Here is a 72089-nt window from a genome sequence, read left to right as displayed (position 1 = left end):
GTATTCTACAAATGAAAGCAACTCAATCAGGTTCGTATAAGTGAAATGTGAGTAAATGATGGAAGAATTTTCCCTTTTTTATGAACTACGCTTTTAAATAAAGTAAAGCAGGATTAATCTCAGAACCCAAAGACTAATTCAGCATGGGTTCCTTCAAGATCTTCCTATGGGTGTTTATTGTGTGGATTTAACAGTTTACAGTAGTTTTACTCAATGTAAATGCAGACACACATCCATTTAAAAAAACATCAATTTTGAAGCAATTGTGTGTATCTTATGAAATGTATATAACTACATAAGTTAGTCTGTGTAATTTATATTATAGAGCAAAATGTTCAAATATCACCACATTGTGTTTGTAAATTTTACACAATGTTTTTACAGTTCAGAGAACTCATACATCGGGGAACATAAGTATCAAACATGTCACCAATTTTCTCAGAAAACATATTTCTAAAGGTGCTGTTGACTTGAAATTTTCCCTGGATGTTGATAGCAACAAAAGAATTCCATATATGCAAAGAACAAAAACCTAATGAAGTTATGTGTAATAAAATGAAATGACTCAGGGAAAAAGTATTGAGCACATGAAAAAAGGGAGGTGTAGTGAAAGCCCAGACAGCAGCTGAAATCTCTCAGTAGTTCTTCAGCAACCCTCTGCCCTTCATCATTGTAAATTATTATTAGCTGCTTCAGTCAAACATCTACATTATCAGGATGCTGAAGAGGAAACCAGGGTGGACATCTCAGCAAGACAATGATCCAAAAACAGCCAAGGAAAATCTTAAATGATTTGTAGAAATGATTGCTGTAGAATGGCCCAACCGATCTCCTGACTTGAATCCAATAGAAAATACAGAATAGAGATCAGATTTGATTAGACAATACACACAGAACCATCAAGATTTTTACACACTGTTGAAGTCTGTGAAAAACTCACACCTGAGCAATGCATGTGACTTCATTCCCCATATAAGAGGTGTCTTTAAGCTGTCATCATAAAAAAGTCCTTTATATGAAGTATTAAATGTGTTTCAGTAGTTCAGTACTTTCTCCTTCTGTCATTTCATTGTTATTACAACTCATTTTTCAGATTTTTTTGTTTATTTTATTTTTGTATTGTTTCTGTTTTTCCCAAAATCTGGTTGAATTCCATGTCAACAACCCCTTTAAAAATATTATTCCCAGGAAAAAACATGACATGTTCAATACTTATTTCATTTCTGTATATATCCAACTTTCTCAGTCCATGACCCTTACAACAATGGAAACTTTTAATTCCTCAGAACATTCTAGAAAAGTGCTTTTTAGATTCTACTAAACAATTATTTGGGGAATCAAAACATTCTTCCAAGACTACCTTTTAGAATGTTTATTTTAAGAATGTAAGGACACTGGGGGTTTTCCCCTATCAGCAGTGTAATTTGTTAAGACGGAATGAAGCAATCACTTTTGTTTGCACAGCCTTTTATTAATTAAATCTTGTTCTTGAGATTGAATGAATGTCAATTTGTGCCCCAAGTGTCAGTAATTGGAATTAAAATCGTTTATGAAAAAAAATAACTTCACAAGCCAAAAGAAAAACTGCACCCCCTTGAGGAAGATTCAGAGGAAAGCGACATTTGCTGCCTGAAGAGTTGCCAGGACTTTCATTCAGCTGATAAAGCAGCAATCGATTAGTCTGTCATCTCGGTTCATCATTCGAATCAGTTGCTGGCTAACTATCCAACCATTCGATTTAGATCAACTCAAACATTCATACGTTCTGAAACCAACTTGACTCAAATCCCTGCCAAAGCTTAGACAAGAAATCTTTTTGCTGCGTTTGAAAGGTGTGTGTATAATAGTCCTGTCAATTCATCTTCACCCGTGTTCACTCTATTACCGAGGCCTTTATCTGAAGCCTGAGGAGAAACTATTGACAGAGATGAGCCTGATCCCTTTCCGTTTTTGCTTGAGTCTCAATGTATCCAGTGCTAATCCAGTGCCTTAAAGTCCAGTCATGTTTCAGATGGTATGCGCAGGCAGGTCTATTTGTCAGGCTGCGAATGCACATGCGGTGTGTGGTAATGAGCTTGACAGTTTGACGGTGACTGTTTCAGAGACAGAATCCTAATGGCGTTGAGTGAGTGCTGTGTTAGTGTGTAAGACAGAAAATGCTAATTTCAGAGTGTGTTTTCGGATCTCTTGAGGGTTTAGAATTGAATTCCTGATGACCATCTCACCCGTGCTCATCAGAACAAACACAACAGAACAGCAGATAATTACATCAGTCACCCTCACCATTGTGTGTGTGTGTGTGTGTGTGTGGCAATGGTCCTTGAGATGAATCTTGCTGTTATGTTTCATCTGAACATTATTTTCTTGACAGACAGCTGTTTACAATACAAACCCTATAAAATTCAAAGAATCCAGCATTCCACACACCATCAGCCCCAAAACTACCCTCCTCTAAACTCAACCCAACAAATAAATCTCCAGAAATTCTCCTTGAAATTCACATGAATTTATTTTCTATACTGTACATTATTTCTGTTAGTGACAAGACTTTTGTCTAAGCTTGTCTAAGCAAAGTCAGACCTTTCTGTCTTAAATAAATAATTAAAAATCAAGGCATGATCATATTTTATTTTGGTAAAATAAGCATAATCTAGAGGCCTTTGCCTTTCATATAAGCCACTTCTGATACCAAATGATTATGTAACACGGGGAGTGACACAGACAACTGAAGTTTGGATCCACGTGCTGGTTTATTCGAAGTCAGGCAAGCAAAGGTCAACACAGGTGCAAACAGATGTATAAAGGCAGTCCAGAATCGTAGTCAAAAGTATCAGGCGAGAGGTCGGAAGGAAGGCGGCAGACAGGGATAACTAGGAACAAGGCTAGGGTAAACACACGGAAAAACTAGACTAGGAAAAACACGTTGTAATGTCACTTTACAGAAAACAAGACTCGGCAATGAAAGTAAGAGTGTGTGCTGTTTAAATAGTGTCTGTAATCAGTCTTAGACAATGCTCAGGTGGTGCGAGTGTAATTAGTCATAATGAGGAAGCATGTGTTAGTGTGTGTGTGTGGCATGACTGAATATGTAGTCCATTTACAAGCAGATTTGTAGTCCATAAGGATTGGGAGTGAGATCCAGCGATTTATGAAGTTACGATTGCTGGTGATCGTGACAGATTAACTAGAGGACAAGTTATTATTTGTTGTTGCTAAAATGTGGATAGGCGACAAGACTTTTGTCAGGTAATATATTTATTTATTGCCGTGTCTTGTGAATTGTCAATGTTATTACAGGTACTACTAGTACTAATAATATAATTAATTTTATTTGACTTATATTTTATATTTGCATATTTATAATAAAGTTAATATGATCTATTATTGTAATTATGGCAATATTAATTACATTAAAAACCTTATGCTAATGTACCTGCTGGTCCAAACCAGAACAAGTAAAGATGCTTAAATAGAATACATAAATAACTGAAACTAATAAAAAGAAAAGAGAATGATGATATTGACTGCTACAGTATGCTAACTTTTATTGCAAATATCCACTGACCCTAAACTATACTTGGACTTTAACCGACAGATTCATCAGTATTCAATTTTCAGAATTATTGACCAGAACACATCCCATCAATAACCACAGTAACAATAGATACATATCATTCACAAAAACAGCAACACACATTTCCACCTACAGTAAATTAAGCCAAATAAAATGTATGTGATCGAATCAGGCAGCTAAAGCACACACATACATCTACGGCTCTATGCAGATGCTGAGAGCAGGGTTTGTGTGCCGTCAGCACTTATTTGCTTCAGAAGGTGAACGTGTGATTTATAGAGCTGCTGGACTGCCAGTGAAGCATCATTTAGATGGCTCATTTAGCTTGATGTCCAATTTGGTTAGACATGTACAGTTATCCACTTTGCTTGAGTGTGTTAGTATGCATGTGTATGGTCCTGAAGTCTAAAGTGTGCATTAAACCCCCAACTAACCTTCTCATATCCTCATCGCCGCAGTGTGAGGTTGAGCTGAATACAGCCGGGATGCGTCTGGATTGACCTGACCGTCGTTTGCTCATGACTCATCCTGAGCACAAGAAAAGACAGAGACAAAACACGCTGACAAAGTGATGCCACGCTTAGGTGAGATTGAAGTGGCAGAGCCTTTGATTCATTCTGCAGTGAGTCGTGCTGACCGGCATTACACTCACCTGCCTGCCGGAACACCTTCTGCACAGCCATGCAAAAGTCTGAATGCCAAATGTTAATTCCTCATGGGGACGAGAGTTAGAAGATGTCCTCTGGCAAACTTGAAACCTGAGAAGGAGCATTTTAAAATCAGTTTGAATCCGTTTAATATAACAGATTGGTAATTCTGTTAAATATGACTCTCCAGAAATTGTTTAAAACAGCTATTAAGATGCATTTGTGAATCTGACACTAAATAAAAATAATAATGAGGTATAAAGAGTACAGTGTTGCACATTGATTAGAATTTCATTGCACATATTTGCTAAAAAAATAATTTGGTACCTTTCTGGAAGGATGCGAAATTAATTGTGAATGTTATACAGTAACTTAAAATGTTTGGGTGAGCAAGATTTTGTTTTTCAATACTTTTACGCAGCAACGAAGCAAAATTTATCAGTAAATATATACTGTAAAAATATTTATTTTTCATATACAGTTGAAGTCAGAATTATTAGCCCCCTTTTTATTTATTTATTTTATTTTTTTCTTTCCCAAATGATGTTTAACAGAGCAAGGACATTTTCACAGTGTGTCTGATAATGTTTTTTCTTCTAGAGAAAGTCTTATTTGTTTAATTTCAGCTACAATAAAAGCAGTTTTTAGTTTTATTAAAACCATTTTAAGGTCAAAATTATTAGCCCCTTTAAGCTATGTATTTTTTCGATATCGTATAACAACGGTTTGTTCTGTAGACTAACTTGCCTAATTACCCTAACCTGCCTCTGCCTAGTTATCCTAATTAACCTAGTTAAGCCTTTAAATGTCACTTTAAGCTGTATAGAAAAATATCTGGTCAAGTATTATTTACTGTCATCATGGCCAAGATAAAATAAATCAGTTATTAGAGAGGAGTCATTAAAACTATTATGTTTAGAAATGTGTTGAAAAAATCTTCTCTCCGTTAAACAGAAATTGGGGAAAAAAATAAACAGGGGAGCTAATAATTCAGGGGGGCTAATAACTCTGACTTCAACTGTAAATCCTATTCTTTTGACCTTTCTATTTATTAAAAAATATTTGCAATATGGAAAACGAATGATATTTTCCAAATATTAAGTGTTTAAGTAGTTGTCATTAACAAATGTTAAGTGTTTTTTTACATAATAAAATGTTATGTTTTTCAGCAGTAAATCTGCACATTATTATGACTACTGAGAAATCATGAGACACTGAAGTTTGGAGTGATAACACTAAAAGTTCAACTTTGATTTCACATGAATATTGACTGTAGATAATAAGTAGACTAGATTAATCAGGGGTTCCCAAACCTTTCAGCCAGTGACCCCTAAAATAACAATGCCAGCAACTCGTGACCCCCAAAATCCTCTGAGGTGGTTATAAATATGCAAACCTTGCAGTTGTGGCCTGTATTTATTTTAAATATACGCGAGTTCCATAAAGATGTCAAGTTTAAGTTTAACCTGGTGCCATGAAATCAATCTGCTGCATCTGACCCTACTGCTACGCCTTTAATCTAATGTAATGACACCAAGGGTTAAAATAATTTGCATGTTTTTTTATGTAACTATTAATTACTATTGTTATCTTCTGTAAGTTATGGATAAAATATATCAATTCTAATAGTTTAAATCAAATGAATTTAACTTAAGGAAATCATCAAGCGACTAGGGATGTCCAGATCTGTTCACGTGATCAGAAATCAGGCCCGATCACGCAGTTTCAGACTCGATCGGAATTGGACGTTACCTCCTGATCAGGACTCTAATATATATATATATATATATATATATATATATATAGACACACATTATTTTTTAACACATGTAAAGTTATGCAGTGGCACAGAGTTAGACCTCTTTCTTGACTTCTCACAAAAACAGCAACACGTGCGGCATGACATCACTTTGTTGCAGATATGCTATTGGTTAAATGCCGGCAAAGTAGAACACGGAAGCAGCCTAAAGCGGAAAGTGTGAGAATGTCTGCAGTCAGGAGGTATTTTAAAGTTGATGATGACAACATTACCACAGCAAACTGTGAGAAATGCAAACTTGGGATTGCCTGCCGGTATTTTAAGTTGAGGTGCTACAGTATTTGTTTTTATATTAGATTTTTTTAATATTTACTGTTGCACTAAAGTCCAAAAGTGAAGAATTTATGTTTAATGAATGTTCAAGTTACCTCACAGAAGTGCTCTAATTGTTAACAGAGTTGTTGAATGTTAAAATAAGATGTATAAAAAAATAAGAACATCCTGGATCTTTTTTTCACTCTTTTTTTATTCTTTTTTTATGTATTATAGAAGTATCGCATCGGGTTTCAGTAGATACTCAAAATCACATGACTCAGACTCGGACTCGAGGGCAAAAAAACCTGATCAGGACATCAAAGCTACCCCCTCTTATTATTAAGCAACCCCCCGAGGGCTCCTGACCCCCACTTTGGGAATCAATCGATTAAATAAGCCAAACTACGGTGAGCAGAGACATCTTTCCAACAGAACAAAACAAAAAACTCAACTTAAGTGCTTATTAAACGATTTTCTAAAAAGGACTGAATGGAAATATACTATAGTACCCTACAATAGTTTGCTCATAATTACTGTCAAACATCATTTGGTGTTCTACTTCGTATTGTATTTGTACTTTTGCTTTTATATCAAGCGGTTTAAAAGCAAAGAACTTCTTGGAGTTCTCTGTCAAAGTAATGGAAATTTATTTCTCTCTGCCTTTACAGAAAGCATGCATTTAAAAACACAGAGCACTTAGAAAGACAAAAAGAACCATTTAAGAATGTTTGCCCTTTTTCCCCCAGAGATAGGAAGCCTGGGTTAAAAGCACTGTAAAGGAGAAGATCAATATTTATACTACAAATTTTATTGAATTCGGTGCTCAAAAATCTCCAGCAAGGAATCCAAACACTTATACCATATACTGTAAATGGAAAGAGATAATCTGCTTTGTGTGTGTTTTCTAAATCTTTCCCTTTGCTGAAATTCTGAAATGACATTCATATCTAAGTTTAGACCCAATAAATGTCAGTTTGATGCATCAAAACATATGTGAAATCAAAACCAAACACAACTGGTTCTTGTGTGTGTTGTAACTACTGTAAACATGGCATTTCAGTTTAATGGAGATTACGATTTAAAAGCTTGAGAAGAAAGAAAAAGTGAATAAGTACACAAAATGCCCTCAGAGCAGCATATTATTCATGTACAGTCAACTAGGATTCATGTGTTTTAATTTCATACAGCAAGGACGCCTGAAAGAAGAGGAAACCTCACTCCTGAAAGCCTTCACATGTGTAAAAAAGCAACGCTAGCAAAGATGTACGAGATCCATAGAGCATTTCATCTCCGGACTCTTGATTTGTGCTCTTAATTAGACTCAAGTCATCCGAGTAACACAGCATTATGAAACACCTCGCACGTGCTGCAGATCTGCAATAATGCCAGCAGCTGCAGAGGTGACGCGGCCATAAAGAAAGAGAAAGAGTTCGTCATCAGTAACCATTTCACATGTGTGCGCACTTCACAGTGAACGTTAACAACTTTCAGACCCTAATTAAATGGGAATTGATCTCAGGAAGCTGGGGGAATGATGAAGACTGAAAGAGCTGTGAGATGCATACTGTATGTGAATGGCTCAAAAAAGAGATTTGTGTGTGTTTAACATTCAGGAGAACCACATTTTGTCCTAACTCGGATACTCAAATATGTGCTGATACAATTTTATTACAGCTATCAAATTTATGTACACTGAAGGTATGTTGTAATATTTTCAAAAGGTGTTAAAAAAAGTGGCATTTTTTTGCCAGGATGGGCTGTTGAATCATCAGAAAGTAATGCACACTTGAAGCGGTGACTGTGTGTTCTTTTTCTAATATTTCAATTAGTCAATTATTCTGCCTTTATACTGTCCAATCGGGCTTGGTGATTTGGCCTAAATCCATTTTAACTCAATTACGATTAATAAACCATTATTTTATTGATTTATTTTATGTTTTTTGCCCTCACAGTTCATTCACAGGTTTTGTACAGTAAATATGCTCACATTTTACAATTGTAAAAAAGTACACATTTTTAAATGAAGGGTGCATTACTTGATTTTTAAATAATCCAAGTAAACACACACTATCTACTATCTATGATTATTTACTAAACATCAACACTGAAGAACTGAAATTAAAACACATTGCTTAAAACACAGCTCTCTGCGCCACCCACCATCGTCACTGCTACCAAACTGACCAATCACAGAGCTATGCCTGTGCCAGACTGTACACGTGCCCTTGGCATATGTATAATATCAAAATAATATGATAAGTATAAATCATAATATTAAATTGTAATTCAGCCTTAACAGAGCGAGTTCACATGACTCTACATACGATAGGGAAAGTAACTGAAAAAATTGACCTGGAAAAATTTTTTCGATTATTTTTCGATTAATCGCCCATCCCTACTAAAATGTGATTAGTTGACTTCACGTTAATAAAAAACGAGTAAACCCAACTGCCTTAAAATGTTACATAAATACATACATAAATGAACTAGTGCATAATTATAAAAAATTAAAGTTAAGTCAACTCAAGAGTTCCGAACAAAGTCAACTAGTCACATTTAAGGCAATTGGTTTTGTCAATTTTTGTAGGTAAAGTATCTAATCGCTTTTAGGAAAGGGACGATAACCGGTTTCAAGGTATGATGTGGTTTGGAAAGTCAAGGTTTTAAAACTCAAAAATGTTCTGTTATACTGTTCCTACGGTATACGTATGTAAGGTTTTTTTGTGTGTGTTGTAAAGTAATCTGTGTTTTTGAAACTAATGAAGACAGCAGAAGTCAATGATTTATTTGAATTATTTAGCCAGACATTTTTATTCATTCATTCATTTATTCATTCATTCATTTTCTTTTGGGCTTAGTCCCTTATTAATCATCGCCACAGTGGAATGAACAGCCAACTTATCCAGCATGTTTTACACAGCTGATGCCCTTCCAGCCACAACCCAACACTAGGAAACACCCATACACTCTCATTCACACACATAGACTACGGCCAATTCAACTTATTAAACTCACCTATAGCACATGTCTTTGGACTGTGGGGGAAACCAGAGCGCCCGGAGGAAACCCACGCGAACACTGGGAGACCATGCAAACTCCACACAGAAATGTCAAATGACCCAGCTGTGATTAGAACCAGCGACCTTCTTGCTGTGAGGCGATCGTGTTACCAACTGTGCCACCGTGACGTCCCAGACATGTTTACTGTTCCAAAATATTATAAATGTTTCCTAATATATTGTGTTCAATGGGGGAAAGGTTGTTTTTTTTTTTACCCAGAAATTTAAATAGAACATATTTTAGAGCAGTAATCACAATACCATGATACCGTGATGCTGTGGCATTTTTATCCAAGGTTATCATACCGTCAGAAACTTATACCGTCCCATGCCTAATCGCTTTTTGGTGTAGGTGTGGGAACCATATAGCATAAACAGAATAATCAAATACAATTCAATGATATTATTAGACAATGTATTATTAGAAAATATGGCATAGACAACTTGGGTGTGCACTATTTCCTAATAATTCAACAGCCCGTCATCAATTATTCCTTACATTATTTGGTTACCCATTTTAACCATTTAAAGACTTTTAGAACTCATTTCTTATACATCTAATCCCAAGCCCGCGGTCCAAATTTCAAAATGTCATTTAGTGCTAGCAAAGGAGTCTTGAGCCACTGATATGCAGATGAATTCCATTAGCAGGGAGAAAGAGAGAGATCGATTGGAAGGCAGCAATTACAACTTTGCTACTGAGAGATGACATGTAGCTTCAGTGTGACGCGTTATTGATGAAGTGCTTTTTGTGAATGTAAAGTTTCTGTGTGAATGCTTTCGTGTGTGTCTATGCAAATGCATTTTTACCACTCTATTCCATTCTATTTAGCTGACTGAATAGGTCCTATGGGGTAAATGACATTGTGAACTTGAGCAGATTTAGAGATGGTAACAATAACATGATAATTGGTGATTTAATAGATATTATGTAAGCCTAAATCAATTTTCACATAGTCATAGAGTAGTAAATGTGTTTTCCCCACATGTCCCACAAAATCACATCTGCTGCCCCGCAACAGAATGGTAACCAGGTGGTCATGTTGTTCAAAAATCAATGTTAGTGCATTCTCTAAAACCTATTTTCATTCACAATTAGGGCTGCGTGATATTGGAAAAATCTGATATTTCGATATTTTATTTTTCTGCAATAAACAATACAGTTTCACAAAATGGTTTGAATAGCTCTATTTGACAGCTTTCTGGAGAGTCTAACAGTATTCATGTACATAAACTGACTAATCACAATGCAAAAAGAGCTTTTATTAATTTGCTTTGTCTCATTTCTAGTCCAAATATCAAAAAAATCTTAGATAAGATAAAAATATATTTTTTTTGTTTCACTTTCAGAAGAAATAAGTCAGAATAAACAGTTTTTCCTTAAAACTAGCAAAAATTCTAATCTTGTTTTCGCTGAGAGATGTGGTTATTTGGACTAGAAACAAGACAAAAATTGCGCAGAAATAATTAAATGCAATACATCTTTGTTACCTTCAAACATCATAATTATTTCGTGTTCAAATGTTCTAAACTCTCGAAATACTCAGTCTCAAGCCTTTAAAAACACATGGAAATGATAAACCTTGACTCTATTATGAATAATCGTAGCAGTAACACTATAAATCACATGTGTTCTGTAGCTCCTGGTCAACTATAATTCAGACTCAACATTGCATGTCTTGTAATGTGACTATTGCGGATATCTATGCTAAAACAATATATTGTGCAGTCCTGCTATATAACATAATATAATAATGTATTTTTAATGTATTAAATAATATATAATAATGTATTAAATAATAACAATGTTGTTCTAAGTACTTTTTTGAGAACATTCATCAAGTACATATAACATGATAAAGATTCTCCAAAACTGTATGTCAAAAATTATTACGTAAAAACATGATGCCAAATATGTTCCAAGAATGCTGTTCTAATGTTTTCTTTTAACATCACCAAATATTAATAATGTTATTGAAATGTTCCATGAATGTTACTTAATTCATAACATTTAGGTAACCTTTCTCAAAACGTTAAAGCGAAAGTGGTGGGAATGTTCTCCATTAGCTGGGACAAAGGTCATGGCATTTAATGTGGACCTGTAAAACAATGCGTCACTTTCAGGCTGTACTGCGAGTATGTGAAAGACTAAAGGTGATTAACTAATAATAAAGCTCTCACGCGCGCGCTGACAGATGCAAGAGAGCCAACACATGTGCACATTCATTTCCGTGTCCATATGTTGAATGAAAATGCCTTCACGTTGAAGAAAAATGCTTACTGTGTGTTCATTTCACAGCCCATTACCTGTTTAAAATGAAATGAACTGGAGAGCACTAACCTCCATCTGCTGGAGAAGACCAGTTTTCCTCTTTCTCTCCATCTCTCTTTCAACATTGCTCCTGATCTATCTCTGAAGGTTATGAAGGAAATGCTGGGATATTTCTATTAAGGAGACAGAAAGTTAACATGTGAATGTGTGCAGCCTGGTGTCTCACAGACAGACGTTTTCTAATTCTCACTTTGTTAAAAATATATATATATATATTGAAGAAAGCACAGTTCTCACTTTTCAAAGTGTGACTCTTTTCAGGAACTCCACCACTGATTTGATATTGCTGCTTTTGGGTGTTTGTGTCGGTGAGTTCTTTACCATGTCCTCTGCCATGTTCCCTTTATCAGATATTGGCTGACATTGTTGATGTTTGGCTGTGATCGGCCATTCTCTGATCTTTGACTCAGATAAACAAGCACAAGCTGCTGATAAAGCAAATATTGGATTCTGACGCCACTGTCTTCCTCACCTTCACAGAAACAGCAGGAAAGGCAAAGAGTTAGCATTAACCTCTAATATAATGACCTAAAGTACTGTATCTGCATTAGACATTGTTCAAATGTATCCACAATTCTTTTGTAAATCTATACACAAGTTAAACATTGAAAGAAAGAAAGAAAGAAAGAAAGAAAGAAAGAAAGAAAGAAAGAAAGAAAGAAAGAAAGAAAGAAAGAAAGAAAGAAAGAAAGAAAGAAAGAAAGAAAGAAAGAAAGAAAGAAACTAAATCAGTGTTTTTGAAGATTCGTTCCCTGAGGACTGGAGAAAAGATGCTGAAAATTCAGATTGGACAGAGAAGATAAACTTCTTAAATATACATTTAAACAGAAAATTTGTGTTTTAATTGCAATACTTATTCACATACTGTTTTAACTGTATTGTTTTTATAAAATGCAGCTGTTCAACTTAAGAGACTTTGTTCATAAAGAATCACAAATCATAACATTTTATTATAGTGAATACTTCTAGATATTAATTATTTAATTTTAAAGTTCAAACATGCACAGTAGTTTAGGTTCAGTCAAGATGTTCAATAAAATATATTTTGTGTTTACATTTTTGTAGGCCTGAAAATTGTACCAAAACTGTCACTTGTTCTTTTATAGTCTGACTTTATATGGTCAATTAAACAAATTGAACAATTTAACCAATTTAAATTAAGTGTGTTTACAAATAAAATTATGTTTTTAATGTCTTATTTTGTTCAAGTTTAATTTCTACATAAATTATCATATGTACATGTTATAGCAATGCGAGTATAATAAATGTATAAAATGTTGGGTTTCCACATTTTAGGTTGCTGAGAAACTGAAGAAAATGCAGTAAGTGTTGCAACTGTCCCCACTCTCCCCTACTGTATATGAGCGTAATTTTATTGGAAATATTCATTCATTCATTTTCCTTAGGCTTAGTCCCTTTATTCATCAAGGGTTGCACAGCGGAATGAACTGCCAACTTATCCTGCATATGTTTTACACAGCGGATGTTATTCCAGCTGCAAACCAGTAATGGGAAACATCCATACACACTCATACACAAAGGCCAATTTAGCTTATTTAATTGAAATATACATGTCTTTGGACTGTGGGGGAAAACCCTGAGGGGAGAACCCTGAGGAAACCCACACCAACACGGGGAGAACATGCAAACTCCACACAGAAATGCCAACTGACGCAGTCGGGACTCAAAAAAACAACTTTCTTGCTGTGAGGCGGCAGTGCTAACCACTGAGCCACAGTGTCGCCCCTATATTGGAAATAAAAATATTATAATTAAAAATACATTTTTGGTAGTGAAAGAGTGTCCCAAAGTGAATGTTGTGTATTTTTAATGTTGAATACTCTATTTTTTTAAGCACAGCAGACTAAAACTGTTAAGTTTAAAATCAGATTTGAATTAGAAAATAACAATAAAGCACACAAATCAAATGGAGAAGTAAATTTATTACAGTTAATAAAATATGTGTATATATTCAGCACCATGCTGCTCTCTAGATTTAGTTTTCCCGTTAATTGAGGACACCACTGAATGCTTTGGTCACGGTAATGTTACGTGTAACGTAACATAGCCTATGTTGTCTTTCTGCAGTTGAAAACCTTTTTACACGAGGCATTTTAGTAGGTTAGAACGTTATTGTTTCAACATACCTTGCGTTCGTTTTATCGATATCATATTGACGACATGCCGTACAAACTGCTCAGATACTTCTTGCCTCTGTGTCATATGTGTTACTAGGTGCGTTCGACTTGAAGCACAGCTGCAGCCGGTGATCAGTGAGATTAGCCGAGCGCAGGTGGGGGCGGAGTTGAAAACGGAGCCGTCAAGCCGCACTGCCGCACACTTCGGGGCTCAATGATGGGACTGCCGCACACTCGGGGCTCAATTATGACCGATTACGTCATCATCCTTTATTATTTTTTTTATTATTTATAAAAACAAAAGATTTACAAATAAAACAGAATACAGTCTCTACAAACTGAATAAAAATGAATTAAATATATTACAAACGCATGAGAGAAATAAGGGGAAACGAACGGGTAATATAAACATAAACGAACAGGCCTATTAAATACACAGCAAAAAGCACAAATTCTAGGAGTTTAAACATCAGTCTAGGCTAATACTTCTTGTTTGAATAAGCTAAAAAATATGATTGGATAGAAATGTTGTTCCTGCAAATATACATTATTGGCCATTGCATTGATTAACCTACAGGCTCAAAGCTTGTTAAGTGTGACCTTACGCAAAGCGCTCTATCGAACTGTATGGGGAGACTCATGAAATGGAAATAATACAATTTTACCAAGCGATGTAATACTTTCAAAAATCACGATCGCAATATGTATGTCCATGCCTAATATCCGATGAGCATAAAGTGATTCATTTTTTTTATAAATTGTTAAAATTTTGGTATTTGTGATGCAGCAAGACCAGATATTGTTGTGTACACTATGACTTTATATAAAATTCACTTTAATGTGTGATATGACTAAAAAGTGATCATAAACGAATATTTTGTCAATTCAAATGAGTGGAGGCTTGGACCCAGAAACAGTATTACATACGTCACCAATACGTCACAACTTAACAAGCGGATAAAGATATTTTAGGAAAATGTGATTTTTTCATAATAAAAGGTGACTTGTGACAGAAATAAAGGGCTAATATTTTTTAAGTTTTACAAAAGAAAGAAATTGATTAATAAGTAAAGAATCATTTCTGAGAGAATTGTTTGTTCAAGTATATACTACTCTTATAAATGGCATGGTTAACAGTTAATTACATAATATAACTTAACTGTTAGGATGGACCAAACCATTGCTGGGCATAAAACAACATAGCAATTTTAAATGTTATTCAAAGTAAATACTAATCAATAAATGTACTGTAGATAAACTCTTGAAAGTGACCTCCGGTTGATGAGAAGAGTTTGAAGTGTCAAGCTGCCCAGCTGAAGGCCAAAGGGAAAGATGGAGCTCTGGCCAAGCATGTGGCCTCTTCAACATTCGAAATTCAATTCCAGAGGTGATTGAACACGACATCACACCAATCCAGCCAGAGATCCATAACATCCATATCGGCCCAACACAACAGATGGCTTTGGGTTTAGTAAAGTGGTCTGACGGCTGACAGGCAATCTTCAGACTGTAAGAAACAGGACTGTTGTGTGCTGGAAGTACTTACAGCTACAGTCAAGGTTCAAATGCCATCATCCTGCCAGTTTCATTGATCAACTAGGAGATTGCGAATGTCGCTTTCAGGGTAGCTGTATTGATTCTGTCATGTCATAGATTTATCGAATTATTAGGTTTAGTTTAGCGCAATAGATATGAAAAATGAATCAATTATAAGGTTTATAATCTATTATATACTCGTTTTTATCAATATTATACTTGCAGTTTCTAATTAACAATGATGTTAAAAAAACAAGGTCATTCATGGTTTTTGACTTGAGCTCAGCATAAACAGTGTTGTCTTGTTCACTGATATTTATTTCTGCTCAACACTTTAAAAAATCATTTCTGTTTCCCCCAGGCTTGCAACACTTCTGTTCACAGGCTTTTTACTCTATTTTCAGCCAGACAGACGATTCCATTCAATTTCCTATGTGTGAGGGAAGAGAGGAAAGAAGGACATCAAGAGACAGAAAGAGAGAGGGAGAAATGAAGAGAGAGATGTATGTTGGTGAGTAGAATGTGTGTGTGTGCTGACCCATGTAGAGGAGGGGGCAAATTGTTTGTGAAAGGACTTTATGTGGAGCTGAAGGTGCTTGCAGACTCACCTGTTAAACTATCATTCAGATGCGTCATTCAGACCTAGTCTAAAAAAAAACTTTAACTGAAAAATTTTTCATTGTTTTACTAGCAACTTATGAATGATTGTCACTTATTGTCACCCTTAATGAAAAATATAAAAGCTAAATGCAACATCTGGATGCAAGATATAAACTGGCAATTGCAAGAAAACTCAAATTCTTTTCCTTTTTTGAAATGTTTCAAATTCTTCTTTACTCAGTGCTGGTAATAAGCTTGACTGCTATACACACACACGCATACACACACACACACATACACACACACACACACGCACACACGCACACACACACGCGCGCACACGCGCGCGCGCACACACACACACACACACACACACGCACACGCACACACACACACACACACACACACACACACACACACACACACACACACACACACACACGATACAAGCTTTTTTATATATTTGATGTTTAAACCCTTGTTAACGGTCAAATAAAAATGCTTTGTTTATGTGATAATGTCACTTCAGCATGCACCTTGATTGTATATCATGTAGATGTTCATTGAAGTCGTTTCTTATTAGATTGAAGCATAATGTGAATTATCCATAATACACTCCCTGATAAAAGTCTTGTCGCCTATTCAAGTTTTAGGAACAACAAATAATAACTAGACTTCTAGTTGATCATTTGGTATCAGAAGTGGCTTATATGAAAGGCAAAGGCCTCTACATTATGCTTATTTTACCAAAATAAAATGCCTTGATTTTTATTTATTTAATTAGGACAGGGGGCGACACGGTTGCTCAGTAGGTAGTGCTGTCGCCTCAGAGCAAGAAGGTCGCTGGTTTGAGTCTTGGCTGGGTCAGTTGGTGTTTCTGTGTGGAGTTTGCATGTTCTCCCCGTGTTCACGTGGGTTTCCTCCGGGTGCTCCGGTTTCCCCCACAGTCCAAAGACATGCGTTGCAGGTGAATTGGGTAAGCTATATTGTCCGTAGTGTATGAGTGTGTATGAGTGTGTATGGTTGTTTCCCAGAGATGGTTTGTGGCTGAAAGGCCATCTGCTGTGTAAAACATATGTTGGATAAGTTGGTGGTTCATTCCGCTGTGGCGACCCCAGATTAATAAAGGGACTAAGCCAAAAAGATAATGAATGAATGAATGAATGAATGAATAATTAGGACAGTAAAGTCTGACTTTGCTTAGACAAGGGTCTTGTCACGTAACAGAAATAATGTACAGTATAGAATATAAAGTCAATGCTGCAGTGGAAAAAGAATTAATATTGTGTATGACTCCATGTGCTTGGAGGACTGCATCCATACATCTCTGCTATGACTCAAATAACTTATTAATAAAGTCATCTGGAATGGCAAGGAAAGCTTTCTTGCAGGACTTCCAGAGTTCATCAGAAATCTGTGGATTCATCTTCAATGCCTCCTCCTTCATCTTACGCCAGACATGCTCAATAATGTTTATGTCTAGCACAAATGTCTTGATACCTCAGGCTGTTGATGTTGCTATCCACTCTGCAGATCTCTTGCATGCCCCCATACTGAATGCAACACCAAACCATGATTTTTCCTTCACCAAACTTGACTGATTTCTGTAAGAATCTTGGGTCCATGCTGGTTCCAATAGGTCTTCTGTAGTATTTGTGATGATTGGAATGCAGTTCAACAGATGATTCATCAGAAAAATCTACCTTCTGCCACTTTTCCAAATGATCTACTAGAAGTTATTATTTGTTGCGCTTACAACTGGAATTGATGACAAGACTTTTGTCAGATAGTGTACACCATTTATTATTATACACAATCAATAAATTGCATTCTTGCTGAGTACTCATTTTCTTAAAGAACAAACACCAACGCCAAAGTTCTTTCAAATAGAAAATTAAGATTTTTTTAATTAATTTTTTTCGATTCTGTCTGAAGCCAGCAATGATGCATAAACAGTACACCTCAAATCTGAAGTGCTTCAATCTTAAGTGCTGTACTCATAGCGAAGTGGGAACTCACCACTTTGTGGGTTTTGCTTTCCCTTGGGTTAAAACCCACATCCTAAACCACCAGCTCATATTTTAGCAGAGCAGAGCATTGATAATATGAGAGGAACAGTGCTGGGATTGCATATATATTTTTGCAAACAAGATGCTTAGATTTGTGCAAGCTGTTCAAAATCTAATGTTTGAACAAGAAATGTGACTCTCTGTGGTGGCCTCATATTTCGGGATAAGCGGAGGGAGAGGAGTCTTGACGCCATTGTACACAACATAATATAGAATCAATCCTTAAAAGTAAATTAGTTCTTTAATGGTTTCTTTCTGCCTACTAGCAAATAATAAAAAGCAACTTTCTGTATTTTGAAGAACTCACAACCACACAAAATCTAAAGACGCCAGCTTAAATGTAAGTAAAATGCATTTTTCAAGTTCCCCATTGTTTTAATAACCAATACTCAGAGTTTGCTGGAGCTGAAAAGGGTCAGCTGCAGCATTGGTGTAAGTCATGAGGCATTCAGGTCAGCCCTTAAACACTTGAGCACACAAGCGTGACACATTGATCAATGGCCACGTCTCAAACAGAGGCCGATCTATCCAAGTTAAAGCCACTTGCCAAACGGATGCCGTTTCAGCAGTAATACATCCTCCGTGGCAGACAGCCCTAACATTTGGATCTCTCATCCTGCCTCTAATACAGCCTACTGACATAAGTCACTCTAAAAAATGAGAGACAGAACAATGGAGAGGGAACACGTTCCCTCTGTGCAGAGGACAGGTGAACTTGCTGTCATAAGGGATTATTGATAACGCACTAAAGCAATAATGCATTAAGAACTGCTCATTAGAAGGTCAGAAAATAAGCAGTTGATTAAAAATATTAAAGGGATAGTTCACCCAAGACTAAAAATTCTGGCATTGTCTTCTCAGCCTTCACTTGTTCCAAACATGTTTGACTTACTTTCTTCTGTTGAACTCAAGAGAAGATATTGATAATGATGTACTACTATAATATGTAAATTAAATGTTACTTCATTATAACCTAATGTTAAGGGATGAGCTTAAGTTTATTAACTTGTCATGAGTTCATGTGTGAATACCTTAATTACTTGTTAGTACATGTTTGTTAATGAATGTATTTTTAAGTAGATAATGTAACTACGTGATCTTTATTGCTTTACCTGAACATTACCCAGGTGGCAAAGATTTCTGGCCCAGATCTGGCATTAAGCTGGCACAGCAGCCATTCATCCGGCACTGGCACACAGCATTTGGGCCAAGCACAGCCCGGGTTTGGCAGAGGTGGCACTGTCTTTAAAGATTTGGGCCAGATGTAAAATGTAGTATTTGGCCCAGATGTTAAAAATTGATATGTGGGTCACGTAAATTTGGCCTGTCTTGACAAAAATTCTACCAATGAGGTCGCTTTGAGAAAAAGCACGCCCATAGTGTGCCTAAAGCGCAATACTTCATGGTTTATCAATTTCATTGCAATCGTGACACCCCAACCTATCTGGTCCAGTTCAGGCCCAGTTATGAGTTATTAACTTGGCTGAGACTTGACCCAGATATGGTTCATGTTTGGCCCTTGCCTAGAAGCCAGGCTTGGTCTAGTCATGTAGCGTAATTCACTGCGGCATGTGGGCCAAGCAAAACCTGATTGTGTGAGCCAAAGCTGGGCCAGAGAAATTTTGCTATGTGGGTATCATTAACTCATTCCTAAATACCCCTGTTTTTAAAAGTAACAGTTATGCATGTACATCTAGTGTGTGTTTACATTGAAAAAACTATTCAAAGGTCTTCTATCTACATCAAAATGGAGAGTTTAAATACAACAGTTCATGAGTAGTTAAGAATGAGTTAATGCTAATGTGCCCCTCCAATTAAAGTCATGACATAAAGCTAAGTCATGAGTTCATATTGGTTACATTTAGCTTAAACTAAAATGTTAATTATTGTATTAATTAACACTTTAGTTTAAGCTAAATGTAACCAATATTATGTCATGACTTTACTTATTTAACTAACGCATACCTTAACTCATTGTTTATATTTAAATTACATTATCATTTATGTTATAATGAAGAGCTGTTCAATTACTTTAAATGGTACATTATATGTTCTGTTATTGTAAAGTGTTACCAATATTTGAGGAATATTCTTGCAGGTCTTTTCTGAAATGTTGAGTCACTCAAGAGTTAGATCAAATTGTTGTGTCAAACTTTAATTTGTAATTTAGAAGAATTTAGACTGGTTTGTATAGTAAAAAGACTGATGAGTTATGCAGAGGTTGTCAACAGATTTTCAAAAAATTATGTGGACTACCTGGTGGCTCAGTGGTTAGCACAGTCACCTCACAGCAAGAAGGTCACTGGTTGGAGTCCTGGCTGCAGGAGACCTGTCTGTGTGGAGTTTGCATGTTTTTCCAAGGCATCTGTTCGTTTGGGTTTCCTCCAGGTGTTCTGGTTTCCCCCACTGTCCAAAGACATGCAGTATAGGTGAATTGGAGAAACTAAATGGGCTATAGTGTGTGAATGGGAGAATAAATGTGTTTACCAATACTTGTGGTTTTACTCTGAAAACATACAGTATGCCAAAGTAAAGAACTGGTTCATTCCACTGTGGCGACCTTTGATAAAGCAGGGAATAAGCCCAAGGAAAGTGAGTAAGTGCACTAGTCATAAATGCTACTTTTGTTGCACTTTTTGATGTTTATTAAGCTCTGCATACCTGGTACCAGGTCTGTGATGTCATTTATTTCTGCATTCTTTAAATTTTAAAGGTCTGTATTGACCCAATACCCCCATAAGTGGTTCCGTTCACTCATCAGTTGGAATAGAATAACTTTTGCATAGATTTTTTTCTGATTACTGACATGTGCAGGGACCACCAAAATTAGTTACAGCAACCTAGACCACACAGAACCTAAAAGGTACACTTTGAAATTTGAGTTTACAAAAAAAAACACCTCTTTTTGGAGGGGTTTATTGTAACACAGACAACATATACAATTATTTTAATCCCTTTTAACAGTGTTTTATAAAAATTCAAAGGGCTTTCTTTAAAATGATACCAAACTTTTGCATTTACACTTCTGCATGTGGATTTGGGAAGCTTTTGAACTTGGGTAGGCAAAATCAAGGCAGAAACCCCAAAATAGCACTTGACTTTAAGAGGTTACAGGGATAAATTACTTCAAAATGTTTAATTTGCTGTTTATTTACACACCTTTAGGTGACTTTTTTCTTCAGTAGAACAGCTGAAACTGTGGCACTTGGTGACTCATAAACACTGAGGTCTTATGAAGGCAAATGATTGGTCAGGGCAAAAAACTGAATCACAACATTGTTACATTAATCCACAGCCTCTGCAAAGTCCTGAGCTTGTGTCACTATACAATGATTTAGGACTATTGACAAAGGCTGTAAATTAAACTAGTAATGTTGTTAAAAATAATAATAATCTCTGCACTCTGTGAGACCTTAATGTATGAACAGGAGTCACGGGTAATAATTTAATTTAGACTCAAAGAGCCAGCAGCCACTGACTAGACTTTCATGAATCACAAAGGACCACAGTTTCAGCTACAAATCTTCCCTAATGTTCTAAAGAATAAAAAAGGATGGTTCGAATGGCCTGAGGATGAGTAAATTAATAGCAAATTAAAATTTGAAGGTGAACTGTCCCTTTAAATTCATTTTTGCAGCCTGATGTAATTTCTGGGTGGATTATACTTTTAAGATCTCCTTCCAGACCCATGCAGTGATTGCATAATGAAGAGCAGAGACTCAAATATGCTGTACATCAACACTTTTATTCAATGGTAACATCTCTTCCCTGCTTTTTTCATCTCCTTCTTTCTCTTGCGGCCTCTCGTCGTTCTCGTTGAAATATGCATGCAATCTTTCCATCCTCCCCTCTCTGATGGACACATTAGGGAGGATGGAGTACACCAACATGCCATCTGAAGTCCAGCATTTTAGATGCTGTCATTGTCTATAAAACATTTACGCATAGTTCTTTTCCCCACAGGCACTGCAAAATGACTTAATTAAATGAACAGCTTGTCTAAAGGATTAAAAAAAACACCCGTCAATCAGTGCTATTAGCTACTGTAGATATAGAGCATCTGCTAGCACTGGCCTGTTGTTAAAGGGATAGTTTACCCCAAAAATGACAACTAACTCACTATTTACTCACTTTCAGTGGTTTCAAGCCTTTATGAGATTCATTTTGAGGAATGTCCATGCACTGTAAACCCCCCAAAAAGATAACCTCCTAGGGCTTCAGTGTCCACATAGGTGAACAGCACATTTTAGCTCTTAAATGGCTATTTAAAATACTTTGAATGTTTTATATTTTGTTACAGACATACAGTGTCATCCTGCAACTGTTTTGCAGCATATGAAATGTCCAAAATGGGGAAAAAAATGTTTTTACTCTCTGATAGTTAAAGCAAATAAAAAAATGTCTATGCATTAATGTTTTTAATATGCATTAAAAAACATTCAGGAACAAGTGTTTTATGTAAATTTGGACCATGAGTCCACATGTATGGACATCATTTATCTCTAAAAGTACATCATATCAAAAGATGGTCCTTAGATTTTTATTCTAATTAGGTTCCAATAAGCATAAATAGCAAAGAGAAATAAAAAATGCATGTAAAAAAACACCTTGGGCCTTAAGAGGTTAAGGTAACTCAAACCATTTGAGGAAACCGATTGCAACAAACCATTTAAGTTCAAAAACTAATGCTAATGAGTACTGTGAACTTAATCCATTTGAGTAAACAAAGCAATTTGAGCAAAGTAAAACCTAATAAATGAGGAGAACTCAAATCAACTGAGTACTGTAAAACCCAATAAGTTAAGGCAACTCAAACCATTTGAGGAAACCGACTGCTACAAACCATTTGAGTTCAAAAACTACTCTACATGAGCACTGTGATCTTACTCCATTTAAGTTGAAGTTATGATGTATTTAATTAACTCATTACCTTCAACACCGAGTTCAAAACTCTTTTCAAATGAGTAGAATTAACTTTCAGTCAATTTTGAGTTAACTACACTCATTTCATTTGATAAAGTTGACTGTCAGGTTTTACAGTGTGGTAGTCATCTGGTAGCCATTGACATCAATAGCAGGAAAAAAATACTATGAAAGTCAATGGCTGAAGGTTTCAAGCGTTCTTCAAAAATATATTATTTTGTGTTCAGAACTCAAACAGGTTTGGAACAAGAGGAAAGTGAGCAAATGATGACAGAATCGTAGTGTTTGGGTGAACTATTTCTTTAAGATGGTTTCCATAACAGGTTTTGATTCATATAAATAACAGAAAGCTTGAGACATTTTTAACCCTGAGAACTAAAGAGAAAAAGTGCTGCTGATTAAAGGTCCAGGACTCACTCGATAAGAAACAAGAGTCTTATGGTTTCCTCAATATGTGCTGCAGATTCTTGTTCCTTCATTTGAGGTTGTGCATCTTCGCGTTTATGTCACATTGTTGGCTTGTGGCTCTCCAGCAGAGCAGACGAATTCAACATCCGCAATACTGGAAGCATCAGTGGCGTCTCCCTCGCTACTCCTGGAGGATGCGCTGTGTGCCAGAGAGTTCATCTTTTGGCTATAGAGGTCTGCTATATGAAGAAAAGGCATGCTGAGATCTGGCTGTTTTTCGTCCTCTGACTGGAGCTGGTCAGACTCCACCAGGGCTTTTTGTCTCTGGTAGTATTTGGAGAACTTGTTAAAGATGATGGTGATGGGAAGGGCGACTACAAGCAGGCCGCAAATGATGCACAATGTGGCAATGAGCTTCCCAGGAAGCGTGATTGGATACGTGTCACCGTATCCCACTGTGGTCATGCTTATCGTCGCCCACCACCAGCCCACCGGAATAGTCTGCAGCTCCGACTCTTGGTCTTCCCTCTCCACAAAATAAATAAGAACTGAGAAAATGGAGATTCCCACGGAGAGGAAGAGGATGAGGAGTCCGACCTCGTGATAGCTGTGTCGGAGAGTCGCCCCGAGAGAACGCAACCCGACTGAATGGCGCGCGAGTTTGAGGATGCGAAAGATCCGCATGAGACGCAGGATCTGCACGACCCTTCCCACATTCTCAAGCTCCTCGCTTTCCTCAGGGTCCACTTTTTCGAACGCCAGCGTGGCGTAAAATGGAACGATAGAAGCAAAGTCAATTATGTTTAACGCATTGCATATGAATTTGCGCAAGCACGGCGTGACAACTAATCGTACGATGAATTCAAGGGAGAACCAGAGAACGCAGAAAGTCTCAAACACATCCAACACCGGGTTCTCCACCTCTTTCTCATTGGCGTCCTTCTGGTGGAATTCAGGCATGCTATGAATGCACATGGCGATGATACTTATCAGTACCACACTCAGCGAAAACACCGCCAGAATTTTCGCAGAGCGTGAGTATCCAGGGTTTTCCAGCCGCAGCCAGAGCTCCTTGCGTTTTTCTGCGCACCAGGTGCCCTCAAACTTCTCCAAGTCTTTGTCAAATGCTGACAGTTCCTCCATGGATGAGTCTAAGCTGTCCTGCAGCTGGTTCTGAGGGTCATCCTCATTCCCCCAGTCACGATCTCCCATGTACTCTTTCTGTTCCTGAAATCGGTTGCTGCAGCAAGTGTCCAGGTGAAGCTCCTTGATACCCCAGTATTCCAACTCCTGGCTAAAGCTAAAAACGCACAGCTCTTCCATCAAGTGGATCTTTCCGGTGTGGTAGAAGTTCAGCACGTAGCGGAAAAAGCATGGATTGCGGTCGAAGTAATACTCTCGGTCGGCTGCAGCGTAGTCGTCACATAGTTGGAGAATAGCGGCCTCTGAGCTGCAGTAGAGCAGTCGAGCTAGTCGCGTGTGGGGGAAGCGTTGGAGGACCACCCGTTCCACTTGCTGCTTAAAACCACCGACGTTGAGGTTGATGAAGCTCTCCTCGGGGCCTCGGTGGTGCAGGAACTGCCCGTACACCATGATGGATGCCAGAACATGAAGGAATAATTGGGACTGTTGGGCTAAGCAGGTTTGGAGAGAGAGAATGTGAGTGATCAGCTATGGCTCCATGCCTACAACGAAGGAAAATGAGAAGTCTGATTAGCACTTTAAGAACTTTAAAAGCTGACCTGTTGCCATTGAAAAAAAAATCATCTTTATTACGTCTTCAATTGTATGACCAGACAAAAACTTAATCAGATTTAGATATGCAGACAGACAGCTAATCTATTATATTCTGCATCTAACTGTAACAACTGTGATGGGATAAAAGCATTCTGGAGCCTAAATCAGCCTTTATAGCTGCTAATGGATATTGATTTGTACAGTGTCGTAAACAAAACCTCAGTGATCATTATGAGCATTTTAACACTAACTCTGACTTTCTTTTCCAGCAGTGCTGAGCACTTCAGCTTCAAATTCACGTCTGAAATTCAGGACATTCAGCAAAGTCTTGACAGTTGTGATTGCAGTTTGACATGCTGTGATTTTGTAAGGGTTAGAAAATGGTAATTCTTATTCTGAAATGATGAAACTTTCACACTGGGTTCTAAAAGTCTGAGACCACTAGAGAAAATGATGCCCTTATTATTCTTATAAAATTGTAGGCCCTTTATTATTATTATTTGTCAATATATTGCCAACAACAGTATGAGTGAAATAACATACCCTGCTCAGCAAATATGAGTACACCCCTCACAAATCTCTCTGTTAAATTCATATTTATATAGGAAGCTCTGCAATATTATATTTGTGCATATAAAGTAGATTAGTAAGTACTGAAGCCAAATCTGGAGCATATCTAACAAAATAACGTACAGTCAAAGTACAGCCTAATTTATATGTTATAGAAAAATATTAAATACAAATTTTTTAAAAAGAGGAAAAATCAAGAAGCAAAAAAAAATTTTTTTAATGTAGTTGAAATTTTGTGGGTTTTATTTTATTTATTTTTATCTTTTTTTTTTTTGCAATAATTTGCTTGAATTTAATTGTCTTATCTTTCAATTTCTAAATATGTTTGGCGACTTAAGTATTATTATAATAAATATATCTGTTTAATAAATCTGTTTTGTTTAAATGCACCAAAATACATTGCCTATATTCACTGAGAAATGGATAACATTATTCATTTTTAAAATGGGGTGTACTCAATTATGCTGAACACTGTATGGTTTTTGAATCCAAACTATATAATTTTAGCAATTTGCACAAAACAAACAATCAAACATTCATTTTAAAACATTTTAGTGTTTAAAAAACATTTCACTAGTAAAAGTGTTTCAGTATGAATAAAAGCATGTACAAAGAGTGAAATGATATAAATTATATTAATATAGCATACACTTAAATGTTGCTTCTGCAAGATATTTACCTTATAAAATGCACATTTATTGTTCATTTTGAATTAGATTATGAACTTCATATCTTCTGCGTGGTTCAGTTATGGACCTCAGGATGTACAGAAAACAATAATTAAATAACGGTAAAAAAGAAATAACTTATAAAGCAACCTCATAATATCAAACTGCTAAATTTGAGCACAACAATCAAATGTCTGAATCACTAAAACACGCAATTGTTCAAAAGTTTCTTGAAGACTGTAGCTAATAGCGCGTGCGCTCTGTCTTGACGAACTCCAGCACCAAGGACAGCACCAAAGTTAAGTTCAACAACAACATCGTGCAATCCAAACTACACAGAAGAAATATCACATTTACCTCCTTATGTTGTGATGGCATCAGTGCACAGCAAAGACATTCGGTGTGGATATCGCCATCCTCCAGTGCCTTCCTTGATAAACCCGTGTCCGGTGTGCGCTCGTTCGCAGTATTTGCCCCATGTCCCACTGCGCACTGTGTCGGGTGGGACACTTGGCACAAAGTGTGCCGCTAATGCACTCGCTCTGCCTCGGGGCAGCTGCGCGTCCGTGCGTCACTGGCCCGTGGCAACTGGTGCGCGCTTGCGCTTTGCGTTTGAGGACGTGCCTCTCAAGCTCCACGGTGCGGCTTTTTCCCCTGAAGCGTCAGAGGTGAAACGAGAGGGACAAAGACAGAGAGACAATATAATAAGAGGGCAGAGGGTTGAAAGCAAGGGTACAGATACTACGACCACCCGTGAAGGGTAGTTAAAGGATTAGAAAACTAATAAAGGACTGAGATTAAAGATCCCTTGAGTTACTGCTGAGAAAAGCTACAGAGGGCGGCTGAATGTTGTGAAAATAAAAGTTTGAGGTAAAATCGGACTCGTTTTATTAGCATGAAATGTGTAATGTAATTATGATATTTTTAAATATTTTACAGACAAAAATAACAACATCAACAATATATTTCAGTTACTTTTAAGATTGTGTGAAGTAAGTGTACCTAATAAACAGCGAGTTGTCAATGCGTGCACTTTTAAAGCAGGTGTTTCTCTCCCTCGAGCAGCACCTGTCGCACGTGCAGAGAGGAATTGACTTACGATGCCCTCTAGAGGGCGGAAACGGCACATGCAGACGCCGCTGTAATGCTACTCAGGTTTAAAATGTGTTATGTACGTTAATAACAAATTAGTCCACTTGCGTAAAAAGGAAAAACAAACTAGAGTTGTTGTCCAACAAAGACAACGACGTTTGAGACAAACCAATAAATACAAGCCTATTCAACAAGTAACAAAACATTCTGTCAGAAGCGTCAGCCCTCGAAACCGCCTGTAGAGGACAGCCTTGCGTGACATACGACAAGATTATTAATAATAAATAAAAAAACTGAATATGTCAAACCAGAAAGTCTGAAAGATTAAATGTATTTTTTACAACATTCATAAATGTGACAAAATGTATTTTAGATTATAAAGCAAATTGTTCTGTAGTTTAATTGTTCTGTTGTTGGCAGGAATAACAAGATACAGATAGTCTTTTTTTGTCTTCATTTTCAACTAAATACGACAAACACACATGGCATTACATTATCCAAATAATTAGTTTTAAACTTTGCAATGAGTAGAAAACTCAAATAGAGATGACTGACAATTTACTTCACAAATGATTTTCAGCTAAAACGGTGTTAAATATTATGTCAGGTTAATGCAATTTTATTACATACATAAATATATGAAAAGTATAAAAATATGTTCATTTGTTTGACAATCCAAATAACCTTTTATCCCTTCTGACCCAAAGACAGAGTTTGTATCCTACAGTACATCAAAAGACTGACATTTGATGGAGCGAGAGCTGAGTTTGGGAATGCGACTGGAAAATATTATCCCACTGTGGAGTGACAGAGGGGACAGAAGTTTTGTTGTGTGATCTCCTGCTCCAGAGCACAGTGTTTACACACACTGCACATCCAGAACTGGTACTCCGAAATCACTCTTCCAGTGACTATACAGGTAGGCAACTTGCCCTCTGGCCTGAGAAAGACAGCAATAGAGAGAGTAAAAGACAAATGAAGAGAAAGTCAATCATCAAGACACAATGCATGAGAGAATATTAGTTTAACATACCTAAGAGTTATTTCTCATATTCACTTATACTGTATGTTATGTGCTGATTCCTAATTGGTGGTTGAAAGGGTTAGTTCATCCAAAAGTGAAAACTCTTTCATTTATTACTCACTCTCATGTTGCTTCAATTAACTAAGACCTTTGTTCATCTTGAGGGAGCTCTCAGATTTCAATTAAAATCTCTTAATTTGTGTTAAGATGATGAACAGTTTAGAATGGCACAAGAGTAAGGACTTAATAACAGAATTTTCATTTTTGCATGAACTAACCCTTTAAGTAGCATTTTATTACTTAATTACTAAATAATTAAACATTATTAATTATTAATTATATTAATAATGATTAATTATTTAGGCTTAATTTGAACCCAGCTAAAGGTAAATATGAATAAAATAAAGAATTATTTTGGAATTATTACTCTGTTTCTAATCATACACAGCTAAAATGAGAACAAAAGCTTGTCGCAAACATAAACAAGTAAAACATGGCCTTTAGATGTAATTCCTAGAATAACTTTATCATGTAAATGTGTGTGATGAGTGGTGGTTCCCTTCTTTATAAGATTTAACATTGCAAAAAATGTAATCAATAAGCTATAAAATAAAATACAGACATAAAATAAATATTATAATTGCCAAATTTTTCAACAATCAAATAAAAAAAACACTACAAGAAAATCAGCATATTAGACTGACTTCTCAAAGATTAAGTGATCTGAAGACTGTAATAATGATGCTGAACATTCAAATAAACACTTGGTAAGTAATGCTGTAAGAAGGAAAACACACTCCGAATGCAGTGGCTGTTATGGCTGTAATATTTGACTAGTTATTTTGCAAAATACAGTTGATATCAGCAATATTTTCCCGCTTTGAATTAAAAAAAAAAAAATTCCCAGAGGATGTTTAACAAAGCAAGGAAATTTTCACAGTACGTCTGATAATATTTTTTCTTCTGGAGAAAGTCATATTTGTTTTATTTTGGCTAGAATAAAAGAAGTTTTTAATTTTTAAAAAAACATTTTAAGGTCAAAATTATTAGCCCCTTTAAGCTATATATTTTTTTCGATTGTCTACAGAACAAACCATCATTATACAATAACTTGCCTAATTACCCTAACATAACCTAATGAACCTAGTTAAATGTCACTTAAAGCTGTATAGAAGTGTCTTGAAAAATACCTAGTCAAATATTATTTACTGTCATAATGGCAAAGATAAAATAAATCAGTTATTAAAATGAGTTATTAAAACTATTATGTTTAGAAAAGTGTTAAAAACAATCTCTCCGTTAAGCAGAAACTATGGGGAAAAAAAACAGGGGGGCTAATAATACAGGGAGTTTATTAATTCTGATTGAAACTGTAGTTGTTTTCAGATTAAAGTGTAATTTAAAGACTTAACTAGGTTAACTAGGAAAGTTAGAATAATTAGTCAAGTTATTGAATAACTGGTTTACGGTGTAAACGATCAAAAACTATAAATATTTCCTAAGGAGGATAATAACACTGATCTTAAAATAGTTTTTTTTTTTATTATTTAAAACTGATTTTATTTAAGACAAACTATAAGAAATAAGATTTATTATGACTCCAGAAGAATTATTTTTGTTTTATATGAGATACTGTGAAAATATCCTTGGTTTGTTAAAGATCACTTGGAAAACATTATTTTAAATTAACGGGAGGGCAAAAAAAATTGACTTCAACTGTATCTGTTAAAGTTTACAGGTGCAAAAATGAGCCTTAATGTACTTGAATGTTAAAAATGTATAATCCTACTTCAATACAAAGTAACTTGTCAAACAAATTAACAAGGAAGATTATTTTGAGTTTAACTTAGCATGTTTATGAAGACTGCAGAGTGATGCATTAAAAATGACTTCGAATAATTGTTTAAGTAGTTTGTGATGTATGTTAAAGTGTGCCCCCTAAAAGTACAAGTGGCCTCTGCCCGGCCCCCCAGTTACTCTGGTCTAGAACCGCCACTGTCCAAATGTTTTAACAGTAGCAGACATTAACTAACCATCCCACTGTTTTACTACAGCACACTGACGTAATGATTGAAATGGTCTGGAAATGTAAACCAGACACACCCACACTAATATCCGTCTACGTCATACACTTCGTAATCCACACGCCACTCATCTCACACTATTTTACACTTGCGTCACTGTGACCTCACAGCTGTAACACAAGATCCGCCTCAGTTACTGTTAATGTTTCTAGTGGTTGTACGGTTATGCAGCACATCTGGTCTTTGCGCCGCTGTCTTACCCTTCAGTAAGGCTGTCTCGCTGGCTTTGCCGAGTGTCTCTGGGACTGTGTTTGGTGAAGATCTCCAAGGCCAGGTCTTCATAAAGCTGCCTCTGATCTGGAGTCAGTGTTTCCAGAGACTCCAGCTTAATGAAGGCACGTGAGCACGTACCAAACGCGCAGTTGGCAGAAGAGCAGATGGCTAACAGAGAGTAAATCTCCACAGCAGGGATAATGTCCTCATAATCGCGGAGATGGAGAGCTAGGAATAGAGAAATAAGTCATTACTGCATTGCTGTACACTTGAGAAACAATGATTAAGCATTTAAAGCACACCAAATGCTAATCGTTTTAAGTATAATCTAATAACACTGTTTTATCCATTTTAAGTGCATTGTGATTCTGTGATGACTACAGTTTTGTAGCGTTTAAACAATGATTTTAGGATTTAAGTATAAGCCTTCTATTGGCTATCTGTCATAACATGAAAATTATTTACAATCAGACAAATATTTGCAGTACATCCCCAACTATATACAGCGTGGAAAATAAGTATTAAACATGTCACCATTTTTCTCAGAAAACATATTTCTAAAGGTGCCATTGACTTGAAATTTTCATTGGATATTGATAGCAACCAAAGAAATACATATATGCAAAGAAAACAAATCTAATTAGCTTACAAATGAAGTTATGTGTCATAAAATGAAATGACTCAGGGAAAAAGTATTGAACACATGAAGAAAGGGAGGTGTAGAAAGGCAGTGAAAGCCCAGACAGCAGCTGAAATCTCTCAGCAGTTAATTCGAAACCCTCTGCCCTTCATCATTGTAAAATAATATTAGCTGCTTCAGTCCAACATCTACATTATCAGGATGATGAAGATGAAACCAGGGTGGACATTTCAGCAAGACAAAACACAGCCAAGGAAACTCTCAAATGCTTTCAGAGAAAGAAAATCAAGCTCTAAATTGGTCCAGCCAATCCCCTGACTTGAATCCAATAAAAAGACAGATTTGATAGGAGAGACCCACAGAACTACCAACATTTTTAAACTGTTGAAAAAAATCCCAGCAGCGCAACGCATGTGACTTCATTCTCCACATGAGAGTTGTGTTTAAGCTGCCATCATTAAAAAAGGCTTTTATATAAAGTATAATACATTTCAGTAGTTCAGTATATTCTCCTTGTCATTCCATTGTTATTATTACACATAACAAATTTTTCAGTTTTTTATTTTTATGTTTGCATTATTTGGGTTTTTTACCAAAATCTGGTTTAATTCAACGTTAAAAGCTCCTTTAGAAACATTATCCCAGGAAAAAACATGACGTGTTCAATACAAATTTCCCCTGCTGTATATATTATGAAATAATATTTTTATCAATTTCTCAGTGAATATTGGCAGTTATTTCCAGTGTTTTTATATCAAAACTGTTTTATTAACAGTTATATTAATTATAATGTATTAACAGTTATATCAATAAACATTTAAATTCAAATTAGTTATAGCAACAACAACAACAAAAAAGACAAACTGCAAAAATTCAAGTAAATATAATATTATTTATTGTTTCTCATGGTTTTTCCTGTTTATTAAAATTGTACATATTTTTTCCATCAACAAATTTATTTGGGTGTACTAATTTTTGGACCGTGATATTATGTTTTTTGTTAGAAAAAGCTCCAGTTTTGCTCCAGTTTTGGCTTTGGTCATGATTAATCTAATGTATATGCATACATATATTATTGTAAAACATCCTATAGAAAGTTTTTATATAAAAACATGATCTGTGAGAGGTGTACTTATTTACAGTTAAAGTCAGAATTATTAGCCCCCCTGTTTATTTTTTTCCCCAATTTCTGTTTAAAATGAGAAGATTTTTTCAACACATTTCTAAACATAATAGATTTATATAACTCATTTCTAATAACTGATTTATTTTATCTTTGCCATGATGACAGTAAATAATATTTGACTAGATATTTTTCAAGACACTTCTATACAGCTTAAGGTGACATTTAAAGGCTTAACTAGGTTAATTGGGTTAACTAAGCAGGAAATGGTAATTAGGCAAGTTATTGTATAACATTGGTTTGTTCTGTAGACTATAGAGAAAATATATAGTTTAAAGGGGCTAATAATTTTGACCTTAAAATGGTTTTTTAAAAATCTAAAAACTGCTTTTATTCTAGCCAAAATAAAACGTAATAAAAAGACTTTCTCCAGAAGAAAAATATTATCAGACATACTGTGAAAATGTCCTTGCTCTGTTAAACATCATTTAGGAAATATTTAAAAAACGGGAAAAAAAAAAAAATTCAAAGGGGGGCTAATAATTCTGACTTCAACTGTATGTTGATTTCTGCATTTTAATAAAGCAATAAAAGCACAATTTTAATATATATAAAGAAAGCACAGAAGACAAAAAAATTGACCCACACAGACACATGCAAGCACACCTCTTTTCCAGGTGGTCCTGAATATGATGTAAGCTGTGGTTTAAACGTTTTGTCTAGACCTTCGTGTAAGCAAACGACTTTAGTGAGGGTGTATATGTGAACCGAATGCTGTAAAAACTTGACTTTGAGTTTGTTTTCTCTGTTCAGGTGAGCGATTTAACACTTTATTACAGACAAGACCAGACATACCATGCATGCATACTCAAACACACACACACACACGCGCACACACGCGCACGCACACACGCACACACGCGCACACACACACACACACACACACACACACACAGCCCTCAATATCCATATGGGGATCATTACTGTGGTCTGCAGAAATAATTAGTAGTAATATTAAATGTTTATATGGTACACAGGGACTTGGGTAAATTTACACAGGGACTTTGGTTAAATTTACGTTTTGTATCTATTATTATGCTTATTTTATTTATTAATTTTATTCTTTTTACTCGGCACTGTGGTCAACTATTGCTGTGTTTATTTGTGCTTTATAGGTAAATAAACTTAATTATATTTTTTAAAAAATCTATTTAAGCCTGGAGAACAAAATATGAAGAGTAAGTGATACACATTCATTCATTCATTTTCCTTTGGCTTAGTTCCTTTATTCATCAGCGGTCGCCACAGCTGAATGAACCACCAACTTATCCAGCATATGTTTTCCACAGCGGATGCCCTTCCAGCTGCAACCCAGTACTGGGAAACATCCATACACCCTCATCCAAACAAATACACTAAGACCAATTTAGTTTATTCGATTCACCTATACAGCATGTCTTTGGACTGTGGGGGAAACCTAGAGCAAACCCACACAAACACAGGGAGAACATGCAAACTCCACACAGAAATGCCAACTGACCCAGCTGGGACTCAAACCAGCGACCTTCTTGCTGTGAGGTGACAGTGCTAACCACTAAGCCACCATGTCGCCAGTGATATGCATATATACAAATACAATGATAAACCTTATTTTTAATATAGTTAATAGTAAAAAAAATGTTTTAGGAAATAATGATTAAATAAAGATAGAGAGGCATCAAGGTGGCACAGTGGGTAGCGCTGTTGCCTTACAACAAGAGGGTCGCTGGTTCAAGCCTCGGCTGAGTCAGTTGGCATTTCTGTGTGGGGTTTGCATGTGTTCTCCCCTTGTTCGCATGGGTTTTCTTCCGGGTGCTCCGGTTTCCCCCCACAGTCCAAAGAAAGACATGCGCTATAGGTGAATCGGGTAAGCTAAAATGGCCATAGTCGATGTGTGTAAATGCAAGGATGTTTCCCAGTGTTGGGTTGTGGCTGGAAGGGCATCTGCTGTGTAATATTTATGCTGGATATGTTGGCGGTTCATTCTGCTGTGGCAACCCCTGATTAATAGAGGGACTAAGCCGACAAGAAAATGAATGAATAAATGAATGAATGAATGAATGAATGAATGAATGAATGAATGAATGAATGAATGAATAAAGATAGAGATAGACTACTATGTTGTGCATGAGATAGCTTAGATGCTTTTAACCAAATTAAAGTCCATTAGAAAATACAGATGGCATCTGAAAGTTCATGATGAGTTTCTATTTCTGTCATTTCTATAGAGAAATCAGCATCAGTTAATAAATATTTGCTTAGGAATTAGGCTTATTGTATTATATAATTTTTTGTTGTGCCATATATTGTCACAAAAATTATTGCAACGAGTGATTTTATTGTTCATTTAAGACTTTCTATAGAGATTTTTTTAAAGACAAATTTCTATTAAATGAACAGACACACAAACACACACACACATACAGTGAAGTCAAAATGATTAGCCCTCCTGTCATTTTTTTGTTTGTTTGTTTTCAAGTATCTATAATATTTTTTTCGCCTGAAGAAACTCTTGTTTTTTTTTTGTTTTTTTTTTTTTAGCTAGAATAAAATCTAAAAGCAGTCTTTCATTTTTAAAGACAACATACATTTTAACGTTATTATTATTAGCATCCTTAAACTATATGTATTTTTTAAAGGCTACAAAACAAATCATTATTATACAATGACTTGCCTAGTTACCCTAACTTGCCTAGGTAACCTAATTAACCTAGTAAAGCCTTAAATTAAACAGTAGTGACTTGCAAAATAACTAGTAAAATATTATTTACTGTCATCATGGCAAAGATAAAAGAAATCAGTTGTTACAAATGAGTTATTAAAACTATTATGTTTAGAAATTAGTTTAAAAAAACTAACAGAATTTGAACAGAAACTAACCATTAAATAGAAATTGGAGGAAAACTGTAAAAAAAAATTAATTTAACAGGAGCTAATAATTTAACAGGCTAATAATTCGGACCTCAACTGTATATATGTCACTGATTAATGCTAGAAACAGCATTATAATCCAAATATACACAAATTGGGACAAAATCTAAATAACACCTTCAATGGATCAAAAATCTTGTATAGTGGACACGAATCATCAAAAATGTCAGACTGCATGCTACAAACCATCTCTTGTCATCTGACTGACATGCAAAATCATCATATAACACTAAACCAGCATATGCTTTCGCAAATAAGTGTGTGTGCTATGGCAGTTCATTGAGGCTTCATATACGTCACCTGTCCTCATAGCCGCGTCCACCTTGCCATCGTACAGCTGTCTTTGCGCAAGCAGGAAGAAATGATAGGCCTCTGCCCCACGCCAGGCGTCATCCAGGATACGACTGTCTGAAGACGACTCATCTTCCTCTAACAGTCCTGCTAATGCACTGGTAGCCTGAAATAAATCACACACAGACAAATTACCCACCACTAGGCTGTAAATGAGCCCTTCATCACAACTTATTTCCTGCCCCCATGATGCTGTCGGACTCTGAGTCAGGCTACAGCTGCAAACCACCCTATTGAGAAAAACTGACCAAGTGCAAAGCATTTGGAAACAGAAAGTCCTATATGAGTATATGAACAATTGAAGTACCTCTGATTTCTTGCCTTTGGTTTTGCTTTGCTGTGAGCTTTTGATCTGGGTGTGAAAGTCCTCCACCAGCAGGGCGGCGAGCACATATAGCTTCTTCACTCGCAGCGGTCGCGTTCTTTTTTTCGCCTCTTCTTCAGCGATCTAAGTAAAATACATTATTTAAAAATCACCCTCTTTTTTGATAATCTGGCTCACGCAGATTACTATGCTAAAGAACGATCTGACAATACTTCAGTTTTAACACGGCTTTAAAAGTGAAATGTTTCATCTCCAGCTTATAACAAAACAAGATTCTCAAGGTCAACTTTATTTGTATAGCACCTCAAAACAACATGAATGTTGACTAAAGTGTTTCACAGACATGGCAAAATAACACACAATTAGAGAAAAAGACAGTATGTAGTCCAATAAACTAAAATATAAACATGATTTTAAAAGATCTGTACAGATATAAGTTCTAAAAAAACGATATTTTAAAAGTAAAACAAAGAGAAGAGGTAGGTTTTGACAGATTTTTTAAAAACACCTAATGTAAGTGAAGCTAGTGATTTCTAATGGTAATGCATTTTGGAGCATAGACTGAGAAAGATCTGTCTCCTTTAGTTTCCATTCAGGAACATTTAGCAGGAGCTGAGCTGAGGACCTAAGAGATCTTTGGGGAGAATACAAACTTAAGAGTTCAGATATATCGGTCGGGGCAAGTCTATGTAGAGCTTTAAAGTGCAAATGAAATCAAAACTAACTATATGATTTTGTTAGCTCACATTGCTAGTTTTGTGGCGAACAATTAATCTGTGTGTGTCATTAAGAAAAAAGAATGGTTTGCCCTTGTAATCTTTAACTGAAATCTGAAAATGCACTTCCTGTTTTTATTTGTTAAATTCTCAGATTACTTATGTCTTAGGTATTGGCAGTTGGAGGGGCGTGGTTAAGTGCGTTAAACACGCCCCTCCAACTGTCAGTTTTGACAACAAACAGAAATGGCGAGGAGGAGGAGGTTATGTTAAGCCTATTTCACTTTACAGGATTTTAAGCCCGATTTGGATGTTAACGAGCTCGCCAACAGATTGGGCTGTGATCGGGAAAAAATCTGGGGGTGCTCAGCGCTCACCAGTCTTTATGTGTGAACTACTGAACAACGCATCAAAGAGGCTCGCTGATGTGTCGCCAACAACTCGCAGACGAAAATCCAATATCTAGCATGCTGAATATTCCAGAGCAGTCGGCCGACTCGACCCCACATGCGGTCAGATGTAGTGATGAGCTGCAGCCAATGAGAGAGCATATCAGCATGAGCTTAATGGCCATTGTGCTCAGAAGCTCAACAGAAACGTTTGTGATTGGCCAGAATGGGCATCGATGCACTCACTTCATTCTGTGTTAACACAGACACAAGAGTTGGCTATATGTGAGTAGACTAAATGCTCAGTTCTTTACTGTTTTGTAATTAAAAATAATAATAACATGTATATTAATGTTAGTAAGTAATAATAGCATCAATAACAATGTTAGAAAGAAATACACAGATATTTAGGAAACGTCAGGTGTTTTAGAAATGTTAGTTTTATTTCAAAGAGTTATTAAATTACAAAAATTAAAAACTCTCTGATTGCCTCTGTAGTTCTAGTGTTAAAGCCACATCTATCCACTTGGACATTGCAGATGAGCGAATGATCCGCTGATGTATCAGCTGACTGATGATGTTTTTAAATGCTGCCTTGAAAGCTTGAAACGCTGTCAGTGATGCAATCAGCACACCAGCTGATTATAGTGTTCAATATAATTATCAATAGTGTTCAGCTTTTTCTGACGCCTCCTTCCTGAGCTGTTGGGGAACGAGTTGTTGTCAGATCATGTAGTGTGTGACCCCTTTTATGTGGATCATTTATGTAGTGACGCAAAGTGTGAACACCACAGTGATTAAGAGATACAAAATCAAGTCATGTAGTGTGAACGGCACAGCGATTTGCCGATGTTTAAAGTCATGTAGTGTGAACTAGGCTTTAGGTTATAATAACTCTTTTAAAACCCATTTCTCCTAGTTTTTCTAAATGAAATGCCTACTTTACTACAGCCATTCAGCTCGCAGTAGAAAAAACAAGCCGCGCCCACTGTTTTCTCATTTAATATTTTGTTTCTCTTGGAACTGCGTCACAGTAGGAGGAAAAAAAAGGTCACAGCTTCCGGTTCATGTGGACTTTAAATACATTAGTTACATCTGAGATGGCCCAGGCTGTTTGGTCCACCTTTTAAAGCACCTGTTGGAAACTGTACATGCATTTAAGTTTCTTAGCACCTTTATATGAACAATAATCAGAGAACAGAAAACATCCAGGCCTCAGCTAATACTAATAATAATAAGTGTTTTTGGGTCAAAGTAGACATTGTTCATGGGTGGCAAATGAGGTCATAGGTTGGCATTAAGCTAATCTGTTTCAAATCCATATACGTTTGTGTGGAAAGTACGATTGGCATACTGACAACTCATTTCCAAATCTGATATTTCTTTTGTGAAACAAGAAAATGTACAGAAATTATAGTACTATGATACACACCAAATAAAAAGTAATATCCAACAAATATAAAAATATTCCATCTTTTAAAAACAACTCATCACTGGCTTTTTTTACATACACAAGCACCTACATTGCTACCTTATACATGAGTTTGGCAGCATCCAGGAAGTGATGGGCTTTTCGGTAGAGCTCTACAGCCTCCAGAGTTTTGTTTTTCTCCAGCAGATGTGAGGCGTATTTGGACAGCAGGGGCCCAATTTCCTTCATACTGTGGTTTTTGGCAAGTTCCACAGCTTTGTTCCACTGAAAAAATGCACATAATTAAAAAGTATTTTTTACTGTTGCACATTTGCTACCATCCAAACACTCATCACAGACAGGTTTCAGGAGCAGATGAGTGTGATGACGCTACAGCTGCATCTGGATCTTTCAGTAGAACTGATGAGGAGCACTGTGATCTCTCTGAACCTCTCATTTAAACTAATGAAAGAAGCGTCATTATCTCTCAATGGCCAAAAAGCCAGAGAAAAAGGCAGTGAGTCAGAATGTATTGAATGAAGAGATGGGTCTTTTGACAAATGCATATTAAATCGGGTTGTCAAAGTTTACATATAACACATTAATATTCAACATTATAACCTTAAATCGTTGCAAGAAAAGCTGTGTATGTGTACAGTCCAAATACATGCGCTATAGGTGAATTTAATATACTAAATTGGCCATAGTATACGTGTGTGAATGAGTGTGTATAGATGTTTCCCAGTACTGGGTTGCAGCTGGAAGAGCATCCGCCGTGTAAAACATATGCTGGCATAACATAAGTTAGTGGTTCATTCCGCTGTGGTGACCCCTGATGAATAAAAGGACTAAGCCGAAGGAAAATGAATACATTTTGAAATGAAATCCAAACATGTTTAACAAAGGTAAAATTAATCAAAGCCTTTTACCACTTAAAATTTGCAAAAATAAATTGGAAAGTGTTAGAAAGTTAACATATTACTTAATTATTCTGGGTTTTATAAGTGTGAGAAATATTTAAAATGTGATTAGAAGCTAATGTGTGAGCAAAGACATACAAAAAAAAAGATAAATAACTAAATTTAAAAATAATTAAGTAAATAATAATTTCTTAGAAGTAAATAGCTCTAATATATAATTGATATAATCTTGAGTGTATCAAATTCAAATAATAGTACATATTACATATAAACCATTTACCAATCATAACATATTAAAACCTACGTTGTAACAAGCCTATTTTCCGTGTAGATTTGTATATAAATGCTCACCTGGTTTAGATGCACACAGGCATCCACAGCTGCTTTAGGCTGGTTACATTTCAGAAATGCGCTGACGGCCTGCTCGCACATTCCCACAGTAACAAACATCTGACCAATATCCTGCACACACAATAGTTTTCAGACAATCTGAACTATACTTTCCTTGCATGGTCTGCTGAGAAATAATTTAAAAGATATTGAAAAAGAGAGAGAGAGAAAGAGAGCGAGAGAGAGAGAGAGAGAGGGAGAGAGAGAAAGAGAGCACCCACTTGTAGCAGTTTATGGTTTTCGGGTAGGGAGTTTGCAAGTTTCTCCAGACCCTCATAATCCTCCAGCATATAATAACATTCAGCTAGACGCTCCTGGTTTCGACCTTGCAGGTAATACTGGACTGCATTCAACCTGTAGATTACACATACTTCAAAGTCAGCATGAATCTGAAGTTACAATAATCTTTACTTCCCTACTGTGACATACAGTGGACATCAAATTAGAGAAAACGTACAATTTATCCTAAGAGGAGTTATCCTAAAAGGAGTGAAGCAAACCTAACAAGATAATAGGGAAAAAAGAGAGAAGCCAATCTTTCCAAATCTGTGATTCTAAATTTTGCATTTTTACAATGTCAGTGACTCATTAAAGCCATCCCAAAAAGGCTGATCATCCACAAAATCAAACACACTAGAGCAAAACTTAATGCTTAAAATCTCAATGGTCAATCAGTTTAACAGTGCAGCTGGAATTGCAGTCCAGTACTGAACAGGTTATGCATCCTTAACGTGAAGCATGTTGTGTGGACAGCCAGCCCAGAACCCTAATGTAAACCTGATTGAAAACCTCTTGAAAATCCTCGTTGACAAAGTTAAACCAATGAACTATGGAAGAGATGAAGAAGAGTCTCTCAGCAGAGCAATGAAAAAGACTGATGATGTCTTTTGAAAGGCTAGTGATATTTTATAAGACTACTGATGTGTTGTGGCCGCAGATGGGCTGATGTCATTAAAAGTAAGGGCTTCTACATATCTTACTAATTTTAACTGCTTAAGGGGCCATTAATATATCATGTCTTTTCCATGTGCAAGTTCATCATTTCCAGTGGAGGCACACTCGTGTTTTCCAGGCGCACCTAGTTTAGTAAATATCTCAACTTTTCAGAATGCGCACCACAAAAACGGTTGATGGTTGCCCAGCAATGACAGATGCCACAGGACCACCAGTGCAAAATTGCTTTGAAGGAATCGACATGCCACCCATTTTCTAAACAATTTTAGACGTGATATGTGAATGGACCCTTAACCTTCAGAAATTTCAGTTATACCCCTTCATGCTACAACTGTTGTTCTCCGATTTTGATCAGTGTGATTTCTATAAGGGTGGTGCAGTGGCGCAGTGGGTAGCGCTGTTGCCTCACAGCAAAAAGGTCGCTGGTTCAAGCCTCGGCTAGGTCAGCTGGCATTTCTGTGTGGAGTTTGCATGTGTTCTTCCCTTGTTTGCGTGGGTTTTCTTCCGGGTGCTCCGGTTTCCCCCACAAGTCCAAAGTCATGCGCTATAGGTGAATTGGGTATATATATGCCACTATGGGTATATATAGTGAATGAGAGTGTATGGGTGTTTCCCAATGATTGGGCTACAACTGGAAGGGCATTCGCTGCGTAAAATATATGCTGGATAAGTTGGTGGTTCATTCCGCTGTGGTGACCCCAGAATAATAAAGGGACTAAGTCGAAATGAAAATTAATAAATGAATGAATGAATGAATGAATGAATGATTCCTACAAAATAAATAGGTTTTGTTGAGGTGCCTTGGTTCTTTTGTAAAGCCCTGTTCTACTAGCATAGTATAGCCGCAGTAAAATGTATTCAAATTCTGAACAATGAATAAAACGTTAAATGAGTGTATGTCGCTGAAGCATATGTAACAATCAGCTGAATGCATTCAACACTTGTACAGCAGCCTACCATTTTTGTCTGTCTGCAAAGTAGTCTCCAATGGCATTGTAGGCCTGCTCCAGAAGAGCATCATCAGAGTCACCTGATCCTGTCTTCAACAACTGCAGAACCCTGAACCAATCACCGAGCTTTATGCGCAAACTGATTGCCAAATCCCTAAAGAGACCAGAGGGAGCAAAAAATGAAAATGAAAAATGAACATAAAAAATGAATCGATTTTTGTTGCTTTTTAATTTAAATAATTAAAATGTTGGCCAGAACCACATAAACAAAACTCCACATCTAGACCAAGAGAAACATATTTGGAAATTGATTTGAGTGCTTTTTTTTTCAACTAAAAACCATCCATCTATGTAGTTTATTTAATCTGATACTCCATTAATTTAATATATGCTAATTTATTGTTGAATGCCAGAAAAAAATATATATCAATAGCTATTGTTTGGTAAAAAGCCAAAATAATGGTAAAAATATGTACAGTATGTAATGTATAACAGAAATATAAATTAGTACTAGTACTAGCGCCTTCATTGAAAAGAATAAGTACTATATATTTACATTTTAGTGTTAGAATTATTTATTTTAGATAGATTTTTTTTAAACATGTTTCTTGCCTAAGCAGCCGGCCTAACTTTAAATTTAAGTCTATGAGTTATGTAATACACACAAGCTTTACTTAAATTCTATGTTCCACAAGTTAATAAGACAAAGGTTATATGACCTTTTTTGACCTGCATTTTGCATTAAAACTAACCAAACATAGAAAGTCTGAGAGAAATCAAAATTTACAATGTTTATTTTGCTAGTGCACATTGCACCGAAGTTCATTTGAAAGCCATTTGAGACCCACTGGTTTATTTGAGACCCACTCTTTGGCTATGTTTACATGAACATCACTAATCAAATTATTATTATCATTTTTAATTTGTCAACTTTAACTGCAGTTTGGCCCTTTCACGTTCATTCGGGAACATTTCATGCATGCCCCCCATGTGAAACTAAATAATGCGAGCTTGAACTGCTGGAAGAGTGTTGTTTTAATGAAATTTGATACCGCACACTGTATGGGAAAAAACATCAGCATTTTGGAATGCAGGTATATGTGGTCTTTCTCTGACCTGGTAGGTGCAGAGAATAGTGTCAAACAGCTGTGTGTGTATAGACTATCCTGTCAGAAAATGTGTTGAAAATCCTTCATGATGGTAGTAGTTTGATTAAGGTGTTTACATGTCTGTACTGCATTTCAATGATGTGACTAAAATCAGCATACTCCACATGTCTTAATTCGAACTCTGTTTAGTTTGATTATGACCTTAATCAAAATTAAGCCTCCCCCCAAAAAAAAACACGCTGTGAATGTGGTAGACTCTTAATCAGAGTATTATCTTAAATTAAAATTACATTGTTGGTGTCCATACAAACGTACTCTTTTTGTTTTTAATTAAACCACAACATGCCAAATGTCGACACATCAAAAATGTGTGAATGTCAGTATATTTATTTGTGCGTGTTTACCTGCGGTCCATGTCCAGGTACATCCTCTCTGCCTCCTCGAACCTGCTGAAGTAAGCAGCCACCTCGGCCTGCTTCATGGCTTCACTCTGCAGGTTGCTCAATCTCTTGACAAACTCAATACCCTGATAGTCCCGACAGCGCACAAATGCCTGTTCAGCCATCTTCAAATCCAGCTTCTGCAGCGCCGCTTCTGCCAACAGACGCCTGGAATCCAACGCATAAATAACTGACTCAATTTATTAATTACAGAACATTTATAGAACATAGATCAAAACCATGAATCTATATTTATAGAAGCAGACAGACACGTTCGTTGTGATAAAGTTATTTAATTGGAGTATCTGCGAATAGCAAGATGTGTTTAAAAGAAGACACTTAAAGCGATAGTTCACCCAAAAATGAAAATTCTGTCAGAAATAACTCTCCCTTCACTTGTTAGAAAGCTGTTTGAATTTATTCTTCTGTTGAGCACAAATGAAGACTTTTGACCAAGCATTGACTTCCGTAGTAGGAAAAACAAATACTATGGAAGTCAATGGTTACAGGTTTACGGCTTCCTTCAAAATATCTCATAAAGGTTTATAACCGCTTGAGGGGGTGAGTAAACAGTGAGTAAATGTTCATTTTCTTGGGTGAACTAACCCCTTTAACTGAGGACTGACAGTTTTCGGAGAACCGAGTTACAGCAAGTGCACAAAGAGGATGAAAAGAGTCTGTCTGGGATCTTTTCATGTGCTCATGGAAAGCTAAGAAAACCTTTGACCTCGGGCATGTTGGCATGTTAAGGATGAGCAGGACCAAACAACAGAGTTTTTCAGCTCTTACACTTGCATTCAAGCAAACACACACAGAATGAAAGAGGAAGCAGACACATGGCTTCTGCTTCTTTTTTTTACACCATATTCCTGTAATATTCCTTCTCTGGTTCCTGTCAAACAGTTTCAGCAGTGATTTCCCTCACTGGGTAACATACTAAAAGGTGAATCTTAAACAAACTTTCACGCTCACATTTAATAAGCATAATATGACTCGTTTAAAGGCACTAAAACAAATGCTTATATTCAAATACTTTAGTAACGTGATATATAAATACTGGAATAGTAAAAAATATACATTTATTTTCTAGATTAGGGGGTCAATTATGACATGGACATACTCTTGAGAGATTTTAAAAAGATTCACTTTGGAAATTGTAAGTATTTCCTGTTAGATGAAGGTATAATGCTTTAAAGCACTGGTGGAGGACATTATACATGAGCTAACATGACTCTAGTGTTTACCTCCATGCCTCTGCAGCAAGAGTCCAATCTGAAATTCCTCCTTGTGCTGTGAGAACTGACAGAGCCACTAAAACTCCAGTGGGCCGCTAAATCAATAGAGCCGCTCCAAGACTGCTATGTTTTATGGCTACAGGTAACATCTCTCCTTCTCTCTCATCTCTGTCTAAGGTGAAGATTTATTTTTTTTAAATGAACACAACCCAAAACAACTGCAGAGAAAAGTGCTTCTTTATTTTACAGCTTATTTTATTTTTTAATAAAAAAAACATTCTCAAAGGCCAGCTAGTACTGTACTGAAGGAAAGGCTCAGCAGAAGTGCACTTGTATTGGTTTTTAACTTGCCCTGTCAGTGCCAGGATCATCATTCAGATCATAAAATTGTACTTCACACTTCATTCAGACTATAAAACTGGACCTCATATTTTCCATCTCCAAGTAGCACGCACATATTTAGCAATGCTGCAAACTTTCAAATCTCTAAAAAGCAGGAAAAACACACACAAATGCACACATCATGTTTTACCGACCTGTTCCTCATTGCGTAACTTTGCTCTCAATTGTGTATTCCTCTTTCCTCGTGCAGGTCTGCTTGAATAAACAACTAAACCGGCCCATTTATTTTGTGGAATGAGTGCGAGTCTCACCAGAGGCGCGGATGGGGATTGTCTTCAATAAACTGAGAAGCGTCTTCAATTCCAACCTTCTCAATCAGCGCCCTGCTGTCCCTCAGCGAGCGGATCTCAAAGTTCATTAAATAGTCTTTATTGGGCACCTCTGGATCCTACAAAATACAAGTTACATTGAGGATTCATCAATCATTTAATGAATTAAGATGCATGTTTTAATAATATAGAGATATTTTATATATTTATTCTTTATATTTTTTATATTTTATTTTTTATAGATATTTAATAATTTATTCTCATTTTATACAATTATTATGGTGGCTTGAGAAAGCCAACATACTGTTATACTACATAAACTTCTTCTGATACTATTTTCTATATGCATCTCTATTCCTAGACTGCTTAAGCAACAAACACCTAACTAATTGCAACTCTAACAACCATTTTCGGCAACCTAGAAACTGTCCTAAAGACTTCCATTGTAAAAAAAACTGCCATTGACTTTACATTGGAAATATTAATAACATACCAATTCATACTAGCAATATACTGATATATACTACAAACATACTAACGACATACTAGCATACTAATCACACTAGAAACATACTAACAACATACTAATCATACTAACATACTGACAAACATACTAATCACACTAGAAACATACTAACAAACATAATAATATACTAATCACACTAGAAACATACTGACAAACATACCAATATACTAATCACACTAGAAACATACTAACAAACATACTAATATACTAATCACACTAGAAACATACTGACAAACATACTAATATACTAATCACACTAGAAACATACTAACAAACATACTAATATACTAATCACACTAGAAACATACTAACAAACATACTAATCATACTAGAAACATACTAACATAATAATCACACTAGAAACATGCTAACAAACATACTAATAAACTAATCACACTAGAAACATACTGACGACATACTAATCATGCTAGAAACATACTAATCACACTTAAAACATACCAACAAACATAATAATCACACTAGAAACATACTAACACCCTAGCAACCACCTAGCAATACCTTAGCATTGACCTAAAACACCTTAGCAACACGCTAGCAACACCTTTGCAACCCCCTAGAACACCATGGAAACACCTTAGCAACCTCCTAGCACCCATTTAAAACAACCTAGCAACCACCTAGTAACACCTTAGCAACCACCTAGCAACACCTTAGCAACCACTCAGAACACCCTAGCAACCACTCAGAAAACCCTAGCAACCACTTAGAACACCATAGCAACCGCCTAGCAAAACCTTAGCATCCACCTAGCAACCACTCAGAATGGCAAAACACTAGACCAACCTACTTATCTCTCTATGCCAACTGTTTTAAACTTCTTAAAAACTACTTCAATTCTTTAAACTTTTTAACTACTTATAACTTTCGGACTAGGCTTTCTCAAGCTACCATCAAGTTTGTCTAAGAACTTTTCTAGTTCCAGGATGAGCTTGTTTTCATTACCAATATGTTTTTTGTTGTTATTTTCCAGTTCTGGAATAGTTTTAATGTCTCAAAAATGTCCAATTTAAAATCCAATTCAAATTCTATATTAAACTGATTCAACACATTCCAACCAACCCTCATGATCTCATCCAGAAGAACAGATTTGATCTCCAGATCCTCAAAGTGGCAGATGAAGCCAGATGTTTGAATTGGCTCCTGTGTTCAAAGCAGAATATAAATATGACTTGAGAAACTCACTCACTCACTCACTCACTCACTCACTCACTCACTCACTCTGCTAAAAATTAAAACAATTAGTCATTTTATTACTCAAATTTCACAATGATTACTTATTATAATGCATGTCTGACATTTGTGACAATACAGTGTGCAATGCGAGAACTCACTCTATTAACCATACTTCCTGCTAACTTTATAAGTACAAAGATTGTCTGTGGGTGGTCTCTAAACTACAGGCCATGTGCTCGGATTTACTGAGGCTGGTTTGTGTGTGTGTGTGTGTGTGTGTGTGTGTACTGGTTTTGGTGGTTAACAAGAACAGTTTTTGTATGACATGGGTATGCCATTATGCTTAAATGCATGAAAATGCTTAAAAAAACATTCTTAATAATTGAGTTGAATGTATTTCAGATAGAAGACCTGATTTTGTTGCTATAAAAAATAGAAGATGCTCAACTGATAGATAAATATATGCTAATGTGTGTATATGTATATGGTTCAACAATAACATAACATATTCACAATGTATTCTGTCTAATACCTATGTGTATAATGAAAGTCACTTGAGATTATTCTGGAGGGAATTGAATTAGGACGCATATTCTCACAATGAATGTAAATAGTTACCTTCTTTTTTCCTTTTAATTTATTTTGATTTTTATGCAATTTTTTTTATTTAACATATTTTGAGTATTAAGTATAGTTAGTACACCTGGCAATAATGCATACCTGCCAACATTTGTCTCTGATAATCTAGGATGAGGGATGTTGTGGGACGGGGGGTGATGATGATGGGGTTCTGAGACAGGGGCTGGAAAAAAAAAAAAGTTTTGGGGTGGGGGGGGAAAGCACAGCAACCTGAAAGGGGTGCCTAGTGGTCTGTCCTATGTCCGGCTGCCATAGGAATAGTCGGCGATCCGGGGACCGGGGGAGGGGTGAAATTCCAGGAGTTTACGAGAGATATGACAAAATGGGACAGGGGTCAGAAATACGGGACATTCCCGGGAAAAACTGGAGTGTTGGCAGGTATGCAATAATGTACGTAAATTGTATGTCATTTAAAGTCACATACTGAGGTCCAAATGTAACTTGAAATCTTGTGCGAGTGTAGTAGTGGTGTGGTGTGGGTAGTGGTGAAGTAGGGCCATATTATTAGAAGTTTGTATAAATACATTATGTATATTAAAAGTGCCACTGTGTGTGTATTTGAAAGTGGCAGCACTTCCTGATCCTTGCATACCTCAGACTACAGTAGCTTTGACATAACGTTTTCTTCTTTTTTTATTGAATTTCATTCTCTACAGTATGTCTCACCTCAGGGTCCAGGTTTCTGAAGACATACATACGGGTTTTCTCCATCATGGAGAACAGATCTGGGTTGTCATTGGCCCATTTCATATCCCAGACATCCTTGCGCTCAAATTTTGATGGGTCTCCGGCTGTAGACGCACCCTCTGCATCTCCCATTGAACCTCGCGTCTCCACATCCAAAAAGGTCAACACTCCCGTAATGTCTATTATAGCCAGCCGACTGAAAAAACAAACAATACAAGCAAGTTCAAACAAAATCTCAACATGGAAGCATTATTAGCATAACATTACATCAATTCTATATATTCAAGAGTTCTAATGAGACAAGAAGAAGAGTAGAAAAGAAAAGGGAGTGATCAGACCTGGAATTACAATTGAGGGAGAGCTGATACGGTCTGGACGTGAGGGAATATTTCTGCAGGAGGCTGATGTTGGGCAGGCTGTATCTCTGTAAGATACCAGACTCACGCCCCTGCAGACATAAAAAAACACACACGTCAATCTCACAGAAGCTTTGGGATGTGAAAGTGTGTGCTTGTGTAAATCAGACATACCACTAGAAGCATCTTGTCTGATGCTGTGATGCAGCAGATCGGATCTCTGGTAGCCTGAAACCCAAAAAACATAAGACTCATTCCAGAATTGCAGGTACATTTTGAGCATTTTCCAAACAGGAATAACATACAACAACAAATGTATCATTTATAGAAAACTGAAAAAGACGTTAATGTAAAATAATGCAAAATGCCTAAATATTCAAAGGAACATAAATATGACGTAACATAGGTAACACATTGCTAATTGTAGTTTAACTTATCATTAAAACTTTTAAGGTGGTTCATTCCGCTGTGGCGACCCCTGTTAAGTCAGGGACTAAGCCAAAGGAAAATGAGCTGACATTTTAGCTCAGAATGCTAACCTGAAGCCATATAGCATATGGCATGCTAAAATGTATCATGTGTGCATATATATGGAGTGTATCATGTGTGTATATGTATAGAGTGTATCATGTGTGCATATGCATGGAGTGTATCATGTGCATATGTATGAATTATATCATGTGTGCATATGTATGGTGTGAATATGTATATGTGTGCATATGTATAGAGTGTATCGTGTGCATATGTGTTATGAGTGTATCATGTGTGTATATGTATAGAGTGTATTGTGTGCATATGTATGGAGTGTATCATGTGTGCATATGTATAGAGTCTATCATGTCTTTTCATTGTATGGGTTCATCAACTCCCAGTAGCTCAGTTGTTAAGTGACTCTCCTTTCACCCCAGAGACCCCGTTCTATCCCAGACCGGGACATGAGTGTATCATGTATAGAATGTATCATGTGTGTATATACGTATGGAGTATATCATGTGTTCTTACATGTACAGAACGTATCATGAGGGCATATATATGAAGTGTGTCGTGTATGGAGTGTATCATGTGTGTATATGTATAGAATGTATCATGTGTGTGTTTATGTATAGAATGTATCATGTGTGAATATGTATGAAGTGTATCATGTATGTAGTGTATCATGTGTGAATATGTATGTAGTGTATCATGTATAGAGTGTATCATGTTAGCATATGTCATGTCCTTTCGTTGTATGGTTTGTTGTGGTTACATGACTCACCTTTCAAGAGACCCAGGTTCTATCCATATCGGGACATGTGTGTGTGTATTTGTATAGTGTGTACCATGTGTGCATATGTATGGTGTGAATATGTATGGAGTATGTATATGTATAGAATGTATCACGTGTGCATATGTATAGTGTATATGTATGGAGAGTATCATGTTTGCATATGTATGAAATATTATGTGTGCATATGTATAGGGTGTATCGTGTGCATAAGTATAGTGTATAAAGTGTGTCAATATGTATAGAATTTATCATGTGCGCATATGTATAGTGTATATGCATGGAGTGTATCATGTGTGCATATGTATAGTGTGTATATGTATATTGTATCATGTGTGCATATGTATAGAGGGTATCATGTGTGCATATGTATAGAGCGTATCATGTGTGCATATGTATGGGGTGTGCATATGTATGGAGTGTATCGTGTGTGTATATGTATGGAGTGTATCATGTATGGAGTGTATCATGTGTGTATATGTATAGAGTGTATCATGTGTGCATATGTATGGAGTGTGTATATGTGTGCATATGTATGGAGTGTATCATGTGTGTATATGTATAAAATGTATCATGTGTGCATATCTGTATGAAGTGTCTCATGTGTATATGTATAGTGTTTCATGTGTGTGTATGTATAGAGTGTATCTTGTGTATATGTATAGAGTGTGTATATGTATAGAGCGTATCATGTGTGCATATGTATAGAGTGTATCGTGTGTGCATATGCATGGAGTGTATCAAGCGTGCGTATGTATGGAGTGTATCATGTGTGTATATGTATAGTGTATCATGTGTGCATATGTATGGAGTGTGTATATGTATAGAGTGTATCATGTGTGCATATGTATGGAGTGTATCATCTGTGTGTATATGTATAGAATGTATCATGTGTGCATATGTATAGAGTGTATCATGTGTGCATACGTGTATGGAGTGTATCATTTGTATACAGTATGTATAGAGACTGTTATGTGTGTGTATGTAGAGAGTGTATCGTGTGTATATGTATAGAGTGTGCATATGTATAGAGTGTACCATGTGTGCATATGTATAGAGTATATCATGTGTGTATACGTGTATGGAGTGTATCGTTTGTATATGTATAGAGTGTGCATATGTATAGAGTGTACCATGTGTGCATATGTATAGAGTGTATCATGTCCTTTCGTTGTATGGTTATGTATAGTGCATATGTATGGAGTGTATCATTTTTGCATATGTTTGAAATATATCATGTGTGCATATGTATGGAGTGTATCATCTGTGCATAGGTTTGGAGTGTATCATGTGTGCATATGTATGGAGTTTGTATATGTATAGAAATATATCAGTGATGGTCTAAGCATTACATTTCTTTAGTTAAATGAATAGAGCAGTAAAGATATCGTGAGTGCAAATCCCTTCTCTCATTGAGTGATCTGCTGTCATTAGTTGGAGATGAGCAAAATATTGGAATTGAAATGAGTATTATACAGATGTCACCACTTCAATATGTTTCCTCTGCCGCCGTGCTTGCTGTTGACGCAGCGGTAGTAGGCGTGTCTGCAACTTTTGACCGCTGTGTGGCACTTTAACCATAGAATATCAGCTTTGCCTTTTCACTATACTAGATAGGACGGTACTGAATGTGTACGTTATGTGATGTGTTCAATTAAAATATAATATTTGTTTGGTTGTTTTGGTTTTCTTTGAAATAAACATGCTTTTACACTATACTGTATGTTTTAGAAAGATACAATGCATGGTGGGAAGCATAGCCCTAGGCTGCAAAAAATAAGCAAATATAAGAATTAAGTTCTTTAGCTTTTATAGTGCTCTATTAAATTGCGTTGGGGTAAAAAGAATGTTTCGATTTCTTTGACCATCATGGGGTATGGGGCCCAGATGAAATTGAAAATAATCCAGTAACTGGTAAAGCAGAGCAGTGTTTTATGACACTTTTCCCACTAATCCTCTCACGGGAGGTTGAGAGAGCCACAGGTGAGTGAGTGTGCGTGTGTGTGATGAGTGTACTCACTGTGAAGGCTTTGGCAAAGTTCAGTGTCCCATCCGATGTTCCGCTTGGACTGTCATCGATGTGATAAACCCTAGGGAAAAGAGTCAGCAAGACAGAGTGAAAAGAGGCACTGTGAGGGAAGAATAAGAGCATTACTGCTTCTCTGAAACATGGAAGGGAAACAGAACATTGGGTTCAGTCCTGGTCTGTGTGGGTCACAGGATTTCATCAAACAGCTATCAGTGGAACTTTTCACTATTGCTGCCATAAGCAAGCATGCCCTTACACCACTTCGATAGACAGACAGGCAGACAGGCCTGCCCACAGACTTGACGCATTAATAAAAAAAAACACTTCATCTGATGAAAGCTTGCATATTTACACAGATCTGCTACTTCTCTTGAGCATTCGAGTCTGAGATATGGACAAAACATGCTCTACAACTTCAACTGAAGTGATTTTTAAATAAGAGACTGAGATATCTGAGGTATATAGAAATATAGAACAATACTACTGCATTTTTTTTTACTTTTATACAAGTGTGTTATGCAAAATAGGGTCAGTTCTCTAAATTAGGGCTGGGCGGTATATCGTGGTCAGGGGATATATCGATATGATTCCCCAACGCGATGCGGGATTATCCAATATCTGTCATATGGATATGGTTTGAGGCCAAACGTGCACATTCTGCACGAAACGGACCATTCCAAGGTAGCACGCGAGCTCCACTTGCACAAATGTGCGCATGCGCAAATGAATGATTCACTTCATGAGTCATACAAAAGATTTGTTCAAAATTAACAAATTATTCTAGAACGACCCATCACTACACGCGACACGGAGGAACATGCAGTGCCGGTGTTCTATCGAAATCTGACTCCCCCTTGCAAGCACGCACATCACACAGCGCCTGCAGCTGTCTCAGCGGTTTATCAGAAACCTTTTATTGATCCCTTTTTCCGCAATTGACAGCAAGAACGAACATAAAATCCTTGTCAAATTGACAAGCAGCACCTGAATGTGTTCAAAAGACTTAAAAACATCAAAATGGGATGAATTTATACCGCATTTTGAAAGTGAAACCACCTCATATTCACAGATTATAAGTTCAGTATTGATTACACAACGGCCTCTTCTTTGCATTTACCTTATAACACATTTAGCTCTGTGGTCTATTCGTTTTCATCTCTTTATTTAATTTTTAGTAAAACAAGTTTGGTCAAAAGAAAGAGTGTAGGATTTTTTACATGGAGTGAAAGATTTTAGATATCTTGAATATGTGCACTGTTTAATAATAGTGCACAATACATACATGTAAATGTGTAACTAAACATATACAGCTGATTTAATTGTTGTTTATAAAATTACACAACTGTGATATACAGGACTACTTATAACAACACTGTAATTGTGACATAAAATACTGTGTTTCATATTTACATTCAATGTGGTTCTTTTCTATCCTACACGTAAATGCACTCTCCCACTTTAGAAGAATGGAAAGCAATTGTTATGGAAATTTGCAAGAGGGAAATCCTTACATTCTCTTTAAAACGTATTATCTGTTAATGTAACTATGCAAGATCACCTTTACATTGTTATATACCTGCCAACCTGATTTCTCCAAGTAGGACATTTCCTGGATTTACATCCATGTTGACCCTGGAACAACATTCCACTCAGCCAATCAGAATTAACATAAACTGTAAACATATCCCTTAAGTTTAGACTTAAGGTTCGGTGTATGCACTTTTACATGATTGTTATACAACATATTATTCCCCTCTGATCTTGGGTATAATTTAAAGTTATGGTTAAGTTTAGCGGTAGGGAATAGGTATGGATTACATTTTTGAACAAAAATGATGTTCCAGGATCAACATAGATGTTAAACTAGGATCACATCTTACTTGGCAAAATAATGATGTGCGTTATATACCTTGCTGTTCTTGTTCAATTTTTTTTCTTTCTCATTTGGTAATGTAAGATTTCAGCTTTTATACGTTACAAAATTTAGGTTTCTTTCAAATACTTCTTACCAACCCTCAAACTTTTGAATGGCAGTGTCATTTTCATCGAAGCTGTTATGTTCCATCAGCACTTTAATAATCAGTGTAGCACAATAAGAACTCAAAAAACAATCAGACAAAAACTTCTGTTAAACTTGGAGTCTCACCTCTCCCGACCTTCTTTTCTTGTCTTGGTGACCTGGTTGATTTCAAGAGCGGTAAGTTTTTTTGCAACACGATACTGCCAAATGTAAAATGCCTCCCTAGAAGCAGCAATCACGTGTGTCTTTGTCATGGTTACGAAGAGGGGGTCTGTAACAGGGGAAAAAAATATCTTTGAGAAAGAACATCTAGAATGTAATTCATTGCACGCATTAGGAAATGAGTAAGGGGAGAACATGACAATTTAGGGACAATGTCAAACAATCAAATTTCTCAAAAAATGTAACAACAGATTGTGTTGTGTGCTGCAGGTCGGACTCAGGGATCTGTTCACAGAGAGACTGGACTGAGCGGCAGGTCTTACAAAAGACCTGCTCTCCCAACCAGGAGAGGAATTTAGCAGGTTGCCTGTGAGAGTAAGAGGAAAAGAGTCCCACCGCAGCTTTCACACCGTGTATGTCAGTGTTCCATCAAACAGTAAGGCTTTCATTAATACAAACACAGGCAGTCAGCTTACTTATGGTAAAAAACTGTTCTAAATTAAATACATGTTAAATAACCCTCAAATCTAGTGCTAATATCACCGTGAACAGTAAGAAAAAGGATAAAAAACATTTCTGTTTAGTCTCCGAGGTCAAACGCAAGTAAAAACATGAACTCACAGGAGAGCTGCTTTATAGTAGAAACTGATGTTGCAATTTTAATAGAAAAAGATGATGACATTATTGTAAAAGCCTGCTTTAAAGCAATATATTGTATATAAATGGATATAAATTAAGTGAACCGTAAAACTTTTGCAAACATCCACATTGTGGTAAGGCGTTTTCTTACCACTGTTTTTCTAGTTCTGTTTATTTTGTTATTGAAAGGAAAGAGTGTGGTACATGTTTAAATACAGTATGAATTTAAATACTGCTTTCAGCATAGGCAACTTTACCGTTAGTACATTAGGGCCTTTCTCACCATTCACAAGTTGCATTAAATAAACAAATGATGCATTTAACGGTAATTACCAGCATCTTATATCAATCAAAGTATGTATTTTTATGCATGTTTATTTACATCCATTTAATTATGTATTATATCATCTTTGCATTCAATTACAAAAAACGAATTACTACATATGCAAGGAGTTTGTTGCAGCGTCTATGGGCAGGACAGTAAATTTAAGGTTGTTCTCTTTTCTGGCTGCCACACAATTTTTTCCTTATTCTGAAAGTCTTGATAACACTATCATTGAGTTTTTCTTTTAATATTTGAGAAAACAGGATTGTAAAAAAAAAAAAATTGTACTCTCCCATTTACTGCGCTCTAAGTTTACCTAAATATGATGATTTCTGCAGCTGAGAAACCAAGAAATGTGAAAAGAATCCATTTTTATATTAAACTTTGAGTTTGGAGTTTTATTTAACTGGAGTTTTATTTCTAAAATGGAAAATACAGAATCACTGTATTTGGTGTGTTTAGTATTTCTTTACTCACCAATGTCAATATATTTGGAGTCCTGTGGGGTTCCTATAGAGTTACACAACACCAGAACATACTGTGGACGAAGCAAAGACAGGCGTCTCTTTACTGCATGAGCACACTTAACTGTTCAGCGTCAAGGTAATATCTGAGAAGCTTCATTTGCAGAATACCTTTCTCCTCTTTGACCGATCCTTTGAAGTGTTTTGATTGGACAGCTCATTAAATACCTGTGGTAAAATGGTTGCATCTGGCACTTAAGAACAGCTTTCTTAAAGTTTTATGAAATTTTGCATTCAAATTTTATGTCTTTCGACTGTACACTGTCCTCTGTTTATCTGAATGTAGCTCTTAAGAGTCGTTTAGTCCTTACTTTTCAAAACATCATGGTACAGTCATTTGTACAGTATGTATGATTAGGTTTTCTAATTTGTTCAACATTTTGAAAGAATCTGTTTCCTGGCAATGATCAATGTGTATTTGGTATCACTTTTCACAGCTTTGACTACATTTGGAGTTAAGAGGTATCTTTACCGTTGCGGATCCAGCCTCAGCCTCAGCGTCCTCCTATTTACAAAAATATGAATACATAGAGAATCAAAATAGTAAAGCAATATTCTAACAGAAAATATCCATCTTGGTCATAATGAAAAATAATTGGATAGATCACCCAAAAAGAAAATTTACTCTCTATTTACTTACCCTCCAGTGGTTTCATATCTTTATGAATTTCATTCTGTTGAACAGAAAAGAAGATATTTTGAAAAAAAAAATGAAAACCTGTATCCATTCACTTCCATGGTAGGAAAAACAAATAGTATGGAAGTCAATGATTACAGGTTTCCAACATTTTTCAAACTATATTCTTTTGTGTTTAACAGAAGAAAGGAACTCATAAAGGCTTGAAACCAGTAAATGATGACACCATTTTCATTTTTGGGTGAACTATCCTTTTAACAGAGCCCTGTTTTAGTACCTGTGGATGGGTGTCATCTGCTTTGGTGGCCAGGATGCAAAAATCTCCACAGGTGGTAATGGACATGAGACTCTTGACGTACTTGACAAACCTCTCATTATTCTTAGTGTCCCAGAAAACCACACTGTACTCCAGTCTATCAGGTCTTGTGTATGCATACACCACTGTGTTACTGCAGTAACCCCACTATAGAAACAGAGTAGGATGTTAGCTCAGAGACACTAACCAGTTTTAAAAATAGAACTTTACATCTGTTTTACCTTGTAATCTGGCCGAATGTTGGCGAAGTAAATGTAGGAATCTACAGCCAGGCCGATTCGGAGTCCTCCACCTTCCCATGATACAGCAGTCATCTGCTTGCCTGGAACCTTCAATGTCCGCAAGTGCTAGACAAATGATGACATCAACAGGAACACTATGGTTAACATTTAGTGTGAGAAAGAGTTTTTATTTATTTATTTAGTTTAAAAGTGTCAGTACAGATGAGTAGAAGTAAACAACGTTTTTGTCAACTTTCTATTCAAAGCATTGTTTCCATAAAAAAAGGCATCAAATGGTTTAAACATTAATAATAAGAGATTTTTGGGGGCGGAACGGTGGCTCAGTGGTTAGCACTGTCGCCTGACAGCAAGAAGGTCACTGGTTTAAGTCACAGCTGGGTCAGTAGGCATTTCTGTGTGGAGTTTGCATGTTCTCCCCGTGTTGGCGTGGGTTTCCTCTGGGTGCTACGGTTTTCCCCAAAGTCCAAAGACGTGCGGTACAGGTGAATTGGGTATGCTAAATTGGCCGTAGCCTATGTCTGTGAATGAGTGTGTATGGATGTTGACCCAATACTGGGTTGCAGCTGGAAGGGCATCCACTGTTTAAAACATATGCTGGATAAGTTGGCGGTTCATTCCGCTGTGGTAACTCCTGATAAATAAAGGGACTAAGCCAAAGGAAAATGAATGAATGAATGAATGAATGAATGAATGAATGAATGAACAAGACATTTTACTTAAGCATTAAATTAACGTACTAGAATAATTAATGAAGGAGTCTGTAACTGGAGAAAATGCTGCTTCAAAAAGTTGTTGTCATAATATGAATAAACAGCTAATAAAAAAATTCTTACTGGCTTTTTTGTACAAAATTGTACAGACCCTTAGACCATTAGAACGGTTGAGAATGTGAATGGCAAGAAGAATTATCTTTATACAACTTTCAGAATTTCTGTGCATTTAGCGCACATGTATGTTCTGTTCTCACCTCTCCAAATGGTGTGTAGAAGTGAACAACATTCATTTCTTTCTCCGCTCCGCTGCTTCTGAGCGATCCTGCTATAGCCAGAACACTGCCACAGTGATTCCACTGGATGCTGGCCACATTCCACATACCTGTCTCAATGATCACAGGACCTACACACAATTAATAATTTCATGTTTATTATATTCTTCTCTTTTTTATACTCAGATCTATATTAGAATGCACTGTATGCCAATTAGCATGAACAACAAACACTCACTGTCATCACTTTCATGTCGCATTACTTGGCAGTGGCCATTAGTAAAGCAAACAGCCAGACAGGGACATTCTGGCTCCAGATAACCCTCCGTACCCGGGTACCAGTGGATACCTGCTATATTGAGAGCCCCAGTCACATTCGCCAAGCAACTCATGCTCATCTTCATCTGGGCAGAAACACACACAAAAGATAAGTTCACGTTCAATTTAAAAACAGCCACAAGACTGATCAAAGTGCTCTACATAAGTAACATAAAGAGACAGATTATAAAAACATGAAAATAAGACAAGAGAAATGACTGAATGCATTTAAGAATGAAGAAGTAGAAAAGACTATAAAAATAATATTAAAAGGCCAAGCTGAACAGGTACGTTTTTAGTAGTGATTTAAAAAATTGAAAGTCATGGAGCCATTCTAATCTCAAGGGGCAAAGTGTTCCATAGCTGTTGACCCGCCACAGAGAAAGCTCTGTACCCTCTACGTTTCAGTCTGGACTGAGGAACTAAAAGAAGACTTTGATCATTTGATCTCAGAGATCTTACCAGAGTGTGTGGAACAGCTCTGAGAGATAGGTTGGGGCTAGATTATGAAGGGATTTATATACCAGTAAAAGCACTTTAAAAACAATTCTGAATTGGATGGCCAGCCAACGGAGGCCCCTTAGAAAAGGAGTAAAGTGGTCATGTTTCCTACTAGCAGCAGCATTTTGGACCAACTGAAGACAAGAAATTTGTGATTTTGAGATGCCACAGTAAAGTGCATTGCAGGAGTCTAACCTAGTAAAGTAATATAAGCGTGGACAGTCATATGTAGTGTGGTGGGGTTTAAGAAATGCTTGACTTTAAAAAGCAAGTGGAGTTAATATAAACTGGAGTCAATAACCAAACTGATGTGTTTGTTTAGATTTAATGATTTATCAAAAATGACATCAAGATGTCAGCGCCAATAGCCTTGTGGTTAGTGCGTCGACACATGGCACCGAGGTGTTCAGAGCAACCCGAGTTCGATTCCTGGCTCGAGGCACTTTGCCTACCCTTCCCTTATCTCTGCTCCACATACTTTCCTGTCTCTAAATCTCAACTGTCCTATCAATAAAGGTGAAAACCCCTAAACAATAATTATAAAAAAAGAATGACATCAAGATATATGAACCATTTCAATGTGGTGATGTCATTGGGCCATTATCATTTCCTGCTTGTTGTTAAACTATTTCCTAACTGTAACAAAAGGCAAATCAATTATAACTTGATGTTAAAACAGCTATCATAACATTATTTGTCAATAGGTGGACCTTTTTGCATTCTCAGAAGCTATGGAAATTAAAAATGTAAAACAGGAAATATGTTTGGACCATCGCTATTATTTACATCCCTCAAAATAGTCTATAATAAAAATAATACTGAAAAATAAATAATAATGACAACAATAACAAACTGTTTTTCTAGCATCTCAGAACTCACTATGAAGTTTCCTTGGTTGTCATAGATGTGAATTTCTCCATTGGCCATGCCAAACAGCAGGACCTTACTGTCTGGAGACCAGGCCACATGTGCCAACTGAGTTCCCTTCAGTTCTTTACCCCAGATCCTGTTTCCTGTGAGAAAGCAAAGTTAAAATGACATATGTACAATACTGTATTCATTTTTAAAATCCCCCAAATATGTACATTTACATCTACATCTATATGGATTTGCTTGCATTGAAATACAAAAATACAATCAATTAACTTAAGTATTTATTATATTATTACTATTAGTAAGATAATATCAGTGTTTACCATCCACTGAACCCACAATCACAGCCCCGTCCTCATACACAATGCAGATCTTCAGACCATCAGCATTCCAGCTCATGCTCCTCACCACAGACTTATTCCTGTTATTAATCATTTCCTCATACCATGAACCTGTTTGTCAATATATGTAAAGTAAACACAAAGCTGCACATTAAAAAAGAGACAGACAACCCAAAAATGACAGTTTTATCATCACCCTGATTTCATTCTAATGCCATATGTCCTTTTTTTAGACCACAAAAACGAGATTTTTAGTCAATGTAATAGCAGTTAATAGCAACCAATATTAAGCTTTTAAAGTATAATAGGGATGCTCCGATCAGATACCAGGATTTTTGCAGCTGATATATTTAGGTACCGATTCCTTGTCATAGTGAATGGCCGATACTGAGTACCGATTCTGATGATTTAAGCTTTATAATGCACAAGGCACATTTTCCCCCTAAGTGTGATACCTAAGTGGAGATCTCTCTTTACCTAAGAGAATAAATGAAGGCTGTTGCATATAATCCCTTAAACATGTCTCATATAACCATTTAGTGTGGACATGTCATGGTCAGAAGCAGCTTTACAAAAAATAATACTTAAAACAGATAAAAAATATTGGTGAGAAAAACAACTAACAAAGCAATTTGAAAACAATGCAAAAAGTGGAAGAACAATTCGACAAGTCTCAATCAAGGAAAAGTTTGGAGCGCTTATTTGATGCATAAGATGTAAAATGCACACCTATAAATACATATTTGTTTATTGCAGTAAGTATATTACAAAAAGGTATATTATTAAATATTCTTTTTTTTTTAAATAATTAAAAATTTTTTAGCCAGGTATAAAATAGGGTTTGGCCAAAAACAAAAATTTAAAACAATCTATGCACTTTTTTTAATTTCACGTCATATTTTGATTAAGTGTTTACTAAGAAAGTCAGACTGAACTGCAGCATTAATAGTCTCATGGAAGTCTGCATTTTGTTGTTAAAAATAACACTTTTCACTGACCCCCATGTTATTTTATGTTATGTTATGTTATGTGTCAGGCCATATGTCATAAAGACTTGCAATTTGCAATATTCTGTAATACGTTTACATCTTTTTAATCAAAAAAAAGTTGCTGGTATTGCTGGTTATTATTCACTTCTATATTGAACATGATCCAGTCATCTTTAACAACTGCTCTTTTGTGGAAAAAAATAAAGGGTATAAATAGAACAACTGAGAAAAAAATTCTCTAAATATCCTTTTATATTTTTCCAGACAAAAAAGAAAATCTCACATGTTTTAAAAAGCATTTAATTCATATTTTTCTGACTGTTTATGGGCATGATTGTTTATGGGCATGTGCACCTTTGTAAAGCATCCAGACAATGATGAGTCCATTTTGGTCACTGGTGGTAAGTTTCTGATACTGTTCATTCCACGTCACAACCTGCACTGCACCTGCATAGCCAAATCAAAGCTTAGAAAATGCAGACATTAAACTGATATCACAAATCTCTTCTTTCCTACCGCTGTGGCCCTCCAGTGTCTGATTCATGGAGAGGTTGCTGGGAGCCGCCAAACCTTTCAGTTTGGCATCATCTGAGAAAAATAAAACATAACTGATGGATTCCCTTATAACATTCTCTAATAAACGTATAAAAGTGCAAATTTCACATGACTGCCCACATTTTGTCTCAAGATTAGGCATACTATTAGTTAGAAGTTCCCACCTGTATAAGTCTCAAGTTTGAGCACTTTTAAAAGTCCATCTTCTCCTCCACATGCGATAAAACCTTGATCTTTATTCCAAGACACACACTTTAAAACCGTATTGTTTGGAATCGCAATCTGAAAACAACATGCAACAGGTAATTCATGCAGAAACAGCTGCCATTATCTGCAAAAAACAAAAACTAATATCCAACAAAATTCTGAGTTCATGTACTGAATGTCTGAGAGTACATTCATATAACGATGAAAACACTAATGATACAGTACGTCAAGCTTACCTTCTTACTGAGGTATATAAACATCTTTGCTTTAGCTTAGCCTGCTAGCTTGCCACAGCGTTTTCGGCAGATTTTTCTCGTTTTAATCTGATGCTACCGGTGTTTTTTTTTTTTTTTTTTTTTTTTTTGGTTGGGATGATTTAGGGTGATTTTAGCGTTGCCTTTTCCTCATAAAACCGTATATTAGATCCCTTCTGCAAAGCATGTGGCGTTTCGGTGGATATCCCGTCCATCTACGCTACTGTAAAACGGTTTGCTTGGTTTCTAGGTAACCAAAACCCGGAAATGATGATGGATTGAGGTGTTTTGGTATTTGTAGTTCTCTTGAGAAACTCTCTGATCGTTCGTAGGGCAAGGGTTTTCCACCTTTAATTATTCATTCATTAACTTTCCTTCGCCACAGCAAAATGAACCGCCAACATTATCCAGCATATGTTTTACACAGCGGATGCCCTTCAAGCTGTAACCCAGTACTGGGAAACACCCACTAATTCACATACATAAAACAGGTATTCAATTCACCTGTAGCGCATGTCTTTGGACTGTGGGGAAAACCGGAGCACTCGGAGGAAACCCCCGCCAACATGGAGAGAACATGCAAACTCTACACAGATATCCCTACTGACCCAGCCGGGAATCGAACCAGTGCCTTCTTGCTGTGAGGCGACAGTAACCACTGAGCCACATTGTTGCCATCTTTAATTCTATTAAAAAAGAAGCTTTAAGTAGAGCCACAGCCTGCCTCATGATCATTGTCATGTGAGGGGCCCCCTTTTAATTTATTTTTAATACGTCTAAAACCTCATTGGAATGTATTTAGTTTCTAATTAGCTACATTATGAATGATTTTCTACTCATTATAATAGTGCATGTACAGTTGAAGTCAGAATTATTAGCCCCCCTGATCCCCCCCCCCATTTCTGTTTAACAGAGATTATTTTAACACATTTCTAAACATATTAGTTTTAATAGCTAAAACTGATTTATTTTATCTTTGCCATCATGACAGTAAATAATATTTGACTAGATATTTTTCAAGACACTTCTATACAGCTTAGAATGACATTTAAAGGTTTAATTAGCCTTTAAGGAAATAAAACAAGTAAGACTTTCTCCAGAAGAAAAAAATATTATCAGGCATACTGTGAAAATGTTCTTGCTCTGTTAAACATCATGTGGGAAATATAAAAAAAAAAGAATAATTCAAAGGGGGGCTAATAATTCTGACTTCAACTCTATGTGCTTATTGATCTGAAGTTGTAATTATTCTTTTTTTTCAGCTTAGTCCCTTTAATAATCAGGGGTCGCTACAGCGAAATGAACCGGCCAAGTTGTAATTATTTGTTTTTAATTTAGTTTATTTTTTTTTTTACAAATGATTGACATTATTTATTATACTACTTGTATTAAACCATTATTTTTATTAGGCTATTTTTTTTTATCTGTTTGATTTTTTTATATCCCAATATGTGTTATATACAACAGAATTTTGCATTTAATTTAAATTTGTATGCTTTTTTCTCCTCACATATTTAAAAACTCATCATCTAATCAAAACTAATCATTTGTGATGCCACAGTTTTTTTAATATCTCTCAAATGAATTCCAAAAATCTAAAACAAATAATCAAACAATAGACAGAAAATGACATCAAACTATATTTTATTAATTCACATATATTTGTGCGTATAATTTACATAACACTCTAACATATCAATATTACGTTTACAATTTGTTCCAAAAATAAATGCATTCTTCAAAACATTTAACTTTGTGTCATTTCATTTTGACATGTCGATTACTCAAAAATAATTCTCAAAATATGATGAACAGATACTTAACAGTTTAAATGAACAAGCACATGCAGTTACAATAAAAGATTAAATAAAGATTTATTTTATTCAGATAAGCTGTTTTCCCATCCTCCACTCTACGCACGACGAAGATCAAACTGCTGGACTCTGTTTGAGATGTCATCCAGTAAGAACAGTTAAGAAAAACACATGAGAATCGCTTTAGTCTGGTGTTATAGATAAGATGAATTTTCAATAAACAATCTCAATAGACATCATAAAAATATTATAAATCCTAATCACTATTTGAATGTTTTCAGTCTGTGGAAGCAGTTGATAGGATATGTGATGATAACAAACAAATACTATATAAATATGAAAGGATATGTCTGCTGGAGAGTGTCTGTATGCTGGTGTGAACCTTCCTCTGAAAGGCAATCTGAGCCTCACACATGCAGGCATTTTCAGTTAGATCCGCTCTTGCTTCTTCTGTAAGAGAAACAGACATGATTTTCGAGATTCTTTTATGCTGATGATTTTTCATTTACTCCACATGATGAGTTACATAAATTTATCAACAGATTTCAAATGTAAATGAAATTTGAATAGACATGTGAATTGACATTCCAGAGCATGTTATATTATTACAATAAACCTTAAGTAATGATTAATATTTCAGATATTACTTCTGTTCAGTAAATTTATGTGATTTGTACCAAAATAATAATTTATAAGCATTTTCTAGATGCATTTCATAAAAATGCATCGATCTTATTCTTTGATATGCATCAAATTTATTGATGCATATTTTTATGACAAACCGTTGGTCTGTTTAGAGCACGTTTTCTTGTCAGAGTTGATAACATATCCCTCTCTGCACTTGCAGAAATAAGAAGCATTGTTGCTGACACAAATATGTTCGCAGTTGTGCCCATGTGCACAAGCGTCGAAACCTGCAAAATCAGCTGAATGAGCATAAATAATTTCACCACTGATCAGCTTATATTTACATATTATACAATACTATACATGAAAATGTACTTTTTATTATTCAGATTTGTCTTAAAATCTAATTTACATGGTTTTAATCATATATATTCATATAAAATTTTAATAATTCAATATAATTATTAATATATTTAAATATATAAATGGGTCAAAGACAAAAAAAGATTAAAATATATTCAAACAATAATTGTTTGATGATGCATTATAAAACTCTATTCGAAGATTTTAATGATTTATATATTTATACATTCCTTTATTCAAAGCCATTTTACAAATTTGTCAGCAAAAAGTGTTTCATTATATAAAATATAATCAAAATTTGAATAGTACGATCACTTATTATTTTATTTATTGAATGAAAAATAAACGCATAGAGGGTATCTGTAGGTTTCTTTAACACTTCAAGACTTTGAAGATCATTCCAAGGGAAATTTTAGACTTAAGGCTAATTTATACATCTGTGACTGGTGGTCGCACATCCCTCGCCATGGCTGTCGCCGACACTGACGTGCACCTCTGAAAATTGTAACTACATGTCGAGTGTGAGAGCTGCGGTTTATATTAATATTTTACTTTACTATATTAATATTTTACTCCAATGATTGAACAGTATTTATTTGCTTAATCAAATAATAGTAATTACTGTTTTGACAAATTATTTTTATTTATATAATATGAGTACCAAAACTGCACAGATGTTAAAATGATCATTATGATATAATAATTAAATAATGATTGAAATGGGAAACTCTGAACTCTTCACAAACGGTCTAGATAACCATATTTGTGAAATACAGTAGGTGGTGATAATGCTCCTGATCCGTCATTAACCATATATGGTTCGCCCCTGCCTAAGTTTGTGTGTCCTGGATTGTGTGTGATGAAACGGGTCTGCTCCAGGTGGAAAGTTTTGTTTTGTGTTTACCTTATGATTAACGTGCGAGTTTAAGCCACTTGTATATTACGGCAGTGTCCAGAAAAAAAAACAAAACACCAGCAAAGAAACTCACAGAGGAACATAAAAACCTCAGTGCCAGCTAGCGTTACGGAAGTGTTATTGCAGAGCTACACAAACAGCACACAGAAGTATAAATCCATGGCAACGCGCAAGCTATGCGCCGTGGGTCACACCAATTACTCGACGCAGAAGTATAAACCAGGCTTTATACAGGGATAAATGCTCAGGATTTTTTTTTAAATATCCTAGTTGAAAAAGATTTTCACTTGCACTATCAAAAAAACAATTAGAATTGAATACATTTAATAATACAATAATAATAATTTAATAATAAAAAATATATATGTAAATTCAATTCATCTTTATTTTGTATAGCGCTTTTAAAATGTAGATTGTGTCAAAGCAGCTTCACATAGAAGATCATATGTCAGGTCAGTATCCTCAGCAGTAAATAAATGGAGAACATTTAAATAAATGCTACAGGAGGGAAAGTAATTAAATGCTATTTTTAAATAAAAAGTTAAAAGTTTTATTGAGATTGGGATTGTTGTTGATTGTATGGGTGTTAATGGCCTGATTGGGTAGCTATACATGAACAAAGTACAGTTAAGACCTGTTAAAAAAGATTTAAGAACTACAACACAATATTACAGTAGATTTAAGACTTTTTAAGGTCTAAAATTGAGCTTTCTATGCATATGAAATCACTTTTGCAAAATAGGACATCTCATTTTTGACCCAAATATATATTTATACGCTTTTTATTTTACTTTGAGTGCTTCATGATTGTAGATTATACCCTCTTTGTTCTCTTACCACAGAGCGTCTCCCTAAACTTGGATGTGAGTTTTTCGATCACTCCGTATGTCTCCACATAAAACACATGGTCATCGAGCGGCTGACTGGCCATCTGTTTGAGGGACCGCATTTCTGCTCTGTCCACTCCTACTGCGTATATTTCAATCCCAGAAGCCCTCGCTGCTGCTGACACCTCTTCGACTTTATCTTGCGGTCTTCCATCTGTCACGATAATGGCCACTTTACCGATGTCCTTTTTTAATGGCCGGGCTCCAGCATTTTCTGTAAAAACCTGCTCCATGGCGGTTTTGATAGCCATGCCAGTCATGGTTCCTGTCGAGAGTGGATCGATACGGGAGAAGGCCTGCTTGACCTCAGCCTTACTAAAGTACTTTTTCAGATGGAACTCAATGTTGACAGTGCTGGCGTAGTTGACCAATGCGACTCTTGTGGCATCCGATCCGATATCCAGAGAGTCAACCATTTCTGAGAGGAAGATTTTGACCTTCTCAAACTCTGCAGGACGGACACTTCGAGAACTGTCAATGATGAAGACCAGGTCCAGAGGACGACTCTTGCAAGGCTCTGCTGGAGCTGTGGGAGAGAAATAATAAATTAATATTAAAATCACATAAGTATTAAAAATTCATAAAATGTGTAATCAATGTGTGCTTCTGAAAGAGATTAATATGTTAAAAAAGAGTGTTTTGTGAAAAAGAGAGGCTCCTCAGTTAGCAATGCAGCTCTGTGACTGAAAAATAGAAAGAAACTGAGTCGGTTAATACCATTTGTGCTTAAAAAAAGTTAGAATTGTATTTACAGTATGTAAACAATAGGCATAACATGAGTACACAAACAGCATTAATGTCTGTTCACTCCAAAACCATTACCCGTCTTTCAAAATAAAAGATTAAATGTAAATATCCGCATCACTATGAAAATTTAAATATTGCTGGAATTATTTTTGATAGGTTTTTCCTAAATCATAAATGCTTAAAATATTGACAGCCAAACAAAATTCATCCTGCTTTACCAAACTTATGGATTTTAAGGCAGACAACAAAACAGCAGCTTGTGTTTATAGACCCTTTTCACATTTCTGGGTTTCTCAGTAGCGGAAGGCGTCATGGTTGGGTAAAGTCTAGATAGGATACAGTGGCAGATATGCACATCAATATAGCATCATTTATGACACTGTATAACAATAATGAATATTTTTACAGTACTGTGACGGTTGAGTTAATAAAATACAATTAATGGGAAATTTAATAAATAATATGAATCATTTTAGTTAACTTCTGGCCACAACCGTATCTGATCCTTAAAAGTACTCAAGAGTAGCAGGCAGTTGGCATTACGCTGTAAAAAGCTTATGCGTTTACCTGCAATTTGTGTGAGTGTGTGTAAACGTAACATTCTGTAGTGCATTTAGTTATAGTTTAAGGCCATTTAGTATTTCAGTCATCATACAGTAAACATCCTTTAACTTCTCATCAGTGACATACATCTAAACAGTCTCTGGGTCATTGCGTGTAAAGATTTTGGACATCTTCTTGGACACTTTTAATGCTTCCAAACAGTTTGCTGCACTTTTAAAGCGCTCATATCTTGAGGTTGTTCAGTATGATGTGATTGACTTTCTATATGCGATTAGATTGGACAGGAATCACAGGACTAATTTTTCTACTTTAGCCAATCCCCATAGATAAGAAAAAATAAAGTAGTGACTGCAGGTTGAAGAAAAGTAGTGGAGTAAAAGTACCGGTACAGCACTAAAAATGTACTCAAGGGAAAGTAAAAGTACACATTTTTAAAACTACTTAGTAAGGTACAATTCCTGAAAAAATTACCGTAATTTAAGTATTTGTAATTTGATACTTTACACTACTAGAAAAGGGTCCAAGCTAAACACAACGTTAGTTGTTAGTAAATTAGTAACATTAGTAACCTGCTGGTTACTAGGTTACCAATACTACTGTCAGCTGCTCTAACAACTTGATGGAAACCTAATTCACATTTTGGGTTTTTTTAACTTTAAAAAGATTCACTTCACATAAGTGGAATCCCGGCTACTGAGGAGATTAATGCTATTTGTGCAGAATAATTCTACAGTCTTGCTTGTTTAATGATAAATGACCATTCAGTCTGTGTCAGTTCTCCTTGAAGAGATAAAGAGAAAGAGGAGAAAAATATTATTATGTTGAATTAAAGAATACCAGACATGTGGTCTGCACCCGGTGGGGTGGGATTGGTCTACCTGGGACAGTGGGAGGCTTGGCAGGGGCAGTTGTGGCACGAGGGGTACTGACCCGCTGTGAAGTGGTTGTGCTAGTTGTAGTTGTAGTCGTTGTAGAGGTTGTAGCGGTTGTAGTGGTTGTAGTCGTAGCCTGTGTTGAAGGTGGAGGTGGAGGGGGAAGAGTGGGTATTGGTTTGAGTGGCATGGGTACTGTAGGGGCAGGTAACACCACTGGCATTCTGGGCGGTGTGGGCACAACTGGCCGGGCAGGTTGGACTGGTGAGATAGGCCGGACAGGTTGGATAGGTACAGGACGATGGTAGATGAAGGGAGGCCCTTTCCAGGGCGGCCACTGGGGATGATGCTGATGAGGGTTGGGATGATGATAGCTGTAAAACCTGGGATTAAAGCCATGAGCTGTGTTTGGTTAGAGAGGGAGAGAAAGAAAGAGAGAGAACAGGTGAACAGATACATAGAAATACACAGGAGGAGAGACAAAACGGGGGAAAGACAAGATTCAATAGACAGAGGAAAAACAGAGGATGAAGATGTAGGGTGAAAATAATTTTAAAAGAATGGGAGGGAGAGAAGCATTAAAGTAAGCCGTTACTCTGATAGTTTTAAGCAATATGATATTCATGAGGATTTGTGAAGACACTTTTTTGCTAGCAAAAGCATGATTTAAGAGTTTCCATTTTCAAGGATTGAACAATAAAGGGTGTCCAGAAGTTCTCTGGGAATGCCTGCATGTCTATATCCTGCAATATTTAATGTCAGCCAGGAGGAAAACATTTTGTAGCACCAAAATCACTTCTCAAAGACATCGTTAGAACACATGACCAGATTATTGATTACAGGTAAATTGGTATGACACAATTAAAGTGTAGAAAAAAGTTTAGTTGTAAAATTAAATATATATATATATATATATATATATATATATATATATATATATATATATATATATATATATATATATATATATATATTGGCAATTGCTGCAGAACTTATATGTGAACTTGAAAAAGCATATAAGTGTATACAACAAACTTGGCCTTCTTTAAATCTTCTTTTAAATCAGTACCTACAGTAATAAAATAATATTCATCAAGCTTGTGTTCATAATGCTTAGCTTCATAATGTACTCAGTATATTTGTACAAATATTAACACATAGTGTATTAGTGTATACATAAGCATATAAGTGTATACAACAAACTTGGCCTTCTTTAAATCTTCTTTTAAATCAATACCTACAGTAATAAAATAATATTCATCAAGCTTGTGGCTTTTATATTTCATTAATTCCTCTAATTTAGCAATAATTAGAACCCCACTGTTCTCAAGTTTATAGAAGTCTAAAGGTCTCTGATCTATGATTAAGTACTTCCTGAACAAAATAATCAGCTAATAATAGGCCTACTGTAAAATGCAGGTCCAGCAGTGTTAATAGATTACATAACTTCACAAGACTACAGTAGCATAGATTTTTGCTTCAAAAAAGCCCTAATGCATTTTAAGACATAGGCCTAACTCTCAAATGTCATTTAAAATTTTTGTTATTATTACAACTTGTGTTTTATTATTATTATTATTATTATTATTATTATTAAATTATCCTTTTGAAACAATGCTTGACATTAATTACACGTGTATAATATGTAATAATAATAATAATAATAATAATAATAATAATAATAATAATAATAATAAATGATTACCTCCAAAGTTGATGGAGTTACCGTGGCCAGGTATATTAGGGCTGATTTGAGGTGTTCTCTGCCGCCCTGCGTACAACTGGTTGTGGTTCCGCGTGTAAGGGCCATACGTGCCCTGCGCCTCCATTAAAAATGCAGACAGACAAAAGACAAAAACGCAAATAAAGCACGTCATGTTGATGAAGATGGATGCAGTGGTGTCCGTTCTTCCTTGTATTCCGCCTCACGGTGAGAGTTTTGACAGAAGGAGGCGCTCACATGATGTTTTAAAGCCGCTGGACCCCCAGACGTCCAACTCCAGCCACCAATCCAGAGAAACAAGTGCGCTTGACGGGGCGGGCGTTTAGTTTTCTATAAATGCAGAGCAGAATGGAGAGGTATGCACAGTGCACTGAGCATTCTAGAAATCATAAAATAAAAAAAAACAGAGTATCAGTTAATGTATATACTTTTATGATATCACAAAAGCAGCCTGGTTGGTGTAAATCCTGATAAACTGTTTTACGCTGTTTAGTAGTTCATCCCGACTCTAGAGAGCGCTGTAGAGACTGCGCACTATAGAAACGGACTGCTGGTTTGTTTTTGCTGTGCTCGTTGATCAGTTCAAGTCAAGATTAGATTCAAGGGGAGATCACTTAAATAGGTAAAATATCTCTATTTAATGTAGTTGTTATGAACAAAACTGTTACTTTTGAATTTATTGATAGTGAAATGTTGTTGTCAGTGTAGAAACACGTTATGAGTTTATGTATATGCATATTTCTGTTTATGTTGTGATATATGACGCTAACGGGATTGCTAATGGCTGTTCTTATACTGCATATTCTTTAATTCTCATCAGTTTAGTTATGTTTAGTTAGTTTTTAAGTGTAGAAACAAGTCTTTTAGCTCTATGTGAAGTTAAGACGATCATTCAAGCATTGTCATTTGTTGTCAGTGCTGTTAGCTTCATAATGTACTCAGTATATTTGTACAAATATTAACACACACTTTTTTTATGTATTTACTGTGCATCAGTGATTGACACTACTTTAATTATCAGTGCTATATATTGAATAACGAGTCCTTGATTTTAGAATCTAATAAATTATAACGTTAGAGAAAAAAACATGCATGTTTTGAGGTAAATAATAAAAAAGTAGGTCCTTTAAAACCTTGTGGAATTAATTTGTCTCTCAGTTGTTTTCAGTTTTGATTCTTTTTAAAAACACTTTGTCACTGATGACAACAAGGTGAATTGAAAATGTTTTATAGTCTACAGATTTCTTGATTATTTTTGTATATGTAAGTTTTTTTAGATGTAAAATAAATAAATAAAAATGCAAATGTGAGGGTAGAAACACGTTATGAGTTGATGAATATGCATATTTCTGATTATGTTGTGATTATATGGCGCTAACGTTATTGCTAATGGATATTCTTTCATTATATTTTTCATTTCTCTTTAGTGCACATATGTTTAGTTAAGTTAGATTTTAGGTGTAGAAACAAGTCCTTTAGCGCTATATGAAGTTTAGACAATCATTCAAGCATCGTCATTTGTTGTCAGTGCTATAAGTTTCATAATAGACACAGAATATTTGTACAAATATTAACACACACTTGAGTTTTTATGTATTTACTATGCATAAGGTATTGACACAATAATTATCAGTGCTATATATTTAATGAG

At 35.9% G+C, this 72089-nt stretch overlaps 4 protein-coding genes across 4 annotated transcripts in view; 1 reads left to right on the top strand and 3 right to left on the bottom strand.

Moving 5' to 3' along the window:
* Nucleotides 1-21767: 21767 nt before the first annotated feature.
* kcns3a (potassium voltage-gated channel, delayed-rectifier, subfamily S, member 3a) lies at nucleotides 21768-26897 on the bottom strand. Its single transcript, XM_056470791.1, has 2 exons — nucleotides 26693-26897; nucleotides 21768-25045 (listed from the first exon to the last, which is right to left on the bottom strand). Exon 2 carries the CDS (start codon nucleotides 24951-24953, stop codon nucleotides 23454-23456), a length of 1500 nt encoding a protein of 499 aa, XP_056326766.1. The 5' UTR covers nucleotides 24954-25045; nucleotides 26693-26897; the 3' UTR covers nucleotides 21768-23453.
* An 890-nt stretch (nucleotides 26898-27787) lies between these two features.
* wdr35 (WD repeat domain 35) lies at nucleotides 27788-62168 on the bottom strand. The gene is made up of 29 exons (XM_056470790.1): nucleotides 61908-62168; nucleotides 61629-61746; nucleotides 61426-61497; nucleotides 61264-61356; nucleotides 59903-60031; nucleotides 59586-59719; nucleotides 58126-58291; nucleotides 57870-58018; nucleotides 56882-57007; nucleotides 56622-56807; nucleotides 56180-56212; nucleotides 55819-55875; nucleotides 55661-55721; nucleotides 54184-54328; nucleotides 52029-52098; nucleotides 48919-48972; nucleotides 48727-48836; nucleotides 48368-48584; nucleotides 46949-47029; nucleotides 45325-45461; nucleotides 43401-43604; nucleotides 41895-42041; nucleotides 40205-40337; nucleotides 39945-40055; nucleotides 38794-38958; nucleotides 36140-36280; nucleotides 35782-35938; nucleotides 30736-30976; nucleotides 27788-28367 (listed from the first exon to the last, which is right to left on the bottom strand). Exons 1-29 carry the CDS (start codon nucleotides 61929-61931, stop codon nucleotides 28217-28219), a joined length of 3612 nt encoding a protein of 1203 aa, XP_056326765.1. The 5' UTR covers nucleotides 61932-62168; the 3' UTR covers nucleotides 27788-28216.
* Nucleotides 62169-64016: 1848 nt separating this feature from the next.
* matn3b (matrilin 3b) overlaps nucleotides 64017-72089 on the bottom strand; it is a 16253-nt gene continuing 8180 nt past the window's right edge. The window contains exons 2-7 of the mRNA XM_056471451.1: nucleotides 70421-70768; nucleotides 68722-69117; nucleotides 66483-67058; nucleotides 64522-64653; nucleotides 64094-64189; nucleotides 64017-64021 (exon numbers count right to left, since the gene is read on the bottom strand). Coding sequence (XP_056327426.1) covers nucleotides 64017-64021; nucleotides 64094-64189; nucleotides 64522-64653; nucleotides 66483-67058; nucleotides 68722-69117; nucleotides 70421-70592 — 1377 coding nt within the window. The 5' untranslated portion in view covers nucleotides 70593-70768. The remainder of the gene's footprint in view (nucleotides 64022-64093; nucleotides 64190-64521; nucleotides 64654-66482; nucleotides 67059-68721; nucleotides 69118-70420; nucleotides 70769-72089) is intronic.
* The window catches only part of mtres1 (mitochondrial transcription rescue factor 1), a 4711-nt gene continuing 3579 nt past the window's right edge, over nucleotides 70958-72089 (top strand). The window contains exon 1 of the mRNA XM_056470424.1: nucleotides 70958-71060. The gene's annotated coding sequence lies outside the window, so the exon portion shown is untranslated. The remainder of the gene's footprint in view (nucleotides 71061-72089) is intronic.

Source organism: Danio aesculapii, chromosome 13 (assembly GCF_903798145.1).
Source record: "Danio aesculapii chromosome 13, fDanAes4.1, whole genome shotgun sequence".
NCBI lineage: Eukaryota > Metazoa > Chordata > Actinopteri > Cypriniformes > Danionidae > Danio > Danio aesculapii.
Note: the sequence above shows the minus strand (reverse complement) of the source record. Positions and strands in the feature narration are given on the sequence as shown.

What these genes read in the sequence shown, in the direction of transcription:
- kcns3a (XM_056470791.1), bottom strand. Translation starts at nt 24,953, where the DNA reads ATGGTGTACGGGCAGTTCCTGCACCACCGAGGCCCCGAGGAGAGCTTC.
- wdr35 (XM_056470790.1), bottom strand. Translation starts at nt 61,931, where the DNA reads ATGTTTATATACCTCAGTAAGAAG. An exon ending in ACTTTGCCAAAGCCTTCACA is followed by an intron (nt 48,973 to 52,028) that starts GTGAGTACACTC and finishes TTTGGGTTTCAG; the next exon opens with GCTACCAGAGATCCGATCTG. An exon ending in TTTGCAGACAGACAAAAATG is followed by an intron (nt 40,338 to 41,894) that starts GTAGGCTGCTGT and finishes TGTAATCTACAG; the next exon opens with GTTGAATGCAGTCCAGTATT.